The sequence below is a fragment of the Callospermophilus lateralis genome, chromosome 7, assembly GCF_048772815.1.
Source record: "Callospermophilus lateralis isolate mCalLat2 chromosome 7, mCalLat2.hap1, whole genome shotgun sequence".
In the NCBI taxonomy this organism is placed as follows: Eukaryota; Metazoa; Chordata; class Mammalia; order Rodentia; family Sciuridae; genus Callospermophilus; species Callospermophilus lateralis.
This window is the reverse complement of record NC_135311.1, coordinates 68,348,545-68,403,457: the sequence shown is the minus strand read 5'-3', so window position 1 is coordinate 68,403,457 and position 54,913 is coordinate 68,348,545. Positions and strand designations below refer to the sequence as shown.

The 54,913-nt window shown below is 40.1% G+C and overlaps 1 protein-coding gene across 2 annotated transcripts; it reads right to left on the bottom strand.

Annotated features, from left to right (window-relative positions):
• Positions 1-24,753: 24,753 nt before the first annotated feature.
• LOC143405174 (guanylate-binding protein 6-like) lies at positions 24,754-44,637 on the bottom strand. Of its 2 annotated transcripts, XM_076863553.1 has the most exons (12): positions 44,534-44,637; positions 44,364-44,453; positions 39,893-40,106; positions 38,968-39,095; positions 34,017-34,126; positions 33,631-33,827; positions 31,432-31,677; positions 30,471-30,751; positions 29,481-29,693; positions 28,131-28,233; positions 27,608-27,798; positions 24,754-26,286 (listed from the first exon to the last, which is right to left on the bottom strand). In XM_076863553.1, exons 3-12 carry the CDS (start codon positions 40,080-40,082, stop codon positions 26,062-26,064), a joined length of 1,884 nt encoding a protein of 627 aa, XP_076719668.1. In that variant the 5' UTR covers positions 40,083-40,106; positions 44,364-44,453; positions 44,534-44,637; the 3' UTR covers positions 24,754-26,061. The 2 variants fall into 2 exon arrangements, with proteins under 2 accessions (XP_076719668.1, XP_076719669.1); XM_076863554.1 differs by having other exon boundaries at positions 44,364-44,637.
• Between the last annotated feature and the right edge of the window lie 10,276 nt (positions 44,638-54,913).

Here is a 54,913-nt window from a genome sequence, read left to right as displayed (position 1 = left end):
CCCAGGCAACCATCTTCTCCTCATTTGACCTCACAAACCAGAGATGTTTTTCCTCTACTCCCAACTCCCTTAAAAAATCCTGACCTATTTCAGAGCTTAATTTGGCAAACATTTGTGCCTGAGGCTGCGGGAGGCCCTGGACCCAGCACTTGCAGCTCTTCACCCGGGTACCTGTCCATGTGCTGTCTAGTCAAGGTGCAGCTCTTGAAAGTTGTTTTCCACCCCCTGGATTATTCCTCCTCCATCCTAAGAAACTCAAATAAATCATCAGCCAGGAGGAGATGGGAAGTCCATAACAAGAAAGCAGAAAAGAGAGAAAGGAAGTCTTTAAGCCTCACTCTGTCTCCAGAAAAGGAGGAGGAATTGGAAGATTTGAACTGCAATTTAGATTTAGAAACTTTTTCTCTTCAGTTTCTTTCCAAATAAAATGTGATAAATTCTAAGAGACCTTTTATTGAAGTCATAATAACTAGGCTTTCTATAACTATGTCATGAATTAATGAAAGATTAAATTTTTAATTTGCTTTTAAATCATCATTAGGTTTATTAATATTAACATTACTCTGCTCATGAATACCTTTTAGATGGTTTGCTGTGACACTGTGAACTAAGGGGAAAAATGTTATTTGCTAATTACTTTAGGTGACAATTCAATAGATCCTCACTTTTTGTTTAAAAACAGATAAAATAAAACCAAGAAGATGTTCATGGGACTATACCAGCATTTTGGAAACCTGAAGACAGAGATGAGTGCAACGGCCCCATGGAACAACTCATGAGAAGTCTGTGGGTTTCATAGTAACCATCAATCCTGCTCTCTAGAAAAGCTGTGCCACCAACAGACATGGCACAAGGAACCAGAGAATGAGAAGCAAAGTTTCCTGAATAGCCCTCTTGAGAGGAAACGCACAGATCACCCATTGCTTTTATTTAAAAAAAATTTTTTTTGGAGTAAGGGTACCAGGGATTAAACTCAGGGTCACTCAACCACTGAGCCACATCCTAGCCCTTTTTTGTATTTTATTTATAATACACTTAGTTTTTGTTATTGTTGTTGTTTTTATTGTTGTTGGGGGAGACTGGGTTTGGTATTGAACTCAATGATGCTTATCACTGAGTCACATCCCCAGCCCTTTTAATATTTTATGTTGAAATAGGGTCTCACTGAACTGCTTAGAGCCTTCTTAAATTGCTGAGGCTGGCTTTTAACTTGCAATCCTCCTGCCTTAGCCTTCTGAGCCACTGGGATTACAGGCGTATACCACTGCAACTGGCTTGAATGATACACTTTTGAATGATGAATGTGTGATAGAAGAAATAAGGGAGAAATTAGAAAGTTCTCAGAAGCAAATGAGAATACTGATACAACATACCAGAACCTCTGGAACAATATGAAGGCAATTCTAAGAGAAAAGTTTGTAGCTATGAGTGCCCACGTAAGAAAATCTGAAATAAACAATTTAATGATGCACCTTAAGGCCTTTGAAAAAGAACACACCAATTCCAAAATCTGTAAAGGGGAAGAAAAACATAAGATCAGAGCTACAATAAATGAAATTGAAAGTTTTTAAAAAATATAAAAGGATCAATGAAACTAAGAGTTCATTCTTTGAAAAGATAAACAAGATTCATAAGCCCTTACCAAACTAAACAAAAGAAAAAGAGAGAAGATTCAAATTCATAAGTTAATTTAATAAATTAATTAAATAAGGCTAGGCTGCTGGATTTCAGTCCCTGGTTTTAAAAAACCCATCTTTCTGCAGATGAGGATGTGAAGCACTGCTGAATCGTTTATGCAGAAATTCTTTGGGGTAGTCCAAGGTGGATGTCAGAGAAGCTGCAGCACAGGAAGGAAACGCAGGGCTTGTGCTTTCGCTATGCAGTTACCTCTTTACAAAACCAAGAATCACAACCTAGTGCAGCTCAGTGTAACATAGGCTGCAACCTCCTGCCACCTGCACTGTCCTTCAGCTGCCTTCACCCACCCTCCAATATGGGCTCTGCACCCCAAGTGTTGAATGTGTACTTGGGGTTTCAATATTGTTAATGAATGGAAGGCCAGCTTAGGAGAAGATTTACTTGGCCAGGGCAACAAAGTCTGGGGGCAAGTGTTCAGGCACCCTGTTTCCCACAAGTTCTGTGTCTGGCTATTTCTAAAACCAGGATTTTCAAAAACTGGAAAACAAATCTGATTTATAGCCAGCTAGTTAAGGGATGGCTGATTTGAGACAAAGAGAATTGCAATCCAAAACACAAGATCTTTTCAAGAATTTGACTGTTTTATACATTTTCGCCCCTGGCTGGAAACTCAGTGAGTGGCTGAGGCCAGGCAGACTGTGCCCTGTTTCTCCACACAAGAACTTTGGCTTCAAAAACCAAGGCATATCCCTCCTCCCCAGGTGGCTTAGGTGTCATTGGCCCCACAATAGATGTAGAACAACAGGCAGGAAAGTCAAAACAGTGACCCGAGACTGAGTATTTTAATACCCTCTCTCTCTCAGCTGTACTTTTCGGGGAGGGAAAAGAATTTTTTGTTTGTTTTAAATTTTTACTCCCTCATCACTTGCTCTCCCTCTCACTCAGTTTTTTTAAGTATTCTCATGAGTATCAGCATTTCTTCATTAGCAATAAAATTATATATGTGTAGTGTGTGTGCATAGATAGATGGATATATGTCCTCCAACTTCACATTCCAGATATAATTACTGTTCCTTTGAAACATAGTCTTCCAATGTATCACTAGATTGGATCTAAGTCTTGAAGACCTAGAATGTATATATTTTGGATCTTTGCTTTAAGTAAAAGACAAAAACACAAAATAAAAGTGATTAGTGATGTCTATAGGAGAAGAGAGTTCAGTGGTAGAGGGCTGCAGTGTTAGACTCTGGGGTCAATCTCCAACAAAAAAAGAAAAAGAAAAAAGAAAGAAAAATGGGGTCTATTTATTGAAAATTAGCAAAGAGTCATAACCATAAGCAATTTTCTAAAGCTGACAAATGCCACAAATATCATCTGTTTGTTGTATTTATCTTGGATTAAGTAACTTCCTCTCACATTTAAATTTTAGTATGAGTAATAATTTAAACAACTGAAAATGTATTAGCTTAAGGGAGGAAGTCTGGTGTGTTAAACCATAGGACAAAATTATATAATCAGATTACTCTTTGCCTATACATGCTGCCTTCATGGTTCTAGGTGCAAATAAATAGACACTGTGTTCTTAAAACAGATGTGGATGTTTCATTGGCTAATTTCTCTACCTAGAATGCTCTGAGCTCTTCAAAAAGACATCAAGAGTGTCCCTCTCATTTTCAGCAGTATATTTGTGTAGAATTTATTTTTTGACAATAACATGACAAAAACTAAGTACTGATAGCTAGAAGTCACAGCTCCATTTTTATAATTTCATCTAAAATAACAATTATCCAACATTGTTACTTTGAATACAATATCAGAAGATAAACTTCAAAATGATAATTTTGAATCTTCTCATTTTTCCTTGATGTGTCCTGAAGTGCTACCAATCACATATTTAAAATTTTATGTTTATATGAGCTTATTACTAGCACCTCCTAATTTCACAGTTAAAATATACTATTATTTTGTGAAATGAGTTTTATCAGTTTTCATAAATAATCTTTGTTTTGTTTTGTTTTAATTGAACCATACTTCTTTTGCCTGCAACATTTAGGAGTACAATTACTCATACAGATAATACAAATGTGGAGCTCACTGCTATTGGATGTTTAAAGATGGAAAAAAAAACAAGGTTATTATTTCAATCAGTTTGTATATTGATGGGGAAAATCTAATAAAATATAGCAAAAAGCAATGGATATCAAAATGATGATAAAAATACAGTGTATGTGGTTCCTACCCAAGCAACACTTAGTTTTACTTGTAAATATAATAGGTGGCTTCACAGAAGTGACATTTCCATTCTTTAAGTAGAGCTTTCATTTTTTATTCTTCAAATGGATCTTGAAAAATTACTCAGAGTTTAGAAAAAGATCTTGAAGAAAATATATTTTAGAGCAGAAAATACAGAGTAGTAGGGGCTAATCCTGGGAAACAAGCCTCCATCCAACATAGCCAGTGAAACAGGCTCACTGAGGATGAAGTAGAAAAATCACTGGGGACCCAGTCATGGGTTTGTTGCACACTCAGGAAGAGACTTTCAAGGCTAAGAGGTACTTAGCTGTGTTGGAGTTCCTTCTCTCTGATGGGAGGGAGATAGAATAAATTGATGGCACTGGAGATGCAAATCGTTTGGTGGTCTGTTGATACAACTTGAAAGATACGTTAACCCCAATCCTTAGACATGAGTGAAAGCATTACTTCACATGGTCATTCAGAGATTCAGATTCCTGCCTTCCTGTTGTTACTCTCACACTAAGGCACTGCATTCATCTGCAAGATCAAAGATTGACAACTGCTACATCTGGTATCCTGAATAAGTAGGACAGGAAAAGAGCAACTAAGGCTTGAATAATGTCTCAGAGTTCTATGAACAAGACCTACAAAGTAACATAAAAGTAATTCTGATGAAATCTCCTGTATAAACTTAATCACCAGAATCCATCTAGGTGCAAGAACAGCTAGAAAAAAAAAATACTCTCTACTTTTGTTGCCAGAAGCTGATTTCATAAAATAGAGGCAAACAATATATAAAACTGTAAGTTCTGTCATAACTCTATATAGAACAATACACACACACAAAAAAAAAAAAAACCCAGGTATTCCTATAATCTTGAAAAGAAATTAACCATTAGTAGAATTGAACCTGCTGACCTATTCAGTGGCCTGGACTTCCTGAGACAATGAGACCAATGATTAAAAAGTCAAACTCCAGAGGAAAAAAATTCTCTCTCAGCAAATCGATCAAATGTCTTTCTCTCTTTCTCTTTGTCTCTCTCTCCCTCTCTCTCCTTCTGTCTTTTGCTCGTATTTTTCTTTTTTTATTTTGTTCATGAGTTTTTAAAAGATACAATTGTAGAAATGAAGAATATAAAATTTGTTATTTTAGTCTTTAAATTAAAATTTGTAGCATTGTTATTTTATTAGTATTTATCATATTTTAATAACTATTATTTATTATATATATTTTGGTGGAAGATTCTAGTTATTACTCTTTTTAATATAGAAGAAAAACACATTTGGAGCCTATCTCCTAGATTTTATGGTGGGTAACTTTTGCAAGGAAAAATACCTTTAAAAAAAACATTCTGGAGAAGACTCAACATGGCGGCCGGCAGGGAGGCAGCGCTTTCAGTACCTCCTCAGCCATGCAGACAGAGAGACACATCAGAACGTTAGGATTCCACCTGCTGAGAAACTCGCAGCAAAATTCCGCTGAAGTGAGACCTAGCTGGGGAATTTGGGATTATTTGAGGTGACAGCTTGCCCTGGATGGGTGAATCTCGGCCACCCTTCAAGGAGGTCCGAGCCAACACTGCCTAGTGACCGGCAGCGACCGGAGGCATTTCAGCACTGTGGGATACCCTGTGTGGCGTAGAGACCTATGAAGAAGTTGCTAACCAAGCCTTCATGAAACAGCGGACCAGGATTGAAACTGAGACTGGGACAGACCAGAGACAGGCCAGACCCACCCCTCCCATCAGACACTCTGGCAAGGAATCTGGGGCCCGCCATAGCAGAGAGCTGACGTCACCAGAGTTCACAGACAGGATCCCTTCCCAGTGGAATCGGCTTTAGCAGGTGTGTGACTCCCACCCCCACCAGATACATACAGCTGGGAAACCTCAAAAATCTTTCCCCAGAGCTCCCTGGGCGTGACTGTAGGGACCGAGGGAAGCAGAGGGGACTCCCTGTTGGGAAAAGTATAAATGGCAGCTGCACCCCAGAGAAAAACCCCAACATGGCGCCTAACAACCTCCTCTTCCTACCTTCCCCTTTTCTGCAGTGGCGCGAAAAGTTCCCGCCCATGTGAACTCTCCCACTGGCGCCAATTTCAAATCTCACTGGCGGGGAACCTTAGCCCCAATAAGAACTAATTCCTGGGCTCTGAAGCTGATATCTGGAAGAACTTGCCAATAAACAGGTGGCCTGCCATTTATCTAAGCCCTGCCATCTCCCCTTAGATCTATATAAGCACACAGCCTTTTGCAATAAAATTGGAATTCTCCCAGCGAAGTGTCTTTGTGTGGGGAATTCTTTCATTTTTGGTGCCCTAACTCAGATACGAGTGAGCTCTTTCTAACAAGAGCTCCGTCCCCGGCTCCGCTGAGACACTCCGCCCTGGTCCGCTCTTTCAGACGCTGGCTCCCTGCACTCACCACTGATCTGGTCTAGATAAGTTTCCCCTTCCCAGCTCACCAACTCCCTTCGGGCTTACCCAGGGACTGTAACCGTGATCATCTGGCACACTCCTGACGCCTGGTAGGGAGGAGGAAACCCACCCCACTAAGACCTTCACCAGTCGCAGTGGACCCTCTGGCGATCCACTTCCCTTTGGGGCATGAGGATTCTGGGTTTACACGAGAGGATCTCTGGTTTTTTTCCTCCTCCACGGGAGCTGCGTCCCGCCAAAGCTGCTGTGTCCTGTGGGAGCTACATCCCGCCAGAGCTGCTGTGTCCCGCCTGAGCTGCTTTTCTGCTCCGAGCTGAACTTTCGGCCCGGAGCTACGTTCTGCTGGAGCTGGAGCTCTGTTTCTTCTTTCATTGCTGACTCTTTTCGCTGCAGTCAAAAACTTTCCTGACATCAGGTTGCCCGTGGCTCCGACCCTATTGGGTCTCACAGATCGCACTTCACTGGTGACGACCAGGTAGTGCCCTCATGGCGGCCGGTCATTTTGGGGATGCCCACTTGACCCCGTTCACCCTGAGCTTCCAGGAAGCCATTCCAGCCCAGGTTTTCCCTTTGTCTCTCTTGCTTACTCTTATTCTCTCTCTCTCTCTCTCTCTTCCATCTCTCCCTGTGACTATGGGTGCCTCTTCATCTGTACCTGAAGCCTCGCCTCTCAAATGTCTAATAAAAAATCTGGCCACACTCTCCCTCACACCAGACATCAAGCCGAAACTTCTGATCAAATTCTGTACCCAAGATTGGCCTACATATCCACTGGATAATGGCAATCATTAGCCTCCAGAAGGCTCCTTAGATCCAAACATCCTCCGGGACCTTTTTAACTATTGCCGGTGCCTGAAAAAGTGGAGGGAAATTCCCTGCGTTGAAGGTTTTAGCCTTCTCGCACAGCACCCTGCTCTCTGCTCCTCCTGTTCTCCCTCTCAAGTCCTCCTTGCTTGCAAACCCCTCCCTTCCCCTACTTCTACTCCTGACTTCGCAGATTCTTCCTCATTCGACCCAGCAGATGAACCCCCACTTTATCCTCCAGCCCCATCCGCCTCTTCTCTCCCGCTATACCCTCCTCTTCCTCTGCCTGATTCCACGGATCCTCAGCCTTCCGTTTCATCCCCCTCCCCTCTGCCCTCTTCTGCCCGCTCCACCTCCTCCTCCGCAGAGACATCCCCTTCCCCTCCCTCTTCTTCCTGTCCGCTGCTGACTGCCTCTTTCAGTCCTCCTGTTACCAGGTCTAAGGAACTCCTTCCCACCCCCATGACAATCACACCCCTTCATGAGGTAGCTGGTCCTGAGGGTGTCATCAGAGTCCACATGCCCTTCTCCATGTCAGACATTACTCAGCTAGAGAGGAAGTCAGGCTCATTCACCACCGACCCTACCACTTACATTCGGGAGTTTCAATGGGTCCTGCAAGCATATAGCCTCACTCATCATGATATCTTGGCCAATATACTTCTCCCCGAGGAAAGGTGACGGGTCTGGGAGTTAGCCCAAGCCCATGCTGATGAAAATCATAGGACCAACCCCAACCACCCCACGGGCCCTCATGATGTCCCAGAGCAGGATCCTCTATGGGATTGCAACACCCCTGGAGGCTTACACTCTCATGAACTTTTTGCATCCTGCCTCTTGGCGGGCCTGAACAAGGCCACCCGCAAGGCCGTTAATTTTCAAAAGGTGCAGGAGGTCATTCAAAAGAAGGAAGAAACACCTTAAGAATTCCTGGATAGACTAACCAAGGCCCTCCAACAGTACACAAACCTCGACCCAGAAACCCCTGATGGCCATCATCTCTTAATGACATATTTCCTGGCCCAAAGCTACCCTGACATTAAAGTCAAGCTTAAGAAGCTTGAACAGGGCCCTGCTACTCCTCAGACCGAAATCCTTGTGGCCGCTTTCAAGGTTTTCCATGGTAGAGAGGACAAAAGTGAATGCTGTAGGCAGAGGGCTGAAAACACCAAATTCCAAATGTTGGCCCAGGTCATTCAGAGAAGGTCATCACCACACCATCCTAATAAGACACCCCATGGAGCTTGCTTCAAATGTGGTAAGGAGGGACATTGGGCCAGGGCTTGTCCTTTGCCGAGGACACCCTCCACCCCCTGCCCAAAATGCCATCAAAGGTGGCACTGGGGGGCAGACTGCCCAACAACCCAGAGGGGGGGTTGGTCAGCCACCCTGCAACCCCAGCCTCTCCTGGGCTTGGCAGAGGAGGATTGAGGGAGCCCTGGGCCTTCCCTTCTGACTATTACCATCAAGAAGCAAGAGCCTAGGGTCACCTTCCTGGTGGATGGACACTTCATTACCTTCCTCTTGGATACTGGTGCCACTTTTTTGGTCTTGAGGGAGTATTGGGGTCCTACCACACCCTTAAAAACTCCTATTGTTGGGGTAGGAGGTAAACAGATTTTCCCTTGAACCCCCCCCCCTTATCATGTTATATGCAGGGATCCTTTTTGTCCTTCACACACTCCTTTCTAATTATGAGCCATTGCCCCATTCCCCTTCTGGGAAAGGACATACTCTCACTATTGAAAGTCACCATTCACATATCACCCCACACCTCTCCCACCTCTCATTTCCTCATGATGTTCCTAGGGGCAGATACACCTCCTTTACGCACTCTTCCACAACTATCTAAACCAGTTAACCCTGAGGTTTGGGACACAACTACACCCTCTATGGCTAAAGGCAGTCCTATTCATATTGTCTTACAGGACCCTTCAAGATATATTAGTCAACCACAATATCCACTCACAATCACAGCCCTCCTCGGATTAGAACCCATCATCCAGGATTTAATACGAAAAGGGTATCTTAGGCCTACACGCTCTCCTTTCAACACCCCCATTCTGGCAGTTAAGAAACCTAAAGGGTCCTACAGGCTGGTTCAAGACCTTTGCCTTGTCAACTCCTCTGTGGTCCCCATCCACCCGCTAGTGCCCAACCCCTACACCCTCCTCTCTCAGATCCCTGCCACTACTACCCACTTCTCAGTCCTAGATTTAAAAGATGCCTTCTTTTCTATTCCCTTGTCCTCAGAATCTCAGGATATCTTTGCTTTTACATGGACTGATCCTCACACCCGCCATTCTCGTCATCTTACCTGGACCGTCCTCCCACAGGGATTCAGGGATAGTCCCCATCTCTTTGGCCAAGTTCTTGCCCAAGACCTCACATCCTTTCACTCCACCTGTCCTAACTCTACTCTCCTTCAATATGTCGATGACCTTCTTCTCAATCCCACACTGCCCAGCTTCTTAATTTCCTATCGGACAAGGGATATAGGGTGTCTCCCCACAAGGCCCAGGTTTCCCAGTTTACTGTCACCTACCTTGGTTTTCGCCTGGCACCTGGGAAAAAGGAAATAACACTGGATAGGAGGCAACTCCTCTCTAATCTTCCAGTGCCTCATACAAAAGCTGAAATACTATCATTCTTAGGACTAGCAGGTTATTTTAGGGCCTGGATCCAAAATTACTCTCTTCTAGCCAAACCCCTGTGTGACCTAGCAAAGGGACCCCCTAGTGAATTTCTTGCCTCCTCCCAACGCTACCACTTCTGCAGGCTTCAGCAACTCCTCTTAAAGGCACCTGCCCTTCACCTTCCCGACCTTTCAAGACCATTTCATCTATATGTCCATGAAAAAGGGGGGCAAGCACTTGGGGTCTTAGGTCAAAACTATGAGCCTACATTTGCACCTGTGGCATATTTGTCCAAGCAACTAGACCCTACCATCCGTGGGTGGGCCCCTTGCTTAAGAGCTCTGGCTGCTGGACAAATTTTACACAAAGAAGCCTCTAAGATGACTTTTGGGGTCCCTTTAACTATCCACTCCCCACATCATTTGAAGGATCTTTTAGCTTATAAGGGCCTTCAAACCCTTCCTCCATCCAGAGTCCTGTCGCTCCTCACTTCCTTTCTGGAAAACCCTAATATTACGTTCCTCCCCTGCCCTGCACTGAATTCTGCCTCCCTGCTCCCAATGACCCCCACACCTGACACACCAGCTCATAATTGCTTGGAAACCTTGGATGATTTCCTCCCCTGTCATTCTTCCATTTCTGAGGGACCACTCACCACGCCTCACCTTATCTGGTTCACTGACGGCAGTTCCTTTAGACAAAATGGCACTCATTACTCTGGTTATGTAGTTTCAGCCACTGAGATTATAGAGGCCAAAGCTCTGCCTTCAGGAACTACCAACGAGCAGGCCGAACTTGTAGTGGCCACTTGTGCCTACCTTCTAGCACAAGGCAAATCCCTCACCCTTTATACTGACTCAAAATATGTCTTCCATATTCCATTATCCCATGCTGCAATATGGAAGGAGCCAGGCCTACTTACCACCAAAGGTAATGCAATCACTATTTCGGCTCTTATAATCAATCTGATAGAGGCCTCCCACTTACCCACCCATTTGGGAGTTGTCCATTGTAGGTCCCATCAGAAGGACGACTCTCTTATCACTGAGGGCAACACCAAAGCTGACCAGGCAGCACGGATGGCTGCTACCACTTCCAATTATGACCCCCCTGGGGGACATATAATGGCCACTTTAGAATGCTCATCTGAAACCCCTACTTCTTCCAGTAAGAACAAGGATCTTTTCAAGTTTCTCCATACTCTATTCCATTCCAGTTCTCAGTCTTTGACCCTCTTTTTACAGAGCTTCTTCTCCCTCACCCCCTCTGACAAAGCCATGCTACAGAATATAGCCTCTAATTGTCAGATCTGTTAGCGGACCAACCCTCATACTCCTTTAAGGCCTAAACCGTTTCCCTCCCACCAAGCCCGGGGACATATTCCTGCTGCTGACTGGCAGGTAGATTTCACTAACATGCCTACAGTACAGCGCACACTAAATACCTCCTTGTCTTTATGGACACTTTCTCTGGTTGGGTTGAGGCATTTCCCACTTCCAATAAAAAGGCTTCCACTGTAGCTTCAATCTTACTGACAGACATCATCCCCATGTTTGGTATGCCCACTTCCTTACAATCCGACAATGGCCCTGAGTTTATTTCTAGGATCACACAAAAGGTCTCTCAAGCCCTCTCCTTCAAGTGGCATTTCCACTGTCCATATCGCCCCCAGGCTTAAGGGAAAGTGGAAAGGGTAAATCGAACTCTGAAGGAAGTCCTTACCAAATTGACAATGAAATTAAACTTAGACTGGGTCAAACTCCTTCCCTTGGCTTTGCTTCAAATCAGAGCTCTCCCTAAGAAACCATCTTTACTGTCTTCCTTTGAGATAAAGTATGGAAGACCTCTTATACCACCTGGGTTGGTCGTTTCACAAGGATCTCTCACAGGAGATTTGTCTTTGCCTCTCTTGTTTCATCTCCACTCAGAACTCTGGAAATATCAGGACTGGCTTCTTCCGGACCCAGTCTCCTCTCCAAACACTCCTCTCTTAACACCTGGGAGTTTAGTCTATTTATAATACCCCAGAGGAGAAAGGGCCTCTTGCCCCAAAATGGGAAGGCCCCTATCCTGTCATTCTCTGTACCCCCACCACACTAAACTCACCGTACCAGACAACCATCTCACTCCATGGATTCACATTTCTAGGTTGAAGCCATATCACCAGGAGGCCCCACCTGCTGACGACAGGACCACCCCAGAGGAACTCCAAGAGTCACCTCCTGAACCTCCCCTTTACTCCTGCTCTCCACACCCATTTCACCCCTTTAAGTTGCGACTCACATGGTGTTCCCTGCAGCCCAATTCCTTTTAAAGAAGGCACAATGAGCTTTCCCAATACCCTAGTCTTCTCTCTCTGCTTCTTTCCTGTGCTCTGTCAGGACTGGTATTTACCCTCCTCTCCTACCATGTACCAATTCACTCTTCAAGAACAATACTCAGAACATGGCATGCAGAATGTCCGCATAGTGGATGTAACTACTTGCTTCATCCACAACTGCACCTCTATTTCCCTAAAATTGTCACCTTCCAGGACCTTCATTCCTGGTAGCTGGAACTGGCCTTTCATTTGCTTCCTTTTTGATCAAACCAAAGACTATTGCCATTGGTGGCCTGAGATATATAATGGATGCCCCTATTGGTCATACAGGCTCCATGATGAATGCAGTAGCTATTCTTACCACTCACTTGGCTACCCTGAAGGATGGACTTCTAGTTACCTAAAATGGCATAAGGGCTCTTCATCCGATAACAATGGATTGTATACTTTAGATATACCTGACCCCAAGGCCAAAAGTTGGGACTATGTTGAATTTTCTGTCTATGCTCAAACAATCTCAGCTAGACCCACAGGGTGGATGACTGTTGGCCACTCCCTGATAACACCACCTAAGGCAACCATCCAGGTAGTCGAACACATCAAGGAATCAGAATCAAAACTTGGAGATCTTATCCATAGCCCATCCAAAGAGGATTCAGAGCCTTCAACCCCCTCAGGCCTGCCTCCCACATGGCTCAATTTGCTACACCAAACTCTTCGATTATTAAACTCCACCCCTCTTTCTGTGCCTACTTCTCAGTGCTTCCTCTGTGCTTCACTTAGTCATCCACTTCTAGCAGCAGTCCCATTAGCGGCAGAAAATATTTCAGCAAAAACCTACAATTTCTCTTAGAAAGGACAACCCCTACATCTGACATGTATCCCACTATGGGAAAGTTATTCCACCAATACTTCATTTCCTTTTATCTGTTTCCACCTGCCAACAATGAATCCTTTACCCATTTGTTCCTTGAGCTATAGCACCCCATTGAGCCCTGCATTTATGCAACCTGGACATTTCCTCTAGTGTAACAGATCTTTAAGTACCTCAATGATCAATGTCTCTGGCACCTGTTTCTTGGTTACTGTAGTTCCTCAGCTGTCTTTGTATACTCCCACCGAATTCTGACAGTTGGCCCTACCTTCCCGCACCCGTAGGACAGTCTTTCTGCTGGTTCTGGTAGGCCTCACTTTAACAACCACAGTGGCGAGTCTCGAACTCTCTGGTGGAGCTATAGGTCATGCTCTATGGGCATCCAATGACCTTCAACAAAAACTGCAAGAAGCACTCAATACCACTGCTGAGTCTCTGGGCTCCTTGCAGCAGCAGGTTACTTCATTGGCCCAGTGGCTTTACAGAACGATGGGCGATTGATCTTCTCACTGCAGAAAAATGGGGTACATGCCTGTTCCTCAGAGAGGAAAGTTGCTACTAAGTTAATGAGTCTGGGCTAATAGAAAAGAGTGTTGTTAAATTGCAGGAATTATCAACCCAATTGTTCACACCCACCTCCTCTAATCCCATAACGGGGTTCTTCCAATCCTCTCTCGCCACGTACTTGCTACCTCTCTTGGGGCCCCTTATTGGGATGCTCCTTTTTTGCGCTCTCTTGCCCTGCATAATGAAGTTCCTTCAAACCCAATTGCAGAAAATTTCTAATCAAACTTTCAACCAGCTTCTGCTTAGGCACTACCAGCCTCTGATGACCGATAAACCCCCAACATCTTCAAGAGAACAGCTCACTCAGTGCTGAAGCTCACTAGCAGGCATGATGGAATGCAACGGACATCAGACAGCAGGAGACAATGATTCTGGAGAACCTCTTAATCTGCCACCCTGGATTCTTGAGTCTTTATGTCCTTTTAAGCCTCCTCATGGCCCTTGGCCTCTTCTCTGTCAGTCCCCTGACATGGAACTTCTTCCAAAAATTGACCTTTGCTTTAATTTTTATCTTCATCCTGTTTTTACTTGCTCTTATCTTCTTCAGGTGCTGGTGACACCATTTCAAGGCAACGCTTCTAGTATTTCCTAGAGTCTCTGTTACAGGACCAGTGGCTGATAACAACAATCTCCTCCATCCAGGACTGGTTCGATGCCATCGATGACTTGTGGCTTCAGGGAACTTTCATAGACTTCATCCCTATGAAGTAGCTGTCTATAGCCACTGGGTTTTATCTCTGGCTGCCCTGATATCCCCAGACCTGCCCCCCGAACATTCCTCCATTTCCCTTTTAGGCCCCATGCCGCCCCCACACAGCAGGAAGCAGCCGGATCTGACCAACGATGCCTCAATTCCTAAGAAAACAAAAAGGGAGGAATGTTGGGAAAAGTATAAATGGCAGTCGCACCCCAGAGAAAAACCCCAACATGGCGCCTAACAACCTCCTCTTCCTACCGTCCCCTTTTCTGCAGTGACGCGAAAAGTTCCCGCCCATGTGAACTCTCCCACCGGCGCCAATTTCAAATCTCGCTGGCGGGGAACCTTAGCCCCAATAAGAACTAATTCCTGGGCTCCAAAGCTGATATCTGGAAGACCTTGCCAATAAACGGGTGGCCTGACATTTATCTAAGCCCTGCCATCTCCCCTTAGATCTATATAAGCACACAGCCTTTTGCAATAAAATTGGAATTCTCCCGGCGAAGTGTCTTTGTGTGGGGAATTCTTTCACTCCCGACCCCCAACTCCCCCTACCACCAGCGGCGACACCCAAGGCCTTAGCCGCCAGTTCCCGGGGGTGTGGCCACCGAAGGGGTATGGATAAATTAAACTGAGGGTGTAAGCGGGGCCTGGCTGGCTGGCAGGAGGAAGGGGGGAGGGGCTGGAGAAGAGAAACAACTCTGGACTAACAGGATTGGAGACACACCCAGTAGTGGAAGAGGAGCCGCCTTACAGGGATTGCTGCCAGCACATAGAGGGCAGAAGCTCGGCTCAGAGGGCACAGCTCCGCCTACTGAAAGAGAAGAAAATAGAACTCTAAGACTTCATTTATCTTTTTTTTTTCCCCTTTTCAATTTTTATCATTCTTTTCATTCTCCTTTATTCTACCTATCTTTCTCTCCCTCTTTCTCTCTAAGGACTCCTTCCTTCCCCTTCCCCCTAACTTTCATCCCAAGCTTTACAACTTTCATTACATGTAATTTTCTAAATGCAAATAGGTGAAAGTTCTGAGGCTGTCTATAGGTCTCCTAAGTACCTAGCTATTACCAAATACCCTGATCCATTCGCCTGTTAATATCCCCCTTCAGTAGAGCAATCTTCCAAAGTAGCCAAGACATACTAACATTCATACCATCATAGCACCCAACCTAAACATAGTCCTAAGACCAAACAACAGATCACTATATGCCTACAGAATCCATAAGCCTTTTATGAATCAAATGAATCAGCTTTAAATTACAATAAAGCCCAACATCTCTAGACATAGTCTCCCACCACAAAGGAGAGACCACAGAGATATACAAAACCAAAACAATTTTATAGGAGAAAACAGAAACACAGCAGTTAAACAGAGCTGGAAAGTAATGTGAACACCATGAAAAAACAAGGGAAAAAGGATTACAAACAATGCAGGACAACTTAAATTTACAGGAGAACCTAGAGCATAGAAAAATGGACAGAGAAAGAACTCAAGGCATACCTGACTCAGGTGTAATGGAATCTTAAAGAAGTCATTAGACAGCAAGTCCAAACAATGAAAGAATACTTTGAAAATGAATTACGTAAGCAGATTCAAGAAGCAAAAAATCAACTATACCAGGAGATAGGGATTTAAAAAAAAAATCAAACAGTAATCCTAGAAATGCATGTTGAAAGCCACAGCCGAAGGGGCCCCAGCAAACTTCCAGCTTCCAGCTGATGATTGGCTCACAGCGGCCCCAGCAAACTTCTAGCTGCCAACTGATTGGCTCCTCTGCAGTGATGCTTGCTCATTGGGTTGTTTCCCCGCCCTTTCAGACCATGGAGCTGCTCATTGGGGGACTTTTTTTGGCTCTGCCCACGTGACCCAGCCAATCGGCCTCAAGAGCAGGAGGAGTGGGGGAGGTTGAGAGGCTTGTGGGAAGCCGGTGGTGGCAGTTGGGCTCTGAAGGTTTTCCTGAAGAGCTGTGTGGTTTGGCGTGTGTGTTCTAAAAATAAAGTTCATTTCTTTTGACAAGTGGCTCCTGAATTGTGCTCAGCCAGACTGTAGCATTTGGTGGGCCGCACAGGGAATGACTGAGGGTAAGTGACAAGGTAAACTGTTTGCCCCTGAGGGCAGAGAAAGAGGATGGGTAGCCATTTTAATATTCTTCTTTTGTTTTATTTTACTTTTGTTTTAAGTTGCCTGTCCCTGGAGATGAGTGAGACGGAAGAAAAACCACTCACATCTGAGGAAAAACTATTTGTGTCTGAGGAACAGATAGGGAGAAAGGACGGATGCACATGTCAGGAGGATAGAAAGGCTATAATGATTTTGTATTGTTCCATTTTTATTTCATTCTGTCTTGGTTTTGTTTGGTGTCATCTTGTTGGGTTGTATTATAGTAGAAATATGTAAAAAACAGAAATTAGTAAAAAAACAAACCGAAAGAGTGTTAAGTAAATTGTTAGAGGAAGGAGGCATCCCAGTAAAATCAAGAGCAGTCAGGGCATACGTTGATACAATACAAAAATGTAGCCCATGGCTTTTTAAGGAGGAGTTGGAACCATCATGGTGAAGATTTAAAAGGAATAGAAAAGAAAAGCCCAGGGACTCTGCCAGTTGGCACATTGCCATTGTGGACGTTCGTATTTTGTTTGCTTAGTCCAAAGCCTTCAGACAATGGTAGAGGAAGGAGAAGACATATTGATTCAAGTAAAAGAGAAGGTCTCTCGAGCTAGTCAGACAGAGGAAAAGATTCAAGTAAAAGAGAAGGTCTCTCAAGCTAGTCAGACAGAGGAAGACAGTTTAGAGCAGAAAATGCCATCAGGGGAAAAGTTACAACAGGAGACTGCTACTAACACCTTTCTATCACCAGAGGATGTAAGTGTCCAACCAACAGAGCCACCTCTACAGGAGACTGCTACTAACACCTTCCTATCACCAGAGGGCGTAAGTGTTCAACCAACAGCACCACCTCCATATGCTGGGAGGCCCCCAACCCCCGCAGTTGATAGTTGGGATCCTGAGAAAGGATCTCAAGTATTAACATCCCCTGTATTTGAGCAGGCAGGAGGGCAGCGAATTCACCATGCTTTAAATTTCAAAAAAGTGAAGCAGCTAAAAGAGGCTGTAACAACCTATGGTCCTCAAGCACCCTTCACTGTAAGCATGGTCGAATCCATTACCAACTTGAACATGACGCCAGCAGATTGGGCTAATATGTGTAAAGCTGTGCTAAATGGAGGACAATACCTGTTATGGAAGGTTGCCAATGAGGAATTTTGCAAGTTGTCGGCTAGGTGAAATGCAGCAGCTGGTTATCCTCAGAGAATCTAGATATGTTGTTAGGAAACGGACCTTATGAGGATCAGCAGCAACAAACTGCATATGATCCTGGCGTATACATACAAATTGCTGTAGATGCAGTTAGGGCATGGAAGACTTTACAAGGACATGGAGGTTTACAAGGTCAATTATCTAAGGTAATACAAGGAGCTAATGAACCTTACACTGAATTTGTAGATAGGCTTATTCAAACAGCTACCAGAGTTTTGGGGAATACAGAACAAGCAATGCCATTAATAACAACTGGCTTATGAGCAAGTGAATTGTTAGTGCAGAGAAGTCATTACACCATGGAAACATGAAGATTTAAACACATATATTAAATTATGTAGAGACATTAACAAACAAGGGCAAGTCGTGGCAGCTGCCGTACAACAGGTTTTAGATGCCAGGCCAAAAACATGCTACAATTGTGAACAAACAGGATATTTTAAAAGGAATTGCCCCATAGGAGGAGGATTTAACAAAACTAGGTATCAAAGGAGTAGAATACCGGGTATTTGCCCACAATGCCATAGAGGGAGACATTGGGCTAATGAATGCTATTCTCAAACCACCATAGAGGGTACTCCATTATCAAAAAATGAACAAGGACCAGGTGTCTATCCACGATATCATGGAGAAAGGCATCGGGCTCCATTGCCAAAAAATGGACAGGGGGGCCCAGTGCTCCGGGGCCCAAGACCACAAATATACGGAGCACTGGAGGAACCCAGCAACCCCATCAGGGTAGTGCCCAGGACACATTGTCCATTAAATCCCTCACTAGACAAACCAGAGGAAGCACAGGATTGGACACCTGCGCCTCCGCCAGAACAGTACTAACTCCAGAGATGGGAGTTCAAATCATTCCCACAGGGGTAAAAGGACAAATTGGTGCGGTCAATTTGGAAAGCAGTATGGAGATTCCTTGGAAAGCTGGGAATGGAACCACCATTTGACCCAGCTATCCCTCTTCTCGGACTATTCCCTAAAGACCTTAAAAGAGCATACTATAGGGATACTGCTACATCGATGTTCACAGCAGCACAATTCACAATAGCTAGACTGTGGAACCAACCTAGATGCCCTTCAATAGATGAATGAATTTTTTTAAATGTGGCATTTATACACAATGGAGTATTACTCAGCACTAGAAAATGACAAAATCATGGCATTTGCAGGGAAATGGATGGCACTAGAGCAGATTATGCTAAGTGAAGCTAGCCAATCCCTAAAAAACAAATGCCAAATGTCTTCTTTGATATAAGGAGAGCAACTAAGAACAGAGCATGGAGGAAGAGCATGAGAAGAAGATTAACATTAAACAGGGATAAGAAGTGGGAGGGAAAGGGAGAGAGAAGGGAAATTGCATGAAAATGGAAGGAGACCCTCATTGTTATACAAAATTACATATAAGAGGAATTGAGGGGAAAGTGGAAAAAAAACAAGGGAGAGAAATGAATTACAGTAGATGGGGTAGAGAGAGAAGATGGGAGGGGAGAGGAGGGAAGGGGGAATAGTAGAGGATAGGAAAGGTAGCAGAATACAACAGACACTAATATGGCAGTATGTTAAAATGTGGATGTATAACTGATGTGATTCTGCAATCTGTATACGGGGTAAAAATAGGAGTTCATAACCCACTTGAATCAAATGTATGAAATATGATATGTCAAGAGCTTTGTAATGTTTTGAACAACTAATAATAAAAAAATTAGAATTAAGAAAAAACATTCTGTAAGCCTATCAGAAGTATATAATATTGGGGGAAGGACAGAATTGTTAAAATGATTTCTTAAATTGATGGAATGAGACTTACAACTGAAATGAACTTTTTCATGTTTCAGTGTCCAGTAAGACAACTCTACAAAAGATTAGCCAACATCACTGTTTAGAAATTGTGATTTTTTTAAATTTTATTTTCTTTATGTTTATTCATTCATTTATCTTAGTGCCTGTACTCAGCTGTGGAGTTTGGTGGAAATTCTCAGGTGGGAATTCTTGTTTACTATCACACTACTCAAAGCTTGATGAGGGAACCACAAAACCACAGATGTCACAGCCCTTCCATAGAAGCACAGACTTTAAGTAGTTTCCATACAGAATTCTGAATAAAATTAAATCAGAAGTACATGGATTCATGGGTGCATCAAAATCATATTAAAGAAACCAGGCAACAGTCTGTGAGGAAGTGAGCACTCGTTGAGTATGAAGTCTGCTGATAACTTGATCTTGAACTTACGTATCTGTTTATTAGCCAGTCTATGGGTGGCTAATAAACAGCAGTCCAAATGGACTACACACCTTCACTCCAGCTTATAAGTCAAAAAAAAAAAAATACGTTTGTACTTTATAGTGGTGCTAGGCAACTTGAGGTTGTTTACTTGCAAAAACTAGGAGTCATTCTATGTTGGCACTTGGGCTCAAAACGGAACAACACATCATGGCAAACCACCGCTGCACAAAATGGAGTGATTCAGAGCTGGGCACAGCCTGAAAACCGTGTTCTATTTATCATGGATGGACTCACAGAAGGACACAGGCTGCTATCCACAGGATTAAAGCAGAAGGCTATCTAAAAGCCACTATCAATCAAGGACTATGAAAACTAGGCCAAAAGTAGGAGAAAAAAATTAAATCTGAGAGAAAATTTTAATGAACAAGAAAACAAATATGCAAAAGAGAGAATCAAAACATCAAAATCTTGGTGTCTGATGAATATTAATGGAATTGACAAAACACAAAGAAGCAACAAATTGCCATCTTTATTTGCAAAGGATATAAAAATGACTCAGAAAATCTTCTACTATACTAACAATTAGAAACAAGCAGATAATCAAAGCATCTTTATTGTGTTAATCTACTAGAGAACTGAATTCATAAGACTAGTGGATAACCTGAATTTCCAAAGGAAATAATGTTCCTTGAAGACATACATTTTAATTTTTGTCTGAATATGGAATCGAAAAGTAATAAACTTAAGATTTCTCATAGAAAAATTCAAAAAAGTTATTTCTTTCAAGTAATAGTTTTTGGGCAAGTTTTATATATCATATGTTGCAATGCAGTTGGTCATTTATATGCTAAAAAGTATTCCATAGACACTGGCTACATTCAATACTCGGACACACAGCAGGTCATACCTGGGTACATCTGAATTACTGACATTGAGATGGGCTGATATGAAAGGCTGCTTAGATGATTAATTGTTCTCACCCTCATGGTGTGAGCAAAAACCAAGCACTTGATAAGGTTTCAAGGCCAAATATATATATATGATGTGAAAAGGCAGGAGGCACGGCAGGCACAGATCTGATCATGCCAGCTGTGCACAATCCAAAACTACAAACCCTGACCCATCTCTACTCACTCCATAGAGGATCCCACCATAGACAGTCTCACAGTCCCCAGGCTGGACTGAGTCTTGCTTCATAGGAAGCACCTCTCTAGGCTACAGATGTACTGTTTGAACATTTTCGCCTCCCTGTCATATTTTATGAACACAACATTGGCAAAATTTAATCTGAAGCTCTTGCGACTGAAAACCAGGTTGTCAAATTTGTGGAGTCGGGAGTCCAAGGTCCCTAACTTCTAAGCACCAGAAGCTACAAATATCACCACAAGAACCCAACATCTCACAATAGGCCATGAGGTTACTCAGCACAGCAGATGTCTTCACAAAAGACTAAGGTGAAGAGCTAGAGAGCTCCCAGGGGCAGATGTCAGGGACACTGGGAAACAATCCAGAGTAGTCTGGAGCCCAATCAGTGCACTTAGGACTCATGCCCCACTCCCCCAGGGATTCTAACTTGCACCCCCATTGCCAGGAGAAAGGCTGACTTAACAAGGCGCAGTTACAAGCCTGTAAGGGCATCAGATATTAAACATGTTACCTGAAGAGAAATTCTGAAACAAGGATCAAGCTCAAGAAAGATGTGGAAGCTCTGGCAAGCCATGGACAGCTGGAGCTCACCTGAGACACGGGATGATCTCTCAGGTGTGTCTTCTCAAGCCTAACTCAGGAGGGGAAATGTCCTAAGAAACTGGTGCTGGCGCTCAGGGCTGGCTTGTGAATATGGAGAGACAGCAAAGTGTTATAGGCAGATGATAAGCAATCTAAACTAAAAAAACAATACTTGCCAAAACTATTAGGAATTTGAAAACTCGGCATAGCCATTTTTTTTTTCTGAAAACCTCCATATTTCCTCAAAGCAGTTGAGTGCCAAGAATTCCAGGTTCCTCTCAGGAGCTGTCAGTACTGTTTGTACTGGTGTCAGGATCACCCAAATGTAGCAGAGCCTCCTGTGTTGGTTACCTTCCCGCCATGTTGCTGCCCTTGTGACTTTGAGCCGGCCAGAGGGGACCATGTGACACTGTCTTGTCAACTCTCCTGCTTCCCTAATATTCTAGGTAATTTTGGAGAGAGGGTTGCTCTCTATTCTTTGAACTTTTAATGGGTTTCTGCCCAGACCCACCTACCACCCAGTCCTGAAGAGTTTCTGTAAGAAGGAAATGCTGTGAGGACTATCGAAGCCCAGAGGGACCGTGGAGAATTGATTCCAGAGGGACATCCTGGAAACTAAGTAGGGAATGGAGAAGGGATTGCAGAAGTGTCCAAAGTAGGGAACTTTATATTGTATCAGAACACCATGAGCGTGAAATTGCCTCACTACAATTGAAGAAATGCACGAGATAGAACTTGATTCTTGAATCATTCAACGAATTAATTTTTATTATTAAGGAGATCTAACAAGAGTCTCATGCATCCTGAGGTGTACATGAACTTGCTTACAACAGATGACAGATTATGACTCAAAGCCAAAGTGCATGAAGAATTCTCACAGAACTGTTATTTTCCATTTTTTCACCTTTAATCCTTATAAATACGATCACTTCAAGTCAACATAATGATGTGACTATTTATTATCATTATTGCTGCTTATGCAAATTAAAGAGATTTGATGGGAGTGCAGCACTACCTGCTTTAGCACCTTATCTAAATAAAATAGCTAACTATGTACCCTTTAGTATTCAGAGTTTTTCAATATTCTGTTTGTGACATTAGTCTACATTTTTGTGCATGGCTAGAGGATCACTTACTCCCATTGATATTAAGTACTCCAGCTGTGGGTATATCAAAATATTTATCCATGCAAGTGCTGATAAACATTTCAGTAGTATCTAGTGTTTGAGAATTATAAGGGAAAAAAACTATTATGAAAATTCCTGTACTTTCTACTTAGTTCGCAGGCAGGCACATACTTCTAATATATACACTGCAGAAAGGCACGTGTTCAGCACAAGCAGATACTCCAAAGAGTTTCAGAGCTGTGCTATCTAGTCTTTGCACTAGCAGTGTGTGAGCATTCCAGGTTCTCCAAAACTTCATCAGACTCTGACATTTTCAGCTCTGGGGACAAGTGCATGGAGTACTGCATACATGGCATATGTTAAGGGCATCTTAGTGGCAGGCCACTCCCCTCATGCTAGGCATGTGAGCGGCCGGCCACTTACCCTGTAGGCACAGCCCTGGGCATGAGGCCGTGTGTTGCAGTCCTTGAGCTTGCTCCACCACCCACTCCTGGATTGGTCACTGCAAGGATAGTTAGCAGACATTGCATTGGTGGCTGCCTGTAATCTGCTTAGCTACTGCCTGAGTATTTATACATGGTAACTGTGGGATAAAATCAGACCTACTTCGTGCTTGGTCTCCGGAGGTCTTGATTAGTGACTCCGCAGCCACACTTTCCTCTACCCTGTTCTGTGGACCTCCTCACTGGATGAGAGAGAGCTCTCGCAGTCAGCTGTATTTTTATTAGCAGATGTGTAGTGGTAACATATAATGGTATTAATGAATCATACAATTGAACATCTTTTCATATGTTTATTACCCATTTGAAAATCCTTAGTTTGTCTTTTACATGCATTCCACTTTAAAATCCTTTTGTCACACAATATTTTTTACATCTGTGTGTTTATGTATGCTTGAATGGCTTGTTACATGAAAATGAATAAATATAACAGTTGCCCATTAAAACATATTTATGCTGCTTTCATTATATATATATATATATATATATATATATATATATATATATATATATATATATATCCCTGAAAGTAAGGGCAACTTTATCTTACTGAAAATTAAAGCTCCAAGTTGTTTTAACTTGCCAACCTCCTCGGACTCAGAACAGAAACAACCCCAAATACACATGTTCCATAACACTGCCTAGCTAAATCTACATTCTATTACTATTACAATCTATTACTGCCGTGTCCCACTTTGCCAATACTTCTCTTATAAAAGCTTCCCTTTCCCTTGAGTTTTCTGAAGATGATAATTTGAAATGTAAAGGTTTCCTCTGTCTTCCATCAAAACGGGGCTTGAATAAAAATTGTTTTCCTGCCACCCTGCCTCCTGAGGTTTTGGTGGAGTGAGGAGGGGTAAAACCCTGCCTTTTGTCCTCACAGGGAACAGTTCTGTGCAACAATACTGTGGGCAATTTGGAGGGAGAAAAAGGGAAAACATGTTTAAGAGTTCCAACACTTTATTGTTGTTCAAGAACAAGCATACGACATTTACTCTTTCAAGTGTTTCTACAAATAGGTCATTTTATAAGCTAAATTGGTGGAATTTTTATAAGCACTGATGGCCTGGCCAGGAACTATCACTTTTTACCATCTCCAATTCATTCTACCTGCTGCAGTCATGGGGAGTTGTCAAAACACAAATTAAGTCATGTCACCATGCTTAAAAGTCTTTGAGAATGAATTTTTAAGTCTCCCATTACAGCAAGAATCAAGTCGAGTCTCCCTGTCAAGGCTTGCAAAACCCTACCCAGCTGGACTCCTGCCTGCTCCTCTTCTCATCTTCCTTTGTCTCAGCTTCACCATCTGGCCCTTCCTGCAGGGCCAAACACATCAAGTTCTTCCCCACTGAGGAATTTGTGCACAGACCCTTTTCTGTCTGGAATTCACATCCCTCATTTCCATCCTAATTTTGTGCTCAGTAAAAATTCATTTTAACTCATTTCCTGATGGAAAGATCACCAACTGATTAGCCTCAACTGGTTCTACACTTTGTTTCTACACTGACTCCTGGCACACTGTGCTAATCCTTTACAATGCTTAGGAGCAATTCAAATTCTTGCTATTGGTATAATTCATTTGATGTCTTATTTCTGAACTGAGACATACAAGAACACCAAAAGTGTAGCCACTTTCCCTCAGCAACTTCCCAAGGCTTCCCTAGTGCCAGGAGCACATGGCTAGGGTCAATGCAGTTATCTGTTTACTCACTGACCAGATGCAATTATGATTAAAAGTACTTGTATTGACCTCACTCAGGATCTCATATGAGTTTTTTTTTCTCTGCATTATGAATGTGTAAAACAAATCAGAACACAAACTCATAAAGGTGAGCTTTAAGTCAGTGTCAAATTTCTGGCTATAATCATCACCATTGTCATCATTTTGTTAGCTTTTCATATAGATTTCTATGATTCAGAAGAAATGATGTCTTAAGATAGATAATTTTATTACATTATCAACTTTTTTTAAGAATTCTGCTCAGATTTGTTCATATATGTACTAGAGTTTTAGATTTTATTCTTAGTCCAATTATTTATTTAATATTTGTAATGCTTAATTTGAATTGTCAACTTGATTGGATTAAGAGACCTCAAAAATTAAAAGGCTTCTGGGTGTGTCAATAAGGGTGTGTCTAGGAATGTTTGGCATGTGGGATATCAAACTGAAGTGAAGACCCTCCCTAAGCACGGGCAGCACCATCCTATAGGATGATGGCTTGGATGGAATAAAAATTGAGCTGGCTGATGTTATTTGCAGAAATAATGAGATGTTTCATCATATAATGGTCAAATCTACTTTCATTATTATCACTATCACTAAAATTTATAATTTTTTTCAAAATGAATGAGATACAAGCTTTATTTATGATCTTCCAAAGATGGAGTAGGTAATGAATGGTATGTGTCCCTTGAACCTCTGATTCCAATCATTTTTTCCCAAAAGGAGCCAATGACATTAGCTTCTCATTAAAACTTCAAAAGACATTTTATTTGTATAATGTATATTTGCAGATGATAATTTCACTTTTAATAGTGGTCAACCATATATACTATTTTGGACTTTGTTTTTACATAAAAATTTATCTTCAAGATCCTTTGTATTAGGGTACCTAGAGTTCCATGGCATTTTGTTTCCTGGCTATTCCAGTATTGACACATACGAAAATTTATAGTACCAATTTTATGTAGATGACATTTACATAGTTTCCGAACTTTTCTGATTAAAATCAATGCATTTAAGAACCTCTTATGTATGTAAACTATTGCAAATGTGAGTTTACTAAAACTAGCATTATCTGAAAATGTTTCCAAGCATTTGTTCCATCTAAGGCAGGTCATGCACTGATATCTTCTAGCAAGCACTTTTTAGGTTTAAAACTTTGCAGAATTAAAATGAAAAACTTGAGCACCAAAATAGGCCAAAGCATGTACCACAAGCCACATTTTTCCTTACTTCTTTCTAAACAGTGAGTAAAGTCCTTTTCCAAGTTTACCAACAGAACTACCAAGAGAAAATAATGCATTTAGACCATTGCCAAATGATTCCAATGCTTGAAAAATCCAGGGAATTTTACTCTCCTTTGTATTATCAATCATATTTCTCAGTTGATTAATTGTTGCATTCATTTCCTCAGATTTCCTCTTGAATCCTTCCTCAAGCAAATCCTTTTGAACCTAAAATAAATAGAATTGAAAGGGGTGTAAATATTTTATAATTTTGATACTTTGAGTTATACTTTGTTTAAAAAACTTTGTCAACATGCCTTATTTTCTCCCTAAAATGTTTTTTCAATTACTGTAGGATAATTTAGCAACAAAGACTATCATCTGAGCTAGACCTAGACACTACCAGGAAGTAACATTTCCCACTTTACTAATATTCACCCACCATTACAGATTGGCTGCGTGCTAACCAAGGTGTGAGAACAAATTCACATTCTTGCCAAGAAATGTTATTGGTCTGAATAAACAGATTCTCAGTCCCACTGGGATGGCATGGTCACCATCACATAGCAATGATGAGAACACATTATCTGATCCAGAAATCTATTACCATATAATTTCCAAATGGACAATGAGGGATTTCTTCTCATGCCCTGTGCAGCTGTTTACATCTGGATTTAACTGCAGCAAGTTTAGAAGCTGTCACTTTCCTGGATTTCTACTTCTGTCAGTGCAGATCTGCCTTAAGGTCTTTGAGTAGAAATAGGGCTCCAGACAACATGGGACTTGGTGATGCTAACCAATTGCTGTTCCCATCTTGACTACAGCTGGTTAAAATCTGTCTGCTTAGTCAGGCCCTCATGAAATTTTTTTGTTTGTTTATCAAATACTTGAAAGTAAAACTTTAACATTCAATCATTTTACCACTACACCTCTTATATGCATCTCTAAACAATGTTAATATTTGTCTTATATAAACACAAGGGCTTTATCATACTTATCAAAATTATTTCACATTATCTAATGCTTCAAATTTCCTTGATTGTTTCAAATATTCTGGAAGTTGTTTTGTTCAAATCAGGGTCCCAAAAAAGTTTATATACATTTGGTTATTAGGTCTGAACTATCTTTTAATCTAGAAAAGTTCACCTCACTACTACTGCCATGACTTCTCCTTCTCTTCCTTCTTATCCTCCTCTTTCTCCTTCTTTTCTTTTTTTAATACCATTGATCTGTTTCAGACTGAGACAATTGCCCTATAGAATGTCCCGCACTCTAGATATCACTGTCATAAGATTATTTTAAAATCTCCTTAAACAGCAGCTTACACCATGTATAAAATCTAAAGATTTAAGGGACTATAAATGACTCTGCAGAGTCTAAATACAGAATACAATTTTTTTAAAAAATCTTTTTACAAGAGAATTCAGGGCTTGCAATAAATCACAAGCAACACATGGTGGTTATCTTCCTTCTGTGAGCTGAGTGTAATTTGTACTATTCCTTCTGGGGCCCCAGGACCATCAGAACTACTGAGCAGGGCATCACCCACCTTCAGCTGGTGCTCCAACATGGTGTTCTGGTTTTTCAGGAGCTCTTCTCTCTCCTCCTCCAGCTTTTTCAGTTGCTCCACATTTTCCTTGAAACTCCTCTCTTGAGCCTCCATCTGTTGCTGTTGTTCCTGTAGTTTCTGTCTTGAAAGCTCCTCTTCCCTCTCAGCTGCCTCCTTCTTGGCCCGCTCCTCTGTCACAGGAAAGTTTTAGAGAAGGAAGAAAGAAACAGCAACTATACTATAATTTCCTGAGCTCAGAGACCAAACCAAATCTGAAAGGCAGGGCAAGGCAGGAAATCACAGAATTCACATCAAGTGCACGTTTCAGACACTGATAGGAAAGGTCCTGCCCATCAGGTTGAGGTCTGACCTCTACTTCCCCTTGCTCCTCACACATTCAGCAGAGCATGCATTCCACAGAGAAGGGAAAGCTCGCAGTTTGGAGAAGGTCTTCCTGTCAGACCTGTCAGAAGGCTTTACAGGAATCCAACCACCACCTGGGAGTGGAGTCCTGTCCCTGTACCTGCAATGGCCTTCTCCTTATCACTGAGGGCTTTATCTGCCTGCAGGATAGACTTCTCTGTTACTGTCTGTGACTGCAGAAACCTCTGGAAGACCTCGCCTGCCTGTGGAGCCAAGAAGAAGCAAAAAACTTAGATTTCATTGGAAGACCACTTCTGTAAAAACAATATATCAGCCAGAGGCAGTGGTGCACACTTATAAATCCCAGCAACTTGGGAGGATGAGGAAGGAGGGTTGCAAGTTCAAAGCCAACCTCAGAAACTTAGCAAGGCCCTAAGCAACTTCACAAGACCCTGTCTCAAAAATGTAAAAATAAATAAAAAGGGCTGGGGATGTGACTTAGGATCGTTAGGCACCCCTGGACTCAATCCCCAGTCCTCAGCAAAAAATAGAATAAAATAAAACAAACAAAAACCACACATGTCCATATCATTTTGGCTTCATGGTTAAAATTTCAGTGATTCCCTTCTAAGTGACCAAGCTCCTCGGTGTGACCTGAGACCCTCCATATCTCCTCTTACTGCCCCTCCTCCCCTCTCCCAATGCTTTTTCCCTCCATCTGCTCTAGGCTCCTCCTAGTCTAAATGATGTGAAATTGTACAAATTATAATCTCTAATGCTTTCACGTGTTTGTTTTCCAATGTGAAATGCTGCCTCTGGTCTGTGCTGCTGCTTTCTCCCACCACTGGCTGGGTATAACTTTGGACCAGTTATTAAATCTGTCTGGGCCTCTCAGTTCAGATGTATAAAATGTTCACATGAGGAGAGGTATTACATAGAGTTGTTTGGGGAACTAAATTAAAAGTTCTCAGGAAAAAGCATATCACCATGTCTATAGTCAATAGAATATGAAATGTTAATTGTGCCATTATTGTGTTTCCTGCCACCACCTATGTAGCCTGTTGTCCCTGGCTCATAAGTAATATCACTCAATATGTCCATTTAGTTGACTCTTTCTTACCTTGATCAGCCCTGAGAGCGAAGGCTCTGACTGAACCTTGGGAATCACCAGCACTTGGCATATTTCAAGTAATGTAGATGAAGAAATTTATAAGTTCTTTCTGTCTTTCCTGAATTTCTGAAATCCATAATACCTTTGGAAATGAATACTTCCACTCTCAGGTAAATATAATAAATAGGAAGCATTCGAAGACTAAGTGGGGTCAGGGAGTAGCTCAGTGGTAGAGCACTTGTCTAGATAGCACAAAGCCCTGGGTTTCCATCTCCAGCTCTGGGGAAGAGGGAGGGAGATAAAGAGGGAGGGAGGGAGATATCATGCTTTCTTATCACGAGTAGATTTAAGAGATCCTTTGAATGTTCTCTAAGCTCCCCATGTCCCCTTACTCCTCACCTTGACTCCTTTCCTTGGCACTTGCAAATAGTTCTGTTCAACATTTTCTCTTACTTTCATGTAGAGCTTGTGGCCTCCAGGAACAGAGAAAGTTCCGGCAGAAATGCTTTCCATTAGGGTCTTTGAAAGCCGAGTCAGTTCAGCCTGGCAGCATTTTTCAGAGGTCTCCTCATTCTTCAGCAAGAAATAGTTCTTCTTCTCCTCTATTATTTTCTGCAATGCAATTATAGACACATGTTACTGGAAGATAGGAATGAAAAAGATAAAACTCCAAAGAACCTTATAGAAGGGTCAATCTAACTATATTTATGATGAGAAAAGCATTCAAATGGAGTAAGTCTTGGGATGAATCAGAAATCACAAAACTTGACTCATTACATCCCTGAAGATCCTCTGCAAGTCTACAGGAAAATTTCTTAAACTTCCTGGGCCTCAAAATGCTCATCTGTGTGATGAAGGGATTGCATTCCAGAAGCTCCATGGTGTCTTGCCAGCTGTGGAGTGCTGTGATTCCATCTTCAATGATGCAATGAAACAAGGAATAACATAACATGAACAGCAACGTGGAAAGAGGGTCTGGTGAAAGAAACTTTGGTTCCTAGGAAAAGGAGAGTGTGCACAGAAGAAGAAACAGTATGGGGGTGACTTGCAAGTGTTCCAGGCTGGCTTATCACCCATAGAAGGATTTTCCAATATTCATTAGAAGCGTTCAGGGGGATATTGATACAGATTTGACTTCAGTCATCAGATTGTTATGGAAGATATCTATTCTGGTTTTCCTTCAGTCATCTGAGAGATTTCTGGATAATGTGCCCCAAGTTTGGGGGAAGGGGCAAAGAGGGATATATGGTCTTTGGGAACTGTATTCCTCATGAGAATCCAAAGTGCTTTATCCTTGAATTAGAGAGAGGAACCCTGAGGTCCATAAAGGCACCTGTAGGCTTCATTTTCAAGGGAACAATCAGAAAAGGTAATAACTAAGACAATTACTGCCAGTTCCTTTTGGAACTCCTGATTTTCATCCTTGAAGGAGTGCTCCATGAAGACTGTGATGGCTTCCTTCTCACAGGCTGCGTGCACCTCCAGCAGCTCCTGGAATGTGTCTGTGGGGAACTGCACCCGCTGGGCCATCTGCTCACTGTAGTGGTCGGCTGCCTTCTGCACAGCTGCTGAGTTCTCACGCTGGGCCAGAGTGGTCACCGCATTCTCCAAACAAGGCACTGATCCACTAGCGATGGTATCTACATAGGTCACCACCAGAGTCCCCAGGCCTGAGGAAGCCAGAAATTTTAGGGGATAAATTGGAATCTATAACTCAATAAGATCCAAGATTCTAAGACAATATTTCTAAAACCTCATACACATAAAAACACACATGCCTACCTCTTTCTACTATCATCACTTTGGTGTTACTATTGACCTCAGTTTTATGGTTCTCTAGGCAACAGTATTTAAAATGTTAACTATCCACCTCCCTCTAATATACTAAGTGTATATGGAAAACATAGCATCTCAATTAAAAGTCAAAGGAAAACACATTACATTGGTTGACCAATGAGGAAAGATATATCAGATTATATTTATTGCCAAAACTTTCAAAGGATTTTCAGGTGTTTACAGGCCACCATTTATATATGAACTACTATAAATTTCCAAAATACACATCATATTCTCCTTAAAAACAACACTTAACATATAAGAATTCCCCTAAAAATAGTATCTGTTTTTGTACCCTGTTAGTGATTTTTATTATCAATGGAGGATTTTTCAGATATGTGGAAGCCACAGATACCAATAACAAAGGGCACAATTTTACAGATCTGTAAACCCTAACAAGTAACCTGATTTAAAATTATGCGTATTTCTCCAATTATCAAACAAAACTAATGGAAACACATTATATAGTATATTCAACATGTATTCGTCAACACAGAAATATGAAAAGACTCACGATTGCCAGTAACCACAATTCCCTCTCTGAGTGTCTTGATCTTTGCCTGGGTAAAGATGTAAGAACTGAAACTATTTGTTTGTTCCTGGAATTTAGGATCCAGTTGGTCTTTTGAGAGGCTCTCAATATGGGCTAGGTGTTCTTTGTTATTTGTTGGCCGGTCAAAGACAAAACACTTCCGTTTTGGAAAGAAATTCCTGATGCATTCCCTGGGCTGATTGAACATTGCAACTCTGGTGCCGTTCCCTGAGGGATGGGGAAAACAGAGAATACAGTAGAAATTGTCTTAGGACCGGGAACTAAAGATTTTTTGACAGGGGTTGTTGTATCTTTGCAGTTAATATATACTGTTAAAGAATTGTTTTAACATTAATATTCAATACTTATTTGCACACCAAACTTGTTCCAATGATGTAACTCTGACAAGAGATTTAGATCCTAGCAGAAAAAAATATCTAGACTGATATCCCCAGACCTGAACATGGTACCAGTATATAGAGTTGTTATTTATTATATGTTCACTGAATGAATGAAAGGTTAAACATAAATCTCTGGTCCACTCAATCCCTTGCAAAAATTGAGCTGTGGGACCAGAAAGAAGACACACAAATAAGTGATAATGGAGCAATATCAGAAATAACATTAGGAATACTGAGAACGATACCATAATTCATTAAAGAAAACTACTTTTGTGATAAAACGAATTCATTTTTTAAAAAGCCAAATAAACAGAAAGAATGAAATAGTTGTTACCAGGGGGTGGGGAAGAAATGGGAAATGTAGGTCAAATATTAAAGTAACAGATATGTAGAAAGCAGAAGTTTAGGGATCTAATGTCCAACATGAGAACTATGGTTAATAAAACTACTATATTTGGGATTGTTATTAAATCAAATCAACTAACTATGTGAGATGATGGATTGATTATCGGCTTCACTTTACTAATCACCTTACTATCTATATATATCCCATAATATTGGGATGTAATATAACAATGTAGTTTGTTTTTTTTAAAAATAACTTTCACACAATGTTAGCTATTTGTAGCAAACACTTCCAAAGACCAAAAGTAAACAGAATGTGATTTTTAAAATTTCAGACAGAGGTCTATATTTGATTTGACTGTTTGCTTTTCTGCCTACCAATTTTTCAATTAATGTTTTGAGAAAGCATAGAGAGAAAAATGAAAGCACAAAAGAATAAATCAGAATTGGTATTCTCACAAGATTTCTTTAGGTATGCACCCATGCAAATAATTTACATATAAGCAATATGTACACCAATTAATATAAATTTTTAAAATAATACCATGAATAAATGTGTTGGAATTAAGAGAAAGCCATCATATACAAGTAAAATGAGTGTTCTTATAATCATAATAAGTATTGGAAAGGAATAAATAGAAAAGATACATGCTTCTTCAGGCCTATTTAGAACACAATGGTATGAGAGTGATAATGGACCAATATCAGAAATACCATTAGGAATACTGAGAGTACTGGCAAGTGAACTCAGGGCCGTTCCAGGGAGTTACATACCCTAATCTTTTTAGTTTTCATTTTAAAATAGGATCTTGCTAAGTTGCCCAAATTGGCCTCAAACTTGAGATCCTGTTGCTCTAAGCAGGGGCCATTACCATTGAACTATATCCCCAGCCTTTTTTATTTCTTTTATTTTGAGACAGGTCTCATTAAGCTTGAACTTGAGATTGTGCTGCTCTGTACTCCGGAGTGCCAAGAATTACAGATGCCACACCTGGATCACAAAGGTATTCATATGAATGGAATAAATACACTAGTATTTTAAAATTAGAAGAATTATCTGTGTGAAATACATATTTTTTCATGAGATGGGCTTTGGATTATAATTTCATGTCTAACAATTTTGAGGCCATTTGTTCTAAACAGAGGAAAGCAGATGCCAAAGAGGGTACAGAAGTGTCTAGTCACTAGAAAGTTTTAGCCTCCATTGTAATCAGGAAACTAAAGTAAAAATTGTTTAAAAGAATTTGGTTTTGAATAATTTCATTGTACTTTAGGCCTTACATTTCTTAAGTAAACATCAGTTCCTGGAGCTCTTCAACCTATACTCCACTCACCATTGCTGCAGACCTCAGTTCAGTCTCAAATACTAATGGAACCCCAGAAATGATGGGCAGGTTTCAGTGATCCCACCCACTCCTGAGCCACACTCTGGTACCTTTAATCAGCTTCAAGGCTTTCTCCAGGTACTGGTCTTCTGTGATGAGCTGACCATCAAACTTCAGCTCCAGGGTGAAATCCCGGACAGTCCAGACAAAGTCTGGAAAGAAACTCACAAACTCTGTGCAATCTTCTATTTCATCAGGATCTGAGGAGGACTTTGCCCTGATTAATTCTGTCAGCTCTGTCACATAACTAGGTCTTGGCTGAGGAAAAAAACATCATTTCCGTGTTTCCCTATTAAAGAGTTCTAATAAACGGCCTCTTTTGCCATAGGTGCTCGCTGCTTCACCAGAAACTACTAATTGACAGGGCAAAAGATAATGACTTAATATTCATTCCCCTAAACTCAATGACAGGGAGGTTGAGTTCCTGGAAGGATACTGCAGCTGGTCCAGGGCCTGCTGATTGATGGTGCCCATGCTGTTGTAGACAAAGGTGCTGCTGAGAAGCACGGCCAGGGCAAAGATCCAGGAGTCATTCTTAGGGTCACCCTAGGAAGCACATTACAGCAAGGAACTTAGGAATTATGTCTTACAAATTCATTCAGACCTTTATTCTGTCAGTCTTTCATTTATGGGTTTACTAATAGGAATTCATATGCAATAAAGAAAGACCTGAACAAATATCAGCTTTGACAATTATAATGTTTCTTAGAATCATAATTTCTTCATATGATGATTCTCATCTTACATAGCTTTATTTTTCTCAATGAGATGAAATAAGATAATATACATACATAAACTTGTACTCTATTGGGTTCTCAATAGGATATTCATTCAATCATTGATGTTAGCATTTCTTCATTCTCTCTATATATTTATTGACCATAGACCATATAAAACATATAAATATCAGAGTAGGGATAGCTGGGCATAGATGGCTACTGATCCCACTGATCTTAGATTTAGAAAAACAAATTTCACAATGACAAGTTACTTTGAGATGACTAATTCAAAGCAATGAAGATATTCACAATAATAAATACAACACAGATAATAATATCTATAAAAATTTGGATCTTAGTAATTTATATAAGTAGTGAAATCCATAGCCGTTATATTAAATTAAGAAGTACAATTTAAAAAAAAAAAAAAGAAGTACATGTCAATCAAGAAAGAACAGAGCTATGAAAGATGGAGAAAAACATGTATGAAGCCTTCCTAGAGATCATGAGCTGACCATTAAAGAGTTGGCAGAAGGGTGACAGAACAAATAAAGATGATCCTACAAGTAGAAAGATCCACAAAAACAAAACTAGAGATTGTAGGAGTCTTTGCAGTGAAAATAGTTATTTTGTTTGACCGAGAAGCAAGCAAGAGCAGGAAACAATGCTGGATCGTGAGCGCTGACACAGGTTGATGAAGGGCATGAAAGGTCAGGCTAATTTGTTTCTATAAATTGTAGTATTTGTCTAAATTAAATCTAGAAATTACTTCTAATATAAAGAGTATATAAAGCTTGTTCCTAGAGAGCAAGGTAATAACAGATTCAGGCCTATAATATTCTATATAGCAATGTAAGGGTGGGGAGATTAACCTATTCATTTCCTTATTTCCCCAAAACCCTAATATTAAAAAGTAATCAATGTTCTTAGAACTAGGACTTGTAGCAAACGAAAACCCATTTAGATAAGCACATACCATTGTTTGATAAATGGCTTTCAACTGTCTATGACAATGACATTCTTAAGTAAACAAAAAGAGAAATTCTAAAATCTATACAGGACCACAAAGGATACTGAATAACCAAACCAATCTTGAGCAAGAACAAAGGTCAAGGTATCACACTTCCTAATTTAAAATATTACAAAGCTACAGTGATCAAAGCAGTATGATAATGTTGTAAAAGCAGGCATCTAGACCCATGGAACTGAATAGCACCCAGAAATAAATCTATGCTTTAATAGTTAACTCAGTTTGGACAACAGTGCCAAGAACACACAATAGGGGCAGAATGGCCTTGTTAACAAATGATGTCAGAAGAACTGGATATCCATAGCCAGAAGAGTGTTTAAAACTGAACTCAAATTAGATTTGAGACTTGCATGTAAGCACTGAAAGTGGATGTACTACTGTGTGTTATCCAAAGGAAATGAAGTGGAGGCATGGAATCAAACCAAGTGTTCATCAATGGATACATGGATGCAGAAAATGTGGGAAATGCACACACCAGAATACCACACATCCATAAAAGTGAGGAAATCTTGTCATTTGCAACAACATATATGAACCTGCAGGACTTTAAGTGAAATTGAAATGAAGAGAGACACAAAAAGGCAAATACCACCTGACCTCACTTGTATGTGGAACTTAGAGAAGTTGCATCCATACAAGTAGAGAGTGGAATGGTTGTTGAAAGGGTGATTCAAAAGGAGGGAATGGGTCATAGAGAAATGTTGGTCAAAGAACACAAAATTTCAGTTAGATAGTAGGAAAAAAATGACCATGTGTCCTGAAATTTCAAGAAGAAAACAGGCAAAAGCTTTTTAACATTGGTCTAGCCTTGGTTTTTATGGAAATGACACCAAAAGTACAGACAACAAAAGCAAAATTAGACAAGTAGGAGAGCATCCAACTAAAAACCTTCTTGCAAGCAAGAAAAACAATCAGCCATGTAAAAAGGAAACTACAAAATGGGATAAAAATATTAGCAAACCATATCTGATAAGGGGTTAATATTCAAAGTATATAAGAAATTCATATAACTCAACAGTAAATCAAGCAACTCAATAAATATAAGAAATTGACTTGAAAATACATTTCTCAAAAGGTAATATACAAATTGCCAATGGGTACATGAAAAGATATTCAACCTCACTAGTTATCAGGGAAATGAAAGTCAAAATTACAATGAGCTATCACAACAATTAGGATGGCTATGAACAAAAAGACAAAAGATGACATGTGTTGATGAGGGTATAGAAAAAAGAACACTTGTATGCTGTTGATTGCAATGTAAATTGGTATAGCCATTATGGAAAACATTCTGGAAATTCCTCAAAAAAATAGAAGTACCATATAATCCAGCAATATCACTTCTCAAGAGCCAAAGGAAGTAATCGCAGTATCTCAGAGAGATACCTGCCCTTCCATATTTATTGCAGCGTTATTTCACAATGGCCAAGGTACAGACGTTTATCAAGGAATAAATGGGTAAGGAAAGTGTGGAGTATGAGTACTCAAACCTAAAAGAATGAAGAAAATCACGCCATTTGCAAAACATGAATGAAAATTGAGGGCATTATGCTAAGTGAAATATGCCAGGTATAAAAAGAAAAATACTATCTCATCTCATTCAGGTATGGAATGTAAAATGGTCCAATAGTCAAATCCATAGCAGCAGAGAATGGGATGGTGTGTTCTGGAATCTGGAGGGTGGGAGAAACAGGGAGATACTGGTCAAAAAGTACAGAGTTTCAGTTATGCAAAATAAATAATTTCTAGAGGTCTAAGGTATAGCATGGTGACTCTAGTTAATACTGTATTGTATACTTGAATTTTGCTAAGAAGTTCTCTTAAGTGTTCTCACTATAAAAGCAAAAAGAAAACTAAAAATTAATACATGTATTAATTTGTTTGTACCAATCATTTCACAAAATAAATCAAAACGTCAACTTGTGCACCTTAAATGCATACAATTTTATTTGTTAATTATATTTCAAAGAAGCTGACAAAAAGTAAGCACAGAATATCTAAATCCGTATGCAAAAAAGGGGAGTATATAAATTTAGACGCTTTTCTCAAATAAGTCTCAAAGCATAAAAAGTCAGATCAGAGGCTGGGACTATAGCTCAGTGGTAGAGTGCTTGCTTAACACATGTGAGGCGCTGGGTCTGATCCTCAGCACTATATAAAAATAGATAAATAAAATAAATGTATTGTGTCAAAAAAAAGAACAGGTCACTCGGTTTACCTATTGTTAGAAAGCTACAATATCAAAAATCCATCTTAAAATGTGTATTATAAGTCAAAAATATGATTTGATAGAACCAGCAGTCACAGATTTCTCAAAGACTTCAGAATGTTTGTAGTTTGAAAGGTGGATCAGGAGGCTTTCCTCATCCACAGGGATGAGGCTGATACCTCTTCACCCTCCTATCAAACTCCCCTTACACTTAACTATTTGATCAAGTTGGGATGTGCTGTGTGGATCATTTTTCAAGCTATTGGAAGTGCTAATGGATGACAGCACTCAGAGGTCAGCACTCAATGAGAAAGGCTTCCAGACCTCCAAGGACTGATCAGCACCAGGGATCAAGGCCCAAATTCCTTGTCTCAACACAGGATCCCTCCAAAGGGCCAACCCAGCAACAGATTTCCCCATGGAACTGACAGGGGTCAGGCACTACACTGCAGCATGGGACCTTCCTCTCTCCAACCTGCTTCTTTCCCAGGCCTTGTATTTAACTTGAAGCATAGGTGTGGTCTCCTCATGGGGCAGCAGGTAATTTTTGGAGGACAGAGCCTTTACTTGGTCAGTAATGCCAATCTACTGAGCCCAGAAGGCTAGAACTTAGCTACTCAATAATTTTTTTATTATATTGAATCAAAGCATTCACCCTTCTGAAGCAAAATTAAAGATAGGCAGTTAGTGTAGATAGTGATTTGGTCAGATTAAGAAAATGGAGGCCAATTTGGGTCCAGGAAGTTAAAGACTGTCCCTGGAGATTGGAATGTTAATGCCTCCAGAGCCCTTTGGGCACCAAGATCACCTGCCTGTACTGCCTCTCCCAAAAGGTTGTTAAGGAAGCTTCCAGGAGCAGGCAGGAAACTGCTAATTAATGCCTCCCAGGTTGCCCATTCCCTTCCTGCCCAGATCACTCCACCTTGGCCGGTCCAACCTACCTGCTTCTCATCTTTTTTACCATTCCACCTAGATCTCTTGGGCAAGAAGGAGAGAGATAAGGGGGAAGAGGTCATGAGAACAAAGAAAACCTAAAATGTATAAAAGGGGCAAGATGCTGTCACTTCTTGGGATACCAGGATACCAGCCATGGCCCCCTTCTCCTAGGAGAAGTCTGTGTTACTATTTTTTAAAATAAAATTGCTTCCCATACTTGCCTCGGCTGCTTCTATAATGTTCAAACTTCCACATTTGAGGAAGCAGAACTCCTCAATGATAAGGAGTGGTATTGCTAACCATCAAGAAATAAAACATTCTATTCACCATACCTCTATCTTATCTGAGCTGGAGGTAAGATTTAGACTACCAGTTTGCCTTATTCACTATAGGTCTATTTCCAGGTGGTAGATCAAAGCAGTTAAATTGTAAAGGGTCATAAAGCCATAAGGAGAAAATTCAGCATACAAAGAATCTGAGACTCCTCCCTCACCTTTTCCACATCGCCCAGGCCCTCAGTGTCCAGAAGAACCAGGGTGTGATTTTGCTTGATGGGGTGGGGCACACACCACATCCAGATGCCCTTGGTTTCCGATTGCACTGTGGAGCCCAAAGGAAAGCCTGCAAGGGAAGGGGAGAATAACATACACTGAGAGCAGAACTCCTAAGCAGCCTAGAACCCACAGAGCCTGAGATCTTGGATTGTGTGTATCCTAACAGCCAAGATGGTGGAATCTCTACTTCCTAAGAATGCCTTATTTTGCAAGTCACCTATTTTAAGGAGCAGAGGATCAGTCATTAATCTGAGAATGATGCCACTTGAGGGTTCTAGATGAAGACAAAGAGGCATTCATGAACTAGACAAAATGGAGGTCACTAGTAAGAAGCATTTTAAAGAAATGGTGAGGCTCAGAGATCTGCAGATTACAGATAGACAAAAGAACAAAAAAAAATGAAAAAAAGGAAGTTGGAATACTATTTTTTTGCATTGAAAAATAAGTGAAAGAAAAAGCAAAAAAAAAAAAAAAAAGAGTAGTTGCAATAGGAAGTGAAATCCAGGGAGGATTTTTAAGATGACAAATATTCAAAGATCTTTACATGTTGATGCAATATTACCTAGAAGGAAAAAATATTTTATGTAAGACAAAAGAAACGTTTTTGGAAGTGTTAGAAAAGATGTGGATGTTAGAAAAGATACAACTGTGAACACCAGTAGGAGAGACTTTCCTTAATCAGAATAAAGAAAAGAATATGGGGAAAGATTACAGTAAAGTAGTAATTTGGCCATGAGAATTAGAATGAGAAAGTTCCTTTACTGAGAAAAGTTGGATCCTCCCTTCATTTGAGTGGGAATCATCACTAAGAAGCTGAGATTCAATTGGAGACAAGCAACTGGCCCTGCCCAGGACATCACTCACCACAGTTCTGTCCTGCCAGACAGTTCATCAGGTAGGATTTTCCTGTAAGGTACAGTCCAACAATGGCCACCACTATGACTGGCTGAGAAATCTTCTCAAGAATTCTTAGAGACTGCTGGTTCACCATCAGCTGCTCATTGTTATTTTCCACCAGACAAATGGGGCCTGACATTTTCGGTCCAGATGCCATAGCAACCTGCTAACCTGGAACAGCCTCCAAGTAGAAATAAGATTACAAAGTCATTCTCTATCTCAGAGTTATCCAACCACCCATCAACTTGGGACTAATGAGCCATCTGTCCTTTGTATGGGACTACACATAACTGAACAAGAGCAGACTTCAGAAGGTTTCCTTCATCATTCCCCAAAATCTCTAATGTTTTTGATGAAACATAAGGTGTTATCTTCTCTGAAATTTTTCTACAATAGTAATAATAAAATCCATGTAGTGTTACTGAGGGTCTAAAATATGCTAAAAAACGGTAATGAATATTTTATGTACCTGCAAGTTAGAAATTATCCAGCCAACTTTGCAAATGAGATAAATAAGCTTCACAAATGCTGAGTGAATATGTCACAGAGACAGGATTAAAAACCTAGACAATTGAACAGAATGGCAGACTAGGAAGCTTTAAGCTCTTGTTCCTTCCATGGAGATGTAAAAAAAAAAAAAAAAAAGCTAAAATAATCTTATAGGAATTCTGAAAACCATTCAAAGAAACAGTGTGCAAAGCCACATTCAAAATAGAAGGAAATTCTATGTTTTTGCTTTCCCTTTCCCTAGCCACTCCCCAGGACATCACAGTCTTATTCTAAAGGTAGTAGTCTGATCCTGAATCCTCCCTACACTTTGAACTGGAGGGAAAGAGCAGATCTTATTAGCAATAGGCTAACCTGCCTGGGGGGGCCTACTTTTCTAGTTTGTTTTTTACTAACTTGGATTTCAGATAACCATGATTTCTTGGATATGATACCAAAGCACAGGAAATAAACAGATAAACTATACTTCATTGAAAACTGTTATGCACAAAGGATGCTATCAATGGAGCAAAAGAAAACTCACACAAAATGGGTGAAAAATATTTGCAAATCATTTGTCTGATTAAGGATTAATCTCTAGACTATACGAAGATCTCATCAACAAGAACAGAAAACCCAATTTAAAAGTGGGCAAATGACTGAAATAGACATTTCTCCAAAGAAGATACACAAGTGACCATAACCACATTGAAATAGGCTCAACTCCACTAATAACTAGTGTAAAAGAAAATTTAGAGATATAATAAAATTTTAGAGTTCATTTGAATAAGATGCAATTTGTATTTGGGGAAATATTCAGATTGAAGACTGTTTGTTTTAGTGTTTGTGTTCTGATAACAAAGTCTCAGAATCAAGTATTTATTAGAAAAATGTAGAAGCATGAGGAATAATTGTTTGATAAGTGGTAGTTACAAATTTTCCTTTTATGGGTTAACATGTAACAAGTATTAGTCACATAATTATATGTTAATTGGTTACTTATGAGTAACTGAGGTTAGGTTTTTATTCCATTTTACATAAGCATTTACCCAAAATGATCCAAGTTTATTCTGTTTAGATTTGAAGCTTTCACAAGGATAATATTATTTTTAACATCTAGTTAGTTTTGTTTGCTCAGAAATTTTTCAGGCCAAGTCTCCATTTTAATCTTGCTTTAATATAAAGGAAATGCAAATCAAACCACAATATAGAGCCAGGTGTGGTAGCTCAGGCCTGTAACCTCAGCAGCTTGGGAGGCTGAGACAGGAGGATTGTGAGTTCAAAGCCAGGCTCTGCAAAAAGCGAGGCACTAAGCAACTCAGTGAGACCCTGTCTCTAAGTAAAATACAAAAAATAGGGCTGGGGATGTGGCTCAGTGGTCAAGTTCCCCTGAGTTTAATCCCCAAAACACTCTCCGTCAAAAAAAAAAAAATCAATATGGTACACAACCATTATAATGGCTGCCATCAAAAATAAAATAACAATTCAAAAAATTTTTTAAAGTATTATTCAGCATGTGGATAAGTTAGAAACTGTGTGCTTTGGTACTAGAATCAGAAAGTTGTATGCCACTATAGAAAAGTATGGTTGTTTCTCAGAAAATCATCATACTACAGTGTTGCAACCACATCAATTTTTATAGCAGAAAAATTTGTTATAGCCAAGCTATGGGGACAACATAGGTGTTCATCAACAGATAGATGGATTAAAAAATGTGATATACATACACAATGGAATATTACTCAACCATAAACAAGAATGAGTTTATGGCATTTGCTGGTAAATGGATGGGACTGGAAAACATCACATAAGTAAGTCATATAAATCAGCCCTAGAAAGTCAAGGACTGAATGTTTTCTCTCATATGCAGAAACTAGATAAAAATAAGGAGGAAAAAAAGAAAAAGAGATAGAGGAATACCATGAAAATTGAAGAGAGTTCAATGAAGTAAAGGAAAGGGATTGAGGGGAAAGGACGAGGAATAGGAAAAGGGAGGAACAGTGAAATAAATCTGACCAAACTTTCCTATGTATATATATGAATATACCACAGTGAATTTTACCTTTATATATTTAAATAATTTATGCATATAAGTTTATGTATACAAATTATTTATATGTAAATAATTTTGTATCTTTATTGTATATTATATAATTTATATATTAAATATTATATATAATTTTTATTATATATATAGTCTTTCACTTTTTTATCTCTCTATCTATAGATACTAGAGAGAGAGAGAGATAAAATATTTCAAGAAATATTCAAGAAACATTTACTGAATTCTGCATTGGGATGCATGCTATTCTAAGACATAAACCCATAAATAAATAGAAGAAAGATAAGTAGGGTAAGGAGAACAGGGTGGGAGAAGGAGAGGCAAAGGAGAAATATGGGAACTGAATTGGAGCAAAGTTTATTCCATGCTTGTATAATTATGTCAAAAAGAACTCCAGGGCTAGGGTTGTGGCTCAGTGGTAGAGCGCTTGCCTAGCACGCCTAAGGCATTGGGTTCAATCCTCATCACCGCATAAAAATAAAATAAAGGTATTGTGTCCACCTACAACCAAAAAAAATAAATATTTTTTTAAAAAGAACTTCAATATTATGTATAACTGAAATGAACTAATTTTAAAAAATAGCTCTAAGATTCACGTGAGTTCACTTAAACCAGGAGTTTCCTCGAGCAAAGCCTAAGTTGGGTAATTACCGAGTTAATATGAGTAAAACTATAGGTCCAACCTAAAGGGTATTCCAACAACTAAATGAAACAACAGAAGTTTATGTCTTAGAATAGCATGCCCCAATGCAGAATTCAGTAAATGTTTCTTGCATTAATGGAAATTAAGTTATAATAACCATACTAAGCAAATCCGTCCATTAGATCATATGTCTCAACAAAATCCGCACACTGTTAATTACTAAGAAACTAAAGCTGCAAATAAATTTTTCACAGGAACAGAACATTAATCAAGTTCAAACATGCTGTTCCTCTCATCTAGTTCTTCAACATGAAGAACATATAATCCCCCAGCATCAATGTTGTGATTCCTGGAATTGTTATATTTCTTCGAATTGGGAGGGCCCCCTCTCTGCAGTCAGAGGTCTAGCAAGATATGGCTGTTACTGCAGACAACTTTAGAAATATCTCTGGTTAGCTATGAATGAACTGCTGAGTATTTTAAATTCAAATTAATGATTATTCTTTTGGTCCTGTTGAGGAATGGTTTCAAACTTCAGTGTACATAAGAATCACCCTAAGGGATTATTAAAATGTAGATTCTTAAGCATCTACATTCTTAACAAGTGCTACAGGTGACTCTGATGTCCCTGTGAGAAATAAACATCACACTCACACACACACACACACACACACACACACACACACAGCATCTTGCCTATACAGTTACTTTGAACAACAAAGATCAGCACTACAGTAACTAAATTTGTTTCTACATGGGAATAGTTCTCACTCTAAAGATATCTTACATGTGACTACGAGAAAGATAAAAAGAGAAGTCTCTGGATTATAGTTGCCTTAAGTTCCTAGGCAGGGAACCTCTCCTTCTGCATATTCCAGATCTGTGAAGGGAACTGAAAGAGGTCAGCAGATGGCAGATGGGCTCCCATCCAGAGCTCTTTCCACTCCCCTAGCTTCTGCCTTGAGTTGAAGATGCAGGGAATTCAGGGACCAAGGGCTTCTGTGTGTCTGGCTGTTACTTGGAAGCTGTCATTGGTCAAAGGGAGAAGCTGAGCTTCCCCAGAACTAAAGCCAGGGAAAGACCCTTGCAGGCTCAACAATGGGCTACCCTCCCTTCCTGGCCGGCCTCCAAATCAAGGCAAAAGTAAGACTAAGCCGCATGGAAGAAGAAGAAGAAGAAGAAGGAGGAGGAGGAGGAAGAGGAGGAGCAGGAGGAGAAGGAGGAGGAGAGGAGGAGGAACAACATACCTGCCCCACTGAACTACAGCTCCTCAGCTGCCTCGAACTCTCCTTTCCAGTCATCTGCCTTCTTCCACTTCTGTCTCTCCTTTATATAAGCTGAAAAGTAAAACCAAAACTAAGTTAGCCCTTTCCACGAATAGAATACTGCAGACAAACTGAAATTAAAAGTAACTCACAGCATTGCTAAACCTAATAAAGACATGTCTGAAAAATCAGACCATAACTCAGGTACAGATGTTTGGTGTAGAGATAAAAGGACAGAAAAGCCAGACACTCCGTGGTGACATCTCCGCCAATACAGTCCTGCCAAGTTTCTTTTTTCTCCCTCCTCTTGGAAGGCTTCCACAGGCTCCCTTTTAGATACATTGCTCCAATTGGCTTATGTTTCATTAAAAAAAAAAAGATAGAGAAAATCTGTGTTGCAAATTTAAGCAAAGTTACATAAATCAAAATTACTTCAAGCATTTTGCTCTTAGTGGAAATCCCTGTTTTGCTACTGAAGAGTTTTTAATGTTTTTGAACATAGTATACATTATCATTTTATAATAAAATAGAGAATGAAGATAAAAATGAGTAATCCTTTATTTTATTATCCAGAGATATTCATTATTGACATTTTTTTTCAGTATTCTCAATGCTTCCCCAATACATAGCCCTTCCTAACACAGGGGCTCCCTTTCTTCAGACATATAGCCAATTGGCAGGGTTTCTAAAGCATTTTAGAATCTGTGCATGTTTGTGCAGCAAAGAGACTAATCAGTTATCTCTTCCCATGGTAGGAAGATAAAGGGTGAAATGTGGGGGAAGAGGGGAGGGACATGCATGAGAAGGCTGGGCTGTGTGAGGGCAGAGGCATTCTCTTTCCACCTCTCCTTCCATCTCTCCTTCATTAAAAACTCTTCAGTAGCAAAACAGGGATTTCCACTAAGAGAAAAATGTTTGAAGTAGTTTTGATTTATATAACTTTTCCTAGTAGCTCTTGATTTTCATCTGTGTGAGCTCTTGCCTGGCTGCCTGAGCCATGCATTCACAGGTCTGCACAACTAATTGTTCAACTCCCAACAACAACATAGCACAGCCCACAGCTCTGAAATAAGCCAAAGATGAACGGGTGCTGAAGGAGTATAGTCAGTTATACTGCAGAAGAGTCTGGTTTGGTTGGAGGGCAACTGTCCGCATTTGCAGACTCCTATGAGCAAGGAAGCTTAACATTAGGGTGCATGGCATGGTGACTCCAGGCAGCCTAGTAGGATGGGCAAAAAGCAAAAATGAAGGTCAGAAAGACAGACTTTGTAGGGGTGAATCTGCCTTCATTTTCTAGACACAGCCTTAACGACAGGTTAAGGAATAACACAGTGGCCAGGCATGTTATCACGTGCTACACCCGAGAGAAAAGTTTGCAGGCACTGCCACCCTGTGGTGACTCAAAATCATAACTTACTCAGTGATGTTGAATGCTGGATTTTGCTATGAAAAATGATTAGCTGATATCAATCAACATGGAATTTATGATATGTTATTATTAATATAGAACTTTATACTAAAATATAAATTATAATGAAGTAGAAATTCATGTACGGAAATATATCATCTGCACACAATGATACCAATGCCTTTACACATTTTCTAATGTACACATTGGCTATTATGTAGATTCTTTAAAGGTTCAATGATGGATGAGGTATAAAGTCTTAAGCTCCTATGGAGAAAATGTGTCTTTATTTGTGTTCTCCCTTGAAGAAAAAGAAACTTGAATGCATGTTGTTTATTTGGTATGTAATGACAGAAGATAGAGGAATGGAGAAGGGGAAAAAGGAGATTAGACAGAGAAATGCAAAGTGTCTCTGAAGGACAATGTGGAGTATCTATTTATCCAACATCACACAGTTCCCGTTGGTTTAAAATTGCCCCAGAGGTCTTTTATCCCCCTGAACTTATAGTTTGTGCTAGGACAAATAGGCAGGCTTTCACACACTGGAGAAAAAAGCCAGAGAAAGAAAAGGAGAAAGATATATGAGGTGGGACACAGTGGAATATTAGAAATATCTACCACGATACAATGAGTTTGAGAATAAACATAAGATGTGGAGTGACCAGATATTAAGAATAGAAAATAACTTAAACTGAGGACAGAAGAAATATGGTGGCCTAATTTGACTATTCTATTAATTATCAAATATATATATATATTATATATATATATATATTATATATATATATATATATAATATATATATATATATATATACATACAATCTCCTATTGGTCCTGTTTCTCTACAGAATCCTAACGTATATAGATTTTAATGCCAGAGGTGGTTCTAGGCAAACAGAATTCTAAGGATAAATTTCCAAATTTAGGCAGGCCCCTAGAAGTGATGTACACAGTGACCAATGAAGATGTGCACTACACTCCAAAGGAACTTCTTGAATTTTCTAATTCATACAAAGATCTGGGGAACATGTGTGGAAATGGATTTTAAGGGAGTGGAATAATTGTGGAAGGAACATAAAATTAGATCAGCCTGAATTGATGGATATGGGTCCATTAAACAAAGATTATAAATTTAATGTAGCAGTTTGCAGTGTTACAAAAAGTACTAATAGTTTGTTTGGATGGTTGGCTGAAGTATGGGTCAAAATACAGCCTACAGAGTGAGCTAGAAATGCCTGACACCCCTTTTTACTGTTGATGAAGGGATTCAGAGGCTCGGAGAGATTGGAATGCTGGAATGGATCTGCCATGTAGGACCTTCTCCTCCAGAGTGGGAGGGTCCAAAAGATGTACCTTTCACCAAAACTATAAAAGACAAGTTTGTGAGGGGAGTACCAGCATTCTTGAAGAATTCTGTGTCATTGCTCTTTTCTGTATGCCAGACTTCATGATGGGAGCTGCAGTCAATCAATTGGGAGACTTAAATGCAATGGGAATAACTAGATCCCAGAGAGAAAGAGGCCAAGTGGCAGCACTCAATTGCCAAAGACAGGGTGGCTGCACTTACCATAATTGGCAGCAAAGGAGAAGAAATGAATTGAACATTCTGACTCACATAGATCTATGATCTTGGCTAATTAATGGTGTCTCCAGAAGTCAAAAAGATGGGAAACCCACTAAGATCTTACTCAACTTATATATAAGCAGAAAAGTTCAAGGGCAAATGTACAAAAGCCTGTCTTAGATCATAAAAATAGAGGACCATGGCTTCTTAACCAATTCCCAGACTTGAGCTAGTTTTCAGTGCCAGAACTCCTTGAATGAAGGGGAGGTAGTTCCCCTTGAGGAAGGACCCTGGTGCCTACCAAAAACATTTACTGTTAATCTTTCTCCCATCCTTCCCCCAAAGGGACCTAAGGCCTTTTACCATTGTTTATGGAAAAGGCAATGATCAAATCTTTGAGGACTGCTAGACATAGGCTATGAATTAACATTGGCAATCCAAAATATCATTGTGGCCTTCCAGTAAAATAGGAACTTATGGGGGTCAGGTGATCAATAGAGTTTTGGTCAAGCTCCAACTCACAATAGATCCAGTGGGTCTCCAAACTTGTCCTGTGTTTACTTCTCCAATCCCCGAATTCATAATTGGGATAGATATTCTTAGCATTTGGCAAAACTCAGAAAATTGTAATGAATGATATCAAGGTCAAATTTCAAGGAAAAATAGAAACCCAAAAAGTTAAATGGAGCATTAAAGTTGCTTTTTTTTTTTCTGGTAGCATTTGCTAATTAATGAAATGTCTCATCCGTTTTGGAGGCATTATGAAGTAAGGGGCCAGAGGTCAAAGGCCAGAGCTAGATAGTAAAAGACAAAATCAATAATTCTTAATATCTAGTGCACATAAATATCAACTGGACTGTGCTTTTCAAATGCTCATTTTTGGGGAGATCCAAGATGGTGGAATAGAGGAGGTCACATTCTTGGCTGCTCCATGGCATGAAACCAAGAAAGCAGACAGGCAGCTTCTCTGCAAGGTGGGTGGAAAAAAAAGGTGGGGGGACTTTACTGGAAACTAAAACTGGACATTCAAAGCAGACTGGGGTCACAGGAAATTAAATATAATAAAATAAGGGGGAAAAGCCATTGCCACAGCCACTGCCACAGCCAGGCCAGAAGCTCCAGCCAGAGAGGTCCCTCCATGAGCATAGTAGAGGAATAAGGAAATTAAGGAACCCACATTTGGGGGAGGCCAGCGGTGTGTCTGAGTATGGAGCATTTAGAGACCAAGGACATTGCCCAACAAACCTGAAGGACAAGCTGCGTGATATCTGTGTATGGGGGAAGAAGCCATCATCTCTCCAAGCAGGTGTGGAGGATAAAGGAAGGAATCATTTTGCAGCTACAGCACAGGGACCAGCCACTGAGAAAGCTGATTCCTGGCAAACCTGAGTTTGGCTTGAAATACAACCGCTTGCAGGACTGGATGGGAGAGATGCATCTGGCCATAACCCCAGAAAGGGTGGGGGTGGGAGATATTGTTTGGAGACTGAACCTGAGACCAGGAAAAATGGGGTCTGCAGGTAACACAGGAGACTAAGAATTGGCTCCCCATCACACAAGTGGAACCCAAGAGAGATCCCTGGGGTACAGTCTTCCTGCATAGACCAGTGAGTGCACTGACTTAAAACCCCCAGACCAATTACCATTTAGAGAAGAGCCTGAAGCCAGTTTAAACCTAAACCCTGCCTCTAGTCACTCCACCTATGGGATTACCTTTCTCACTCCAGCAATCCAGAGGGTGCAGCATCACACAACAGAAGACTCCACCTAAAACTGCTGAGAAGAGAAGCTCAGAATATTTTGAATTCCAAAAGAAAAAAATTCTTTAACTGGGCTGGGTTGTGGCTCAGTGGAAGAGCAGCTGCCTAGCACTTATGACACACTGAGTTCGATCCACAGCACCAAAAATACATAAATACATAAATAAAATAAAGGTATTGTATCCATCTACAACAACAACAAAAATTTTTTAAAGAATTCTTTAACTTTTCATCAAGATTTTTTTTCTTTTCTTTTTAAATTATTTTTCACTGTTTGTGATCTTAATGGTATGTGGACATTTATGCAGTTTCCTTTTTTTTTTTTTCCCTCATCTCTAGCATTTTTGAAACCACTTATTTTACATGGATAAGTGTTTTGTGCAGTAGGATGTTTGATTAGTATATTTTAGTTTTTTTCTTTTTTTAGTTTTTGTTATATATATATATTTTTCTCTTTCCTGTTTCCCTTAATTCTCTTTTTCTGCTAACAGCCAATCTCTAATGTTCTCTTTCACTCTTCCTTTAATTTTTTACTTCTGTCTTCTCTTCTCTTCCCTCATAATCATCACATCCTATATCACTTCTGTTCTCTCCCCGTTCACCATTTGAAAGTATTTTTATTATAGGCAATAACTGATCATATCATGTCCATTTATTGTGATAATTAACACTGTAGACATCATAGTAGAAAATATTCGGTTTAATGCTATAAATTGTTTTCATTGGTTGTTATTATTTGTCTCCTCCTAAACAGTGAGGTACTTGAAACCGTCAGGGACACTATAATTCCACAGGGTAGGAACTCTACTACCTCAGATCCATACTGTTATATGGGTAGATACAAAAACAACATGAAAAATCAAGAAAACTAATTGGCCCCAAGCAAAGCAAGATACTCCAATAACAGAATTCATCAACACAACAGTGGATGAAATGTTCCAGAAGAAGTTTAGAATGTACACAGTTTAAACTGATCCATGAAGTAAAGTATGATGTAAGAGAGCAAATACGAGGAGAAAAAGATGACTTTAATAAAGAGATAAATATTCTGGAAAGAAGAGAACCATACATCCTTGAAATAAAGAAACAATTTAAAAAATTGAATAGAAAGCATCACCAACAAACTGGACCACTTGGAAGACAGAACTACAGGCAATGAAGACACAATATATAATTTTGAAAATAGAGTTGACCATAGAGAGAAGATGTTAAGAAACCATGAACATAACTTCCAAAAATTATGGGATAACATGAAAAGAACAAATTTAAGATTTATTGGAATAGATGAAGGCATAGAGACACAAACCAAAGGAATGCACAACATTTTCAATAAAATAAAATCAGAAAATTTCCCAAACCTAAAGAATGAAATGGGAAGTTAAAAAACAAAAACAAAGTGGAAAATCATATAGAAGAGGCTTACAGGACCCAAAATGTGCAAAATTACAACAGATACACATCAAGGCACATTATAATGACAATGTCTTACATACAGAATAAGGATAGAATTTTGGAGAAGTCTCAGATTTAAGGCAAAAATACAATGTGTGGTCATGACATATTTCTGTTCTATGAAGCCAAAAACATGATCAAGAATTAACAGTTATATTAAAAAGGTACAAAAGGTCACTTAAAGTGACATCCTATAGTCAAAATTGCAGCATTGTAAATATCTAAAAGCTCATAATTATAAGTGATTACAATTACACAATGTGAGCAAGCATTTCAGTGGAGTTTCCAGTGTATGGGAAACACAGGGGAAAGTAAAACAAGTTAAACTCTGCCTTGAGAATGCAAGTAGGCCGATCCTGAGCGACATGAGAAAACTAATCTGCATTCTTTAAAAAGTTGATGGGATTTAAAAAATGATTAATAAACTTTAAAAACAAGACAGTTATTATAGTTTGAATCTAAGCAGATATACAAATACAAGGCATTATGGTTGAATCCAGAAAGACACCGCCCCCAAAAAAACCTTATGTGTTGAAAGCATGATCCCCAGCACAGCAAGGTTCAGAGGTGGGGCTTTCAAGCAATGATTAGTTGATTATCCTTTTCAGTGGATTAATCCATTTGATGAATTAATAATTTGAATGAACAACTGTAGTCCTGTGGGACCTAGGGGCATGGCCTTGGGAGCTATATCTGTCCCTGGGTTCTTCTTTTCTCTCTCTGCTTCCTGGCCACCATGAGGTAAGATGCTTTCTTCTCCCATGCTCTTCTGCCACAGTGTTCTGCCTCACCTCAGGCCTTTGGAATGGAATCAGCCAAGTATGGACTGAACCTCTGAAACTGTAAGTCAAAATAAACTTTTCTCTAAATTATTCTTGTCAGGTATTTAGGTCACAGTGACAAAAAGCTGACTAACACACAAGACATGAAATTTTGTTTGATACTGGCTCAAAAAGCATAAATAAATAAATGGCATAGCTACAAAAGTATTTTAAAGGCATTTGGGTAAATTAGAAAGTGATGGATTACCAGATTGTGTTAGAGAATTAGCATTCATTTTTGTGGAATTCTCTAACTGTGCTAATAGCGTTGTGTTTATTTATAAAAATGTACTTCTTAGGAGATGCAAGCTGAAGTATTTAAGGGTGAGGTATCATGAAATCTATTAGTTACTTTTAAATGATCCATCTAAGAAAATATTCAAAGAGAGATAAGAAGTAAGTATGTCAAAAATATTAACAAAATTCTTTCTTAAGTAAAGGTATATGAGTGTTTGTTTCTCTTTCTAATTTTTTGAGTCTTTTAAATATTCCTATTTAAAATGTTAGGAGGGAGAAAATAACTGTCCACGTGCACAAAGACATTCTTGTAATATTAAAAACATGAAAAACTGGCAGTGAACTCTCCACATGGAACTGTTTCATACAATTTAGTGAAGAAAATGTCTTGCATTCTGCCTTAACTCATAACCTTGGAATTGAGACAAACAAACAAACAAACAACAACAAAAATTTGAAAACTACTCATACATTAACTACAAGAACAAACTAGCTAAGTCTATCAAATAAAACTTTAAAGATTATGTAGCTGAGATCAGCCAGGGAGGTAATCTCCAAGTTGCTCATTGGTGGGAGCAAGCAATAATACCACCAATTCCCTGTTTCCATTTTGCCTGCCAAATTCCATTAACTTTGAGGAGCGTGAGTAGTTATTAGTAGATATCCACAAGAGGGCAGACGAGGGTTTCCTTTAAGAGTTGTGCTCTTTATAGAACTCAGAAAAAGAGTAAAAACAACAACAAAAAAACCAATAATATTTATATACTGAATTTATGTGTGACAAGCTGGAATTTCAAGAAGCAGTACACTGAGCTTTCAGAAGCAATAGTTCTTGTTTTCAGAAAAAAAAAAACTGTATAAAGACACAAGTCTACAGGAAGGGACTTAAAAGTCATGGGACAAAAGTTGTAGAAGGAATAGGTAAAGAAATCTGAATCCAGCAAAACCTGCATATCCCTAAGTGAGGGAAGCCAGATCTGAGAGGGTGACCTACTGGATGTTTTCAGTTATATAATATTCTGGAAAAAACGAAACTATAGAGGCAAGAGTGAAGTTAGTGGTTGCCAAGGCTTGGGAGGAGGGGAAAAGGAGCAGGCAGAGCTGGGCATTATGCTGCCTGTCAGGAATCAAGAAAGTGAGACATTACCTCTGTCACCTAACTTGGAAGGGACAGAGTAGAAGTTACTCAGTTCCTCAGGTTGCTTTCTGAGACTTTCTGAAGAAGCAATCAGTGCATGTTCAAAATCTGCTGTGAAGTGTGACTGCTTTCTTCCTGAGCCACAGTTGAGAAATGCATTCATGTCACAGTCAGGACATGTTTGGAATGGCTGAGGTTTCCCCAATACCCACACGTCATACAGTTTTGCTAATAATGTTGCCTGATGACCCTGTGGGAAGTCTGAGACAGAAGTTTTGGAAAGCACACTCCAAATCATGAACTGAACTTAGCGTGACCCTTGCTTCATTTTCCCATTGACTCTTTACAACTCCAGCTTGGTTTTGGAAAGTTCAGTGCACCTGGTAGAAACTAAGAACCAAATAATTGTTGACCTAAGCTTTTTCCCCAAGCTTTCAGTGGAAATCATTTTGAGTAAAATTCAATGGAAAACAATCATCCTACTTCTTACAGCTGAACTTCTATCATAGTCAGGTGAAGCTTCTTTAGTATTTAGTGATATAATTGGAGTAAGCCTGTTCTGTGACTGGTTACATTTTTAAAAGTTTAAATAAAAATTTTTCTTCAAGAAAGCTGGACACTTTCCAGCCTGCAAATATATTTCATAGGTGATTATTATTACCTTGGACAAATCCAAGGGCTTTCCCTCATGCCTCAGATGGCTTTTGGGCAAGCAGAGCTGATGTGTGTTGCTGAGCCACCCAGCCTTTTAAGGACTCTGCTCTACTCTTGGACAGCTCAGCTCCTCAGCAATTGTGCTGAACTGGGACAGTGATCACACTGGATTTTGTAGGTATTAGACACAATGTGTTGACATGCTTTTTAAAAAAATGACAACATACCCAAAAAGTTCTTTTTAATTTTCTGGACTTCTTAGTTCTAAAACTAAGATTGTGCACAAGTGGAATATGAATTAAAGTGCAGGGGTTCCAAAAGGAAGGGATCACAGCCCAACTTGCAGTTCCATGTCTTTATAAGTTAGAAATGGACGCAAATATCTCTGGAAGGTTAATTCATAAAACCTCACTCATCTTTGTCTTGATGAGTTTCAGATTACCTTTATAGAACCAACTGGCAAAGCAGGAAAAACCAAGACCTGAGAAGAACATGAGAATGAGCATCTAACTTATATGAAAAGATGAGTGCTAAAGGCCAGTGGAACTACCAAGAAATTTTATCAAGCCAAACATACAGAAAAAAGGATAATAACCCTTGGGGCTGGCCCTTTCCACAGTTGCATTTTGCAGAATGTCAGTTCCTAGAAGTAGAGAGCTGACAATATGAGATAGGCAAAGAGCTGTGTTCATGGTAATATTTAATTTACTGCAGCTGCACAGTGAAATGAAAATTTAACTATAGACATACAATTGAATAATGGTACATTTAGTCTCTTGTTCCAGGATTAAAGCTTTGAAACACACCAGAAAAAAATTAACAGCCCATTGGATTCATGTGATGTGGAAAAGGCCAGAGACCACAGAATCTCTGGAGTTGGGAGCTTGCATTTGCAATTGTGTCTGCACATAAAAGACACAGGAAGTACTGAGTAAATGTTAATTTTATGGTATTAGAAATATTCTCACACTGAACCATTCATCTTAATTGCAGGTTATGCAAAAACCTCAGTGTTGGGTAGAGGCAGAAGGAGGTCGGCTCTCAGACGTAGGGTGGTCAGCAGCCAGCTCGTCGGCGCTCGTGGGCTTTGTTCGATCCTTGCCTCATATCTCCCTGGAAAGGGAGGGAGGCCTCCACGGCGAGAGGGAGCCGTCGCAGTCCGAGCTTGAAGTCGCTAGGACTTCTCTCAAACTTGTGTGCTGAGGAGACTCAGATGTTGGCCTCAGCTCCTAGGCTGAACTCAGCAGATTGGCCCATGAAAACTTCTGTATTGAGACAAAGGAAAGGATCCGTCAGAAAACAACACCTATTATCTTGGGCTTGGCAGCAAGGAAGAGGACAGGTAGTGGAAATCCTGCAATCGGAAAAGCAGACTGAAAGGTGACAAAGAAGCTGAAGATGGGTGGTGGAGAGAGGTATAACATTCCAGCCCCCCAGTCTAGAAATGGTAGTAAGAACCAACAGCAGCTTAATAGACAGAAGACCAAGGATCAGAA

Bases quoted from the DNA above. Each gene is read 5' to 3' on its own strand.
- LOC143405174 (XM_076863554.1), bottom strand. From the start codon at position 40,082: ATGGCATCTGGACCGAAAATGTCAGGCCCCATTTGTCTGGTGGAAAAT. The intron at 33,828-34,016 runs GTATCCTTCCAG...GCCAAGACCTAG, and splicing joins CAGGCCCTGGACCAGCTGCA to TTATGTGACAGAGCTGACAG. The intron at 30,752-31,431 runs GTGAGTCTTTTC...TGGCTTCCTCAG, and splicing joins AATTGTGGTTACTGGCAATC to GCCTGGGGACTCTGGTGGTG.